Source organism: Pongo abelii, chromosome 8, assembly GCF_028885655.2.
Source record: "Pongo abelii isolate AG06213 chromosome 8, NHGRI_mPonAbe1-v2.0_pri, whole genome shotgun sequence".
Classification (NCBI taxonomy): Eukaryota; Metazoa; Chordata; class Mammalia; order Primates; family Hominidae; genus Pongo; species Pongo abelii.
This window is the reverse complement of record NC_071993.2, coordinates 107,842,232-107,903,179: the sequence shown is the minus strand read 5'-3', so window position 1 is coordinate 107,903,179 and position 60,948 is coordinate 107,842,232. Positions and strand designations below refer to the sequence as shown.

General features: G+C 39.2%; 1 protein-coding gene across 5 annotated transcripts; it reads right to left on the bottom strand.

Annotated features, from left to right (window-relative positions):
• Positions 1–1,137: 1,137 nt before the first annotated feature.
• On the bottom strand, positions 1,138–56,526 carry SLF2 (SMC5-SMC6 complex localization factor 2). 5 transcript variants are annotated; one of them, XM_054521339.2, is made up of 20 exons: positions 52,527–56,526; positions 50,367–50,410; positions 49,099–49,832; positions 47,966–48,023; positions 41,393–42,390; positions 40,338–40,408; positions 36,957–37,079; positions 36,392–36,559; positions 35,313–35,415; positions 28,901–28,976; positions 27,589–27,730; positions 22,180–22,282; positions 20,810–20,986; positions 19,177–19,274; positions 18,463–18,550; positions 16,102–16,233; positions 15,555–15,632; positions 9,712–9,798; positions 6,787–6,855; positions 1,138–4,406 (listed from the first exon to the last, which is right to left on the bottom strand). In XM_054521339.2, the coding sequence occupies exons 1-20, from the start codon at positions 52,571–52,573 to the stop codon at positions 4,371–4,373; spliced, it is 3,432 nt and encodes a 1,143-aa protein (XP_054377314.2). In that variant the 5' UTR covers positions 52,574–56,526; the 3' UTR covers positions 1,138–4,370.
• Between the last annotated feature and the right edge of the window lie 4,422 nt (positions 56,527–60,948).

Below are 60,948 nucleotides of genomic sequence, written 5' to 3'. Positions count from 1 at the left end.
ATTAGGTATATCACAACTATAATTTTTGGAGATATGGTTTGCTCAGATGTCAGTACACCCTGAGGTGTCTGCTTAAGATCAAATCTGTCATCAGAGAAAAGCCTCGTTAGAGCAGCAAGCATTTGCTGAGTTCTTGCTATATGCCAGGCACTGTACTAGGCACTTTTCATGCATTAGCTCGCTTAGTCCTCACAAACCCTGAGGCAGACACCATTATTATCCCTTTTAACAAATGAGGAAACAGTGAGTTTAAGTAATTTGGCAAAGATCAAAAGGCTAGTGTGATGAATCTGGGATCTGAGGTCAGGCCTTGGGGCAAGGTCAAGGCCCTTAACTTGCATAAGGCTGTGCTGCCTGCCCTCTAGTAAGTACTTAAGGCAATGTCTCAGCTTCTTCCTGGGCTGTCATCCCCTCATCCTTCCGCCCCACTGTCAGAGAAAAATGCTCCCATTTAGTCTCTTTTTAGCCAGCCTGTCAGAAGGGAGAAATACTGGCATGGTTTTGGAACTCAAGGCCTCTGACAATGCCTAGGCCTTCTATGAGCTCCAAAGTTTCTCCTATGAGGTTTCAACCTCTGCCTCCCAAGTTGGCATACCCAGAACTGTATCTGCTTGGCAGGTTGGAGGTGATCTCAAGCCCTGCTTCTGCATTGTACAGCTTCTTCTTTCTTGGTCCTGGGCTCAAGAACAAGGGAGTCAGGTTAAGGGTATTTGTTTCTAATTCTCTTTGCCCAAGAACAGAAAGTATTTTAACCTGGATACCAGGAGGTAAGATTCATGAGATCTCTATGTTGTTCACCATCAAATCCTTACTGAATCCTAAAAAGAGTGTCTAGTATGTAGTTGAGACTCAGTTGTTAGAATGAATGGTGGAATGAACATAGTGAATGAGGTAAGAATCAGATTACTGAATTCTTGATTGCAAAGTATACAGCAATTAACCGGGTTACATAAAAGTGAACTGTGTACAATGGTGGCTTTATGTTTTCCAGAAACATGAGACATCAAGCTAAAAAACTGGACAATCCAAAGCAAGAAGAAATGTTTAAAAGCCAGGGGACTGGGGTGGGCTGAGGGAACAGGGCATTCCAGATAACTTAGCCTCCCCAACTCCCAAACAAATATTACCAAACACATGTTCAAACTGAGAAAAAGCAGTTTTAATAGCACACACACACATATTCATAGGACTTTAACAAGATGTAGTATAAAATCTTTAAAAAAATAAAAGGAAAGAAAAAAAATCTGTATTTACTGCCTAAGAGCTGGTGGATTAACTGGCTGACAGGACTGCCCAGGAAAAACAAATGCACAGATAATGAGGTGCGCCAACACTGTTCATGAGTAAGGAATAACCATGGATCATGCTAACTGCTCTACATGCCCAGCTGCCTGGACCCTACTGTTGCCTCCTTAGCGACAAACCACCACAGTCAGCCCCTAATTCTCCAACTCAGTAGCTTGTTTAATGGGCTACCTCTTAAAATTTTCATTTTTAATTTAAAAATTACCCTTGGCTTAAAGACGCCACACATTATTACTGGCCAGTCCCCACCAATTATATTTGTTTTGATAAAAATAAAAATGCAAATACTCCCAACTAAGCCTGGATGATAACACGCCATTTTGTATCTTTTACATTTGAGGAGATTTTTGTGAAGTTGAAAGCAAGCTACTATTTGCGCTTGAAAGCAGAAACAAAATGCAAACCTTCCAAAAGGTGACAAAGGCACCACTGCCATCAGGAGATAGAAAGTGTACAAATGCTGTTACTTTACGGCTATATCAATGCATTTTGTGCATGGAGAGCCTCTTAATGTGATAAAACTAGTAGAATTATATTTTCAGTAACAAGAAAAGCAGTTAGAAAAGGCAAACAGTTACACACAAAAGCATAAACACTTACAAGTACCTTAATGTGCAGCTTGCAAGAAGGGTAATAAGTTTGCCATACATATCCATAAAATTAGACAAGGTGATTTTTGGCACAGTAATATTGCCAAACACACCACCACTCAGTGCAAGCTTTATTTGCCAAGTCCCCAAAGTGGCCTGACATTCTCTGTGCAATGAACATTTCTCCCTCTCTACCATCCCATTCACTGGGCAATAGCAGCAGGAGGGAGACAAAGCATGGGGACTCAAGGGAGAAGTAAAATACTTGATTTGGAAGAAAAATCATGGGCTACTTGTGCTAAAAGAGAGTCACAAAATTTTCATGAGAACCCAAATGCAAATACTGACTGGACTATGACCTGGAGTCTGAAGACCTCTACCAGAGTCATAAATACAAGGGCCTAAACTGAGGTCTGACCATTTATTTTAAAGGGACCATGAAGTATTTTTTTCTAAAGGAGAAATATAATTAAAAATAGAGATTTTTTTCTTATTGGAACTGTTAAATAAAAATGTATCAAAGTGGTTTTAAATTTGATGGGCAGTTATCTGTTGAAACTGCAATACAAAAGGGTCATTAAAAAAAAAACCTGAATAACCCACTTGTCCCCCCCATCAATGTACACAATTAGAAAATATTTACACACTGTAAATTACAAGCAATATAAGCAGTATTTTATACTTTGAGATTTTGTACACTTTACACAATGCAAAATGAGAAAAATATGAACACGTATAAAATTACACACAAATAATGTATCTACAAAAGATTAAATTACAGAATGAAAGCCCCCATCACTGGGCAGATAGATGCCAGAGTTTCAAGCTTCTGTCAAATAGAACTCTTTGTATCTATCTCTTTAACCATAAGTGGCATTTTGTAACAATACCCTTGAGAGGTAGTATCAAGATAATAATATTCTTACCAGTAAACAACACAGAATAAAACTTTTATTGGTCTGACTCTTGGAACCTCAATCAGTTTAGGTTCTTGGAAACTGGATTTACTTAGTCTTCCCTATAAAATCTGACTGCCAATGCTTGATTGACATGAGCTCAAAAGTTACTGATGCTATTTTAAATGATAAATTTAAGACAAAATGCTTTTTACTCCTAAGCCTCAATTTAGAGGTAGAAAGTTATTTTATTTTCTTGCCTCTCAAACCGCAAACATCAAGTCCAGTTTCCATTCCCCTCCATCATCTTTCCCCCCACAACTGGAGACACTAGAGCACTCAGGAGAACAGGTCACTCAAGCCAATACTGAAAGAACAACAAAAAAAGTTGGCATTCTTTCAGGAAACAAACCCTCCTAAAAGGGACATCTAGTCAACAAAATAATTTTCTAGTTGGCTAGTAAGAGTTTGTTACTACCCCCGGGCTAAAACCAACATGTGCACTTCCACTAACCCTCTACCATTTAAACCAAAGGATGGCTTTCCAGTGTTTAAGAATTTAAAGCAGCTGTGGTTTTGAAGTGCAACAACTTCAAGATACAAGCGCACACAAACACACACACACACACACACACACACACACACACACACACACAGACACAGTGTCCCAAAGAATTCAGGTGTCTGCCAAAATTATATACTCATGGAAACAAGGTTGCTGGAAACTTGTCCAGATCTTTAGGCTTTTACAATATAGACTTCTGTAATATGGTTACCAAGAGCCAGAATTCTAAGATATAGCCAAGACTCTAAGATTTAACCAGTATTTAAAATACATGCATTTAAAAGAAATCCAGAACAAACAGCATATGAATGTTCTGGCATCAAAACAGGGCCACTACTTTACAGCTTAACCTCTTCCTCTTAAGCGGATCTGACAACATACCAAACTTTTGTTTCTCAACTGTTTGTTTAAATGTATTTTAAAAACAGATTTATAATCATGAGTAATGAAGGAAAATGCATGGATTGAAACCTCCCTGTGGTTTATAAAAGTTACAGAAGAGATTTATGCTTTTTATTACTAAACTCAGTTTTAAGCATTCCCTTTGTGTCCGAAAATATCCAAGAGGGAAAATTAAACCCAACTGGAACTTGGTCTTGCTTTCCATGTCCAACTTCTCAAGTTAGTCCAAGCTCTTTTCTTATATATTTCCTGTGATTATTCAAGGGACAAAAATACTATCTAAAAAAGATAACTGGCTTATAATTTAACAAGAGGAGTTAACTGGGGCAGGTTAGACATGTGACTATTATTCTGCTTCTACCCCTCCCCTCTTTTAATAAGACTCTGCACTTTTGAAAGGTCAGTTGCCTTAACAATTAAGCAGATCATATTTCATATCTGCTTCAGAAATGGCAATTTCTTCATTACCAGCTTCATACTAGATATTCAAGTGGCACACTTGCTGTACATTTTCTTGGCATTCATTGGATTCTGTAATAATCCTTTCTACTTCTCTAGGAAAGGCTCTTATTGAATTTCTCTTGGTTCATATTTTTGCTGCTGCAACTCCTATTAAGAATCTGGTACCCAGAAGTCATGAAGCTGCCCCTAAAAAAGGGAAGGAGAAAAAAGAGGGTAAAGCAAAATTTAATCACATTATGAATTAATCCTTATAAAACTACTAATCATCAGACAATGGGCTTTGATAAGACAAGTAATAAAATCTTTATATCGACTTCTCTGAAAATGTATGGTAATCAGATTCAAATTTCACATTCAGTAGTCAAACAATAAAAAACAGTATAAAATAAGTGCAAGATGTTTTTCTCATCACTGCACACATGGAGGGACTTAGTTAAGCAGATTAAATAATGTTAAGCTGATTAGTATAGTTTTGCTATTAAATTATTTTCTGTTTTAATACCACATCAGTACATGACCAGCATTAAAAGAGAATCTATTAAGGTTAGAAACAAATACAAAAACAACAAAACATAAATATAAGATTTCTCAAAGACTTAATTAAAATAGAGAGATTGCTTTATCTACTTAATATTCAGTGTTCCTATTATTTTGATATAAAATATAAGCAACTTCTAGGCCCTGGCTACTCAAAGTTTAGTCCCTGAAGCAGCAGCATTGGCATCAATCTGATAACTTGTTAGAAGTACAGAATATCAGCCGGGCGCGGTGGCTCATGCCTGTAATCCCAGCACTCTGGGAGGCCGAGGTGGGCGGATCACGAGGTCAGGAGATCGAGACCATCCTGGCTAACACGGTGAAACCCTGTCTCTACTAAAAAATACAAAAAAATTAGCCGGGTGTGCTGGCGGGCGCCTGTAATCCCAGCTACTGAGGAGGCTGAGACAGGAGAATGGCGTGAACCCGGAAGGCGGAGCTCGTAGTGAGCCAAGATTGGCAACACTGCACTCCAGTCTGGGCGACAGAACAAGACTCCATCTCAAAAATTAAAAAAAAAAAAGAAGTACAGAATATCTCAGTTCTCACTCCAGACCTATGAGTCAGAATCCATATTTCACCACGTTTCTAGTTGATTCCTATGTACATTAAAATTTGAGAAGCGTCATTTTAGACAATCCTATGCCAGTTACTCTGTAAACAAGCAGGCTAGCACACTTACTAGCAGGTGTTAAAAAAAATGTCCCTCTTAGTTAGGCAAAGACTCCTTAGATATAACATAAAAAAAAAGTGTCAAAAATATATACATAATAAATAAAAATAAAGGAAAGGCAACACACAGAATGGAAGAAAATATTTACAAATTATATCTCTAATAAGGGATTTGTATCCAGAACATACAACTCAACAGTAAAAAGACAAATAACTATAGTCAAAAATAGGCTTTTTGAAATGAAGTATGGGATGAAAAAAATGGGCAAAGGATCTGAATAGACATTTCTGCAAAAAAGCTATACAAATGACCAATAGGCATATGAGAAGATGTTTAACACCATTAATCATTAGGGAAATGCAAACTAAAACCACAATGAGATTCTACTTCCCTACTCCCTACTATGGCTTTAGTAAAAATGAGTGTTGGTGAGAATATGGAGAAATCAGAAACCTCAGACATTCTGGTGGGAATATAAAATGATGCAGTCACTTTGGAAAACAGTCTGGTAGTTTCTTAAAACACTTAACATAGAATTACCATATGGCCCGGCAATTTGACTTCCTTTTCAAATGTTTCATTTGAGAACACATATTCACATAAAAACTTGCATACAAATGTTCATGGAAATATTATTTGTAATAGCCAGAATGTGAAAACAATACAAATGTCTAATAAGTAGATAAATAAATGTGACACATCCATACAGTGGAAAATTATTTGGCAATAGAAGGAACGTACATGCTATAACATGGATTCACTTATCATTATATTAACTGAAAGCAGCCAATTACAAAAGATTACATAGTATATCTCATTTACCGATGTCCGGAATAGGGAAATCTATAGGGACAGAAAGTAGATTAGTGTTTGCCTAGGATTTGGGAGGAGTCAGGAGGGGAACCAAGGTAGTAGAGGAAAGGGGAATGAATGACTGCTAACAGGTATGGGATTTCTTTTTGGGGTGATGAAAATGTTCTAAAATTAGACTGTGGCAATGTTATTCACTCTGTCAATGTAACAAAAACCACTGTATACATTAAGTGGGTAAAATCTATGGTATGTGAATTCTATCTCAATAGATCTGTCTTAAAAATGCTCTTAATTGAATAACCTCCATTTGATGTAATGTAATATTTTTAAATGGGCTCAACCACTTCTGGAAATAAATTAATGAATATAAAGCAAACAAAAACTAAAAAAATTACAAACCATGTATTATACTGGCGTTTTCAGTTTATCTTAAGATAACTAGAAGCAAGTGCACTGTTATACTCTATTTTATTTCAAACAGTATGAAGAGTGCCATTCAGCAAAACTATTAAGAATAAATGAAATTGTATAACAAAATGACACCTGAGTAGGCCGACAGTTCTGGATTATTTCCTGCCATTTTCCATGTATCCTGGCGACCAAGTCTTTCACCTTAAAAATATCAAAAACAGGAAAAGGGATCAGATTAAAACATCCTCACCTACAATCAGCTTAACACTACACAAAATATCTGACAGCTGCAACAGGCCCACACTCAACAACTCAATTTGATTTCTGTCAACAAACAGAAAATAAACTACTCATCTTTTGAAGGAGATTTCAAATCATAGTAATTAATAAGACTTTCCTTTATCATCATAATCTAAACTATTGAATGCTTATGATTTAATTTTCCTGTTATTAAAGATCATCCCCAAAAACACATTCTCTGCCTTCAAAGGAACTTAACTTTAACTTGCTGGCTTTTGAACAACCAGATAGAGAAGCTGAAGGGTGGTTTGTGTCAACAGGGCCCAAGGCTTTGGCTGTTCCGTGCCTTCCCTTCCCAGCTTCCCTTTGAAAGGATCAAGGCCATTAAAAAAACGTTTATTTGTCCGTCTCCACATTATTAGAAGATCCAAAATTCACTGTTACTCCTCTCCGTGTTTGTGCCCAAGTACTATGAATCCCCTTTAAATATCTAGTATTTTCCTACATTTGGAGGTTTAGCAAGTGTCTGTGCAAAACTGAAACTTTAACACAAAAATCAAACTCTATCACTCTAGAGATTCTCAATTAGCTATTGAACATAACTGCTTGAGAAAAATGTTTTAAACAAGTCAGGAATTTTATAGCAGCTTTAAATTTATAAAGTAAATTACAATCTATGCCTTTTTCTTCATCTACAGTTCAGCAAATTAAATTTCTCCAAAACAATCACCAACTTTTCTATAACAGAGGCTTTTGGAGAGGCAGGCAACTCACCTATTTCAGCAGGACCATCCCTTGAAGCAATTTCCACAGACCACTGTGTCGCTTTCCACTTTAAGTAAGAGAAGCACTGGCAACAATCTGTGCCAAGCCCTTGTCTTTAAGAAACATAAAACTTGGGTGGTCCCCTTTTAGCATGTCTGTCAGTAGTAGCCACTACCAAGTTCTACAGGCCAGCAATTCTGTTCAATGAATGCTCAAAAGAATGTGCTTCTGAAACTAGAGTTCTACTCTTGGGGAAAGAGCTATCTCCTACATGTATTTGAAAATCAGAAATCTGATAACAACTTCATTAGTGGCTTATTTTTGTATTTAACTTAAATGTACTAAAATAAATACATATACTAAATCCGAATGGGCATTGTTCAAATGACTAACCTTTGAAGCTAATTAATGTAAGATATTAAGTCACAAAGCTGAGGCTTCACATTCAATGACTATCCAAAGACAAGAGGCAAAAAGAATCAGCATTGTATTACATTACCAAAGCTAAAAGATAATCTTGGAATTAAAAAATCTTTAGAAAAAAGTATTTTTATTTTATTTTGTTTTATTTATTATTATTATTTTTTGAGACAGAGTCTTGCTCTGTCGCCCAGGCTGGAGTGCAGTGTCGAGATCTCAGCTCACTGCAAGCTCTGCCTCCTGGGTTCAAGGGATTCTCTTCCTCAGCCTCCTGAGTAGCTGGGACTACAGGCACGCACCACCACACCTGGCTCATTTTTGTATTTAGAAAAAAGTATTTTAAAAGTGTCTGATTTTATGTTTCAGGAAAAACTGTCAAATCATTCTATTAATACTAACATTACTTTCCTACTCCATACTCATATATTTGGTTTTTCTACTGTCTTTGAGTATATAAAACCTTTAAGAAAAAAAGCTTAGCAAGCTTAGTGCTGAAATCATTTCTACCCTAGAGCTCAGACTAGGTGTTGTACGACCCAAAGATTTGAAAACTCCTGGCCGGGTATGGTGGCTCACACCTCTAATCCCAGCTCTTTGGGATGCCGAGGCAGGCGGATCACGAGGTCAGGAGTTCGAGACTAGCCTGGACAACATGGTGAAACCCTGTCTCTACTAAAAATACAAAAAAAAAAAAAAATTTGCTGGGCATGGTAGCGGGCGCCTGTAATCCCAGTTACTTGGGAGGGTGAGGCAGGAGAACTGCTTGAACCTGGAAGGCAGGGGTTGCAGTGAGTCGAATTTGTGTCACTGCACTTCAGCCTAGGCAACAAGAGTGAAACTCCGTTTCAAAAAAAAAAAAAAGATTTGAAGGCTCCTTCCTTTAACATATTCTTCAATGAAACGTTCAAAGAATAACAGCTAATCTATTTGTACTCTATGAATAAAACAAGTTTTCAACCATCATAAAATTTCAAAGCCACTGTTTCATAACTTACATATTTATTTAAATAATGCTTCAATCCTTGATGGTAACTTAAGCACGAAGGTTTTAATTTGTGTAATGGGGAAAAATATGTATCATTAGTACTAGAAGTATTTTTCTCCTTGGGTGTCAGGAGTTTCAGAACAGGAAGTAAAGTTGCTTTGAGATTTTTTTTCCTTTCACTTTTAATTTAGCTACACTAATTTAGAAGGAGCTGATTTCTGTTATTAAAAGAGAAAGTCCTATTTCTAATCTTACATGTTTCTTTTTTTTTTTGAGACAAAGTCCTACTCTATCTCCCAGGCTGGAGTGCCATGTGTGTTCATAGCTCACTGCAACCTCAAACTCCTAGGCTCCAGTGATCCTCCTGCCTCAGCCTCCCAAGTAGCCAGAACTACAGGTGCATGACACCATGCCTGGCTATTTTTCAAAATTTTTGTAGAGATGGAGTCTTGCTATGTTGCCTAGGCTGGTCTTGAACTCCTGGCTTCAAGCAATCCTCCTGTCTCAGCCTCCCAAAGTATTGGGATTACAGGCATGAGCCACCATGCCTAGCCTTATATGTTCTTTTTCTGAATATAGGCCTGTATGCGTCTATCCTTAAATATTAACATAACCAAGATTAAGAAAAAAAGAAAAAACACACTTACCTTAGTTCTGTAAAAAAGTCTTGCATCTTCCCTAATATCACATTTAACATGCTTTTCCAAAGCCCCACAGAGTAGCACAAAGTGTTTCTGTGCAAAACAAATGCAAGGGATGAAAACAATTCTGAAGCATTACAAATTAACAAAGAAGAAATTATGCAGCTAGAACAACTAAATCATTTAAAAATCTATTATTCCTGTTAGCAATGACTGATGTTAACTATCCAACATAACAGTAGTTGTATCAGTGAAAGCTGCTTCCATGACAATAAGATTACTAGTTTAAAAAATACACACTCTAACAAAAGTTGTTTTGCTATGCATTAACTCGCATTAATGAAAATTAACCCCAGAGCTCTAACTGGGTAATATAGTACTCAGAAATTTAAAGAGTCCTTCCTTTAACATACTCTCTAACAAAATATTCAGATAACAGCTAGCCTTTAAAAAAAAAAAAATGAAAAAAAATTTTTAAAGAAATGGGGTCTGGCTCTGGTGCCAGGCTGGAGTGCAGTGGCACAATTATAGCCCACTGCACCCTTGAACTCCCCAGCTCAAGTGCTCCTCCAGTCTCAGCCTCCTGATTAGCTATGATTACAGGCATGTATCACCATGCCCAGTTCTTTTTTTTTTTTTTTTTTGAGACAGAGTCTTGCTCTGTCACCCAGGTTGAAGTGCAGTGGTGCGATCGCAGCTCACTGCAACCTCTGGCTCCCAGGTTCAGGCGATTCTCTGCCTCAGACTCCCGAGTAGCTGGGATTACAAGTGTGCACCACCACGCCCAGCTAATTTTTAAAATTTTTAGTAGAGACAGGTTTTGCCACGTTGGCCAGGCTAGTCTCAAACTCTTGACCTCAGGTGATCCACCTGCCTCAGCCTCCCAAAGTGCTGGGATTACAGGTGTGAGCCACTGCGCCCAGCCAATTTTTTTTTAATTTTTAAATTTTTTTGTGGAGACAGGGTCTCACTTTGTTGCCAAGGCTAGTGTCAAATGCCTGGCTTCAAGTGATCCTCCCACTTCAGACTCCCAATGTGTTGAGATTACAAGCATGAGCCACTGCGACTTGCCAGCACAATACTGGCCCATTTGATATTTGGTGATGTTGGTATCTTATGAATGTATTATACTGTTGCCAAGGTATAATGGTTAAGTTCCACTCCAACAAACAGAGCTAACATTTGTTGACAAATAATCTTTTCAATATGACATGATTACAAGACCACTATCACGCCCCTCTTTCTGGTATATATGGGAATTTTTATAGCAAAATCAGGTCGCGACTTTTTTTTTTTTTTTTTTTTTTTAAGAGATAGGGTCGGCTGGGCGTGGTGGCTCATGCCTGTAATTCCAACACTTTGGGAGGCCAAGGCGGGCAGATTACGAGGTCAGGAGATCAAGACCATCCTCACTAACATGGTGAAAACCCGTCTCTACTAAAAGTACAAAAAAAATTAGCCAGGCGTGGTGGCAGGTACCTATAGTCCCAGCTACTCGGGAGGCTGGGGCAGGAGAATGGCGTGAACCCGGGAGGCAGAGCTTGCAGTGAGCTGAGACTGTGCCACTACACTCCAGCCTGGGCAACAGAGTGAGGCTTCATCTCAAAAAAAAAAAAAAAAAAAAAAAAAAAGAAATAAGAGTCCTGCCCTGTTATCCAGGCTGGAGTGCAATGGTGGGATCATAGCTCACTGCAGCTTTGAACTCATAGGCTCAAGTAATCTTCCCATCTCAGTCTTCTGGGTAGCTGGGACTACAGGTACGTGCCACTACACTTAGCTAGTTTTTGTTTTTGAATTTTTGTAGATACAGCATCTTGCTATGTTGCCTAAGCTGGTTTTAAACTCCTAGGCTCAAGCAATCCTCCTGTCTCTGCTTCTCCAAGTGCTGGATTACAGGCATGAGCCACCACACCTGGCCCTATTTTTTTTTTTCTATAGGAACAAGACAACCTTTCATTAATAGAGGTTCATACTTAATTCTTTGAAAAATTATGCATCTTAAATTTTAGAAATGTATAGACCTAAGCAGTTCTTTCACATATACTTGGTGAGAACGTAAATGAACACTTTCTGGGATGAAAATGTGATAATAGCTATTTAAAATAATTAAAATTTGAAATATTTATAAACTTTGATCTAACAATTCTACTTCTAGGAATTTACCTTATAGCTATGCTTCCAGAAGTGGGCAAAGATACATGAATAAGCATGTTCATATTAACACTATGTGTAATCATAAAAAACATACTGTTTATCAATAAAGGTTTCAAAATACTATAGTTATTAGACAAAAGTACAAATATTTGATTTTTTGTATTTTTTTTGAGACAGGGTCTCACTCTGTCACCCAGGCTGGAGGGCAGTGGCATGACCACAGTGCATGGCAGCCTCGACCTCCTCAGGCTCAGGTGTTCCTCCTGCCTCAGCCTCCCAAGTAGCTGGGACTACAGGCATGCGTCACCATGCCCGGTTAAATTTTTTTTTTGTAAAGACGGCATTCTGCTATGTTGCCTAGGCTGGTCTTGAACTCCTGGGCTCAAGCGATCTGCATGCCTCGGCCTCCCAAAGTGCTGGTATTACAGTTGTGAGCCACTGCGCCCAGCCAAGTGCTAATGTCTTAAAGAGGAGGCCGGGCACAGTGGCTCACGCCTGTAATACCAGCAATTTGGGAGGCTGAGGTGGGTGGATCACTTGAGGTCAGGCGTTCGAGACTAGCCTGGCCAACATGATGAAACCCCATCTCTACTAAAAATACAAAAATTGGCCAGCATCGTGGCACATGCCTGTAGTCCCAGCTACTCGGGAGGCTGAGGCAGGAGAATCGCTTGAACCCAGGAGACGGAGGTTGCAGTGAGCTGAGATCGTGCCACTGCACTTCAGCCTGGGTGACAGAGCAAGACTCTGTCTCAAAAAAAAAAAAAAAAAAAAAAAATTTTTTTTTAAAGAGAAAAAAAGGAAGTTGCAAATGATACTATGATTCAATTTTTGTTAAAATAATTGTTAGTATATTATATGTAATATATTAGTAAATTGTGAAGAAATTTACAGGAGGGCACTGGATTGTAGGAGTCTTTCAGTTTTTACTTTATATAAGTTTTACAATAATCACTAATTTTTTTTTTTTTTTTTTTAAATAGAGATGGCATTGCCCAGGCTGCTCTTGAACTCCTGGGCTCAAGTGATCCTCCTGACTCAGCCTCCCAAAGTGCTGGGATTACAGGCATGAGCCACCATGCCCAGTCACTGATTTTTTTAATCATAAAAAGTAATTTATAGCTGGCATGGTGGATCACGCCTGTAATCCTAGCACTTTGGGAGGCTGAGGTGGGCGGATCACAAGGTCAGGAGTTCGAGAGCAACATGATCAACATGGCAAAACCCCGTCTCTACTAAAAATACAAAAATTAGCCGGGTGTGGTGGCAGGCACCTCTGATCCCAGCTACTTGGGCCAAAGGCTGAGGCAGGAGAATTGCTTGAACCTGGGAGGCAGAGGTTGCAGTGAGCCAAGATTGTGCTAGTGCACTCTAGCCTGGGTGACAGAGCAAGACTCTGTCTCGAAAAAAAAAAAATGTATAAAATATAAAAACCATGTAAGAACATTATAGACAGATGACTATATTAGCTTCTAATCAGAAGAGCAAACACTTTTTGTTTTTGAGACAGAGTTTTGCTCCTGTTGCCCAGGCTGGAGTGCAATGGCGTGATCTCAGCTCACTGCAACCTTCGCCTCCTGGGTTCAAGCAATTCTCCTGCCTCGGGCTCCCCAGTAGCTGGGATTACAGGTGCCCACCACCACGCCCGGCTAATTTTTGTATTTTTAGTAGAGACAAGGTTTCACCATATTGGTCAGGCTGGTCTCGAACTCCTGATCTCAGGTGATCCACCCACCTCAGCCTCCCAAGGTGCTGGCATTACATGCGTGAGCCACTGTGCCCAACCGCAAACACAGTTTTATACACAATAGCATATATAAAAACATAAGAACTAGTCTTGTGTCTTTTCTATCATGTCTAGGAGATACTATGTATTTTTTTTCTTTTTTTTGAGGTGGAGTCTCTGTCTGTTGCCCAGGCTGGAGTATAGTGGTGTGATCTCAGCTCACTGCAACCTCCACCTCCTGGGTTCAGGCAGTTCTCCTGCCTCAGCCTCCAGAGTAGCTGGGATTGCAGGTGTCTGCCACCATGCGCAACTAATTTTTTTTTTTGTATTTTTAGTAGAGACAGGGTTTCATCATGTTGGCCAGGCTGGTCTCGAACTTCTGACCTCAAGTGATCCGCCCGCCTTGGCCTCCCAAAGTGCTGGGATTACAGGCATGAGCCACCACGTCCAGCCCAAGGTTTTTTTTTTTTTTGAGATGAAGTCTTGCTCTGTCGCCCAGGCTGGAGTGCAATGGCACGATCTTGCCTCACTGCAACCTCCCCCTCCTGGGTTCAAGCGATTCTCCTGTCTCAGCCTCCCGAGTAGCTGGGATTACATGCATGCACCAACACGCCTGGCTAACTTTTTGTATTTTTGTAGAGACGGGGTTTCACCATGTTGGCCAGGCTGGTCTTGAACTTCTGACCTCAACTGATCCACCCACCGCACCCTCCCAAAGTGCTGGGATTACAGGGGTGAGCCACCGCGCCAGGCATGTCCGGCCTAAGTTTTAAAACAGGAATTGGAATAGTTAAGATATGAAATAAAAGGAATTAAGCAAGATCTTTCCCCAGGAGTATGGGAAGAATAGAGTAATTCAAAATGAAAATCTGAATATTAGAAATGCATTTCTAAAGTAGCCTGCCTTACCATCAGTTTAATTTTGAAGGCAAATGTTATTTCTAAAGGAACAAAAGGGGAATGGCAAAGAATGGGAAGAAACGAGCTAAAAGCTGGCTGTATGGCAGATGCAGCTGACAGCAATAACTTAAGCATACTCTGAAAATGAAACTATGGTCTAAGAAGAATGTGTAATTGGAGTCCCAAGCCAAAGAATCTGGGAGTGGCCAACATGGAGTTTCACTCCTTATCTATGAAGGACATCTGAACCCCCGGCTCATCCCTTGTAAGGCCATACGGGATGCAGGCCCTTTGTTCTCGGTTACATGGAGGTTGCTAGGTAAAGGGTGCTAAGTGAAAATGCTATGTAAACTGCATGGTCTCTACAGATAGTAGCAGTTCTCCTGTGTAGCCTGCTGCCACCTGACTGCCATTTCTCCTGGAGTCAATATGGGTCCAGCACACCACCAGCCCATTTGATATCTGGTGATGTTGGTATCTTATGAATATATTATACTACTGCCAAAGTATAATGGTTAAGTTCCACTCCAACAAACAGAACTAACATTTACTGACAATTCTTTTCTTTTCTTTTTTTTTTGAGATGGAGTTTCACTCTTGTTGCCCAGGCTGGAGTGCAGTGGCACAATCTCGGCTCACTGCAACCTCCACCTCCCGGGTTCAAGCGATTCTCCTGCCTCAGCCTCCCGAACAGCTGGGATTACAGGCAACTGCCAAACGCCTGGCTAATTTTTTTGTATTTTTAGTAGAGACGGGGTTTCACCATGTTGGCCAGGCTGGTCTTGAACTCATGACCTCAAGTGATCCCCCCGCCTTGGCCTCCCAAAGTGCTGGGATTACAGGCGTGAGCCACGGCGCCCGGCCAACAATTCTTTTCAATACGATATAGTTACAAGACCACTATCATGCCCCTCTTTCTGGTATACATGGGAATTCTTATAGCAAAATCAATTAGCTTTTATATTAAGAAAACTTTATATAGTTTTCTCCTACATAAAGCATGCTCACTCATTCCATCATCAGTAACACCTATTTAAAAACAGCAGCAACAACACTAAACACTACCTACCCGTTGTCCAGAAGAAAAAGAATGAGAACAACTAACTTCACCGACTAAATGAAGAAGAATGTAGGTCAGGTAATATGCCTGTTAGAGAAATGAATAAAATTAACACCTATGAATTAGCTAGCATAGATGTCATTCCAATTTACACATTAGGAAAGTTGCCCAGGAAGGATAAAGGATATGTTCAAGTTAACCCAGCTGGTCAGTAAGTAAAAGCCAAGCATCTAAACTAGGCTTTCTCATTTCTAACTCAAGTGCATTCTTTTTACCATGATTCATGACCTCACGACTGCCCTAATAAAGGGCTACAAAAAATACTCTTGGGAGCAAATTACCAACAATCATCCTTTTACCTAAATTTTCAACTCTCAAATTTATGGAAGAATTTCATGACAGTGATAAATTAAAAATATCATTCGCTTTAAAATTATGTTTGCTAGAATGTATCTAGTGTCCAAATCCAGAAATGCCTACATTATCAGTCTATGGTTAGGAAGCTGATAACAGTTATGCTTCTATGTACTCTTTGAGACCTTCTAGCACTGGATACCTGCTTTTCAAGTTCTAAATGAAGACTGTCATCAATAATGCCATCTGGTTGTTCGGCCTTTTTCTTCAAGACCATTTTCTTTAACAAATCAGAAGGCTTCATCTGCACAAGATAGCGATGTAGGACTGATACCTATCAAAAGAAAGAGGAGACATTGAACAAAGCTAAATAATAGCTGTTCTTTCTTAGGCTATTTTTTCCAGTGTGTGCTCTTTCATTTTGTCCTTTTATTATAGCTTTCTTTACACTTGAACAATATCCATTTTCCCTTTATGTAAAACCCCTGAATTGCTTAAAAAGGGATTTTAAGTGGTTGGGCACGGTGGCTCACACCTGTAATCCCAACACTTTCAGAGGCCGAGGGAGGTGAATCACCTGAGGTTAGAAGTTCAAGACCAGCCTGGCCAACGTGGAGAAACCCCGTCTCTACTAAAAATACAAAAATTAGCTGGGCATGGTGGCACATGCCTGTAGTCCTAGCTACTCGGGAGGCTGTGGCACGAGAATCACTTGAATATGTGGGGTGGAGGTTGCAGTGAGCCGAGATCGTGCGACTGCACTCCAGCCTGGGCGACAGAGCGATACTACATCTCTCTCTCAAAAAAAACGGGATTTTAAGTTAAAGATTTAGTACTTGTAACTTAGGATAAATGCTTAGGAGACCAAACGATATTATAATAGAGGCCACAGGGAATGCTTTCTCTGTTAAATTATTTGAAAGTCAACAAAGTTGACTCTGTGGTTAGAAGTCATTGAATTCTGAGAAGAACTACAAGAAGTTGTGGTAAAAATCACAACTAGACTGTAACTTGAATATCAGTTAGTGAGTCTGAGGGTTAATTATTCATGTAATTATTCAGCTAATTATTCTATTTTACATGGGCAAAAAAGGAAAAAGTAACAGAACAACAAAAGTTAGGAGAAATGGTAGAAATCCTACCCCGGATCTCTTTTGAAGGCAGTAAATATCATTGAAAGGAATGAGAACTATCTGCTAATTACCCTGGTAGCTCCAGTACGATCCCCATATATCTGGAATCAAATCTACCTCAACTCTACTAAAGCAGAAACCAGCTGTGCCCATCAGTCTCTCCATCCCACAGCATCTTGTGCATGCTTCAATTACTGTTCTTACCACACTAACCCACAAGAGTTGGTTAATTTTGTTTCAACCATTAGATTATGTTTTCAAGGGCAGAGTCTCTAATCTAAATCTTTGTTTGTTTTAATTCCTAGGACCTGGTGGCACACCTTGTACCAAACTGCAATTCAAACAAGAACAAAGGGACATCCAGATTAGGTTCTACGGTGCTTTTTTTTGAGACAGAGTCTCGCTCTGTTGCCCAGGCTGGAGTGCAGTGGCGTGATCTCAGCTCACTGCAAGCTCTGCCTGCCAGGTTCATGTCATTCTCCTGCCTCAGCCTCCCGAGTAGCTGGGGCTACAGGTGTCCGCCACCATGCCTGGGTAATTTTTTTGTATTTTTTTTAGTAGAGACGGGGTTTCACCGTGTTGGCTAGGATGGTCTCGATCTCCTGACCTCGTGATCCGCCTGCCCTGGCCTCCTAAAGTGCTGGGATTACAGGCGTGAGCCACTGTGCCCGTCCTATGGTGAGTTTTCAAATCCAACCAAGGGCAGCCCCATTAGTGCTATCAAAGTTTATAAAAAGCCTTCAGAATTTCTCAGAATGGGACTTCCATTGGACATTTTTTAAATTAAAAAAATTCATATATATATATATATTAAAGACAGGGTCTCCCTATGTTGCTTAGGTTGGACTTGAACTCCTAGATTCAAAGGATCCTCTGGCCTCAGCCCCCCAAGTAGCTGGGACGATAGGTGTGTGCCACCAGTACCCGGCAACAGCTGGACATGTTTATCCACACTCTCATATATACATGATATATTCTTACTGAACAAGTACTAGAGGGCAACTACGTTTAAGCTCTATGATCTAAAAAGACTCATTTTAAAACAGGTTAAAGATGTAATCAATGTACAATGCTTTTGCAATTTCTAATCTTGCGATAAAATTGCTAACTTGGAAAAGCTGAACTAATTCAATAAGTGAAATCATATTCATATAATTGCACATTATGATTTTCCCAGTAGTTTCTTTATACATTAATTCACATCTGATTGTCCATAACCATCCTAAGTGGTGGAGGGTGCAATACTATCTCCATTTCACAGACGAAAAAACTGGATCTTGTTAGTTAAGTGTGCTAGAGATTACATGAACAGTATCAAGCTTGAGAGCTGAGCTCTGACCCCAGGACCTTTGACTTAGGGTTCATCAATTTTCCTTACACCTCTCATTACCTCTCCCATTTATTAAAAATAAAAATGTATTTATTTATACCTGCAGATTACTGGCATTAGGAACATCTTCGTGTTTCTCATCCAAAAGCTTTGAAATAATCACTAGACTGAGGCACTGTCTCAGTTGCCTAGAATTAGAAGTTAAAAGTATTTAGAATGTATTTTAATTAATACTGCTTGAAAAGCAAATGAATGAGCCAAAAGGAGCTCTAGTTCTAATTGGAAATACAGGCAATGTTTCAAAAGAAGTCTGTACAGGAACATATAAGCTGTTATAGAACAGTAAAATTTTCATGTAAAATATTTGTACATAAAACTTGAGTTATCTGAAGCTCAATAAATCATTTAACGGCCTTATCTTTGGCCCTGATGATTTACTGACAGAAAACCTATTTTTTTACTGATGAAATTTATTTTTACTAAAGCAAAAAAAAAGCTAATTCATTTATTTTTGTGGAATATGTCATCTGTATTAAGGTAACACATAAACTAAAATTAAAAATAAAAAAATATTCAGCTTGGGTGACAGAGTGAGACTCTGTCTCAAAAAAAAAAAAAAAATTACATAATGACCTGAGTTAAGAATTAGAATAAGGCAGAATCAGGCTATCAATGCCTTTTCTCGCAACTGAATATGAAATAAACGTATCTGATCTAACATTCAAAGAATGATGAATGGAAATAAAGAACTCAAGGCATTTCATTAACGTAAAATTATAAAATTTCTTAATGTTTAATTCTCACTTTTCAATACCTTCCACGTGACGTCCAATTAGGGACTAGCTGTACCAACCACAGAAGGTTGTGGGGATGACTGGAGAGTTCATTTATGCCCAGACAGAGTTCAGGCACCTGAAAAAAAAGAACAAGTAAGATTTCTTTTCAAACAGAACAGTAGACTCAAACACCCAACAGATCATCTACATCCCTTCTTGACATAATGGAAGCACTAGTACAAAATAGAGCACACATTTTTAGAAATAGCATGGAGTCTAGAATCTGCTAAAATGTACACAATACACAGATTCAGTTTTACTTATACTATCTTAAATGGACTGAACAGATACATTTAGCAGAATTTCACTTGGCTTTCACGTTTTGTACTACATCATATCTCCATCTATATTTAAACATTCCTTCTTGGAAAGATAAACTGATCTAAATACAAACATGTATAAGAGTTGTACAAGACCATATATGTTCCTGATTTGGGATTTCTTGCACTTTAGGGATCCTATTCCAGTATTTTTAAAACCCTAACACCTGGCCTGGTGTGGTGGCTCAAGCCTGTAATCCCAGCACTTTGGGAGGCTGAGGGAGGTGAATCACTTGAGGCCAGGAGTTTGAGACCAGCCTGGCCAAAATGGTAAAACCCTGTCTCTACTAAATACACAGAAATTAGCTGGGCGGAGTGGCGTGTATCTATAGTCTCATCCACTTGGGAGGCTGAGGAATGAGAATCGCCTGAATCCGGGAGGCAGAGGTTGCACTGAGACAAGACTGCGCCACTGCACTCCTGCCTCGGTGACAGGAGATGCTGTCTAAAAAAAAAAAAAAAAAAAAGGCCTAACACCCCCAAAATATGTATTACCATTGTGTATCAATTTTTAAAAAAGCCTAACAGTTGCTTCAAAATAATCTGATGAGCAGGGAAAGGAAATATAGGGCCGGTTTTACATTAGGCAAGATTATGTCTCAATTATTGAAGCAAAGTGATACTTAGGAATTTATTATACTCTTTGCCCTACTTTTGCATATTTTAATTTTTCCACCAAAAAAGACTGAAAAATATAATTTTTAAAAAGGCCTAACAAAAATTATACATGTTCATCCTCCATATGGTTGCAGAAGTTCAACTCAAATTCTGGTTGTAGGTATGACTCACTCCATCATTTCATTTAGGTCTTTGCTCCAAGGTTATTTTGGAAAGGCCTTTCCCTGCCAGCCTTATATGAAATAACATAGCATCCGGTCTTGCTGTACTCATGTCCTGCTTTATTTTCATTTGTAGTACTTAACTACTACCTGACATGATAATATAATCAACATTTACTTGTTTATCTAACCCTTTGACTAGGACAAAAGCCCCATGAAGGCAAAGGCTTTGTCTCTCTCTTTCACAGCTCAATCTCTAGCACCTACATTAATGCTTAGTCCATAGGAAATCCCCAATAAACACATTTTTGTTGGATAAAGAGCTGAAGTTTTAGAAAAAATTCAATTATCATGAATTTAAATAATACAGCTCCAGCAAACATTCCCTTCCTCAGCTCATTTTTAATCTGCCAAAGATCTTGAGTTTTCAAACAGTATTAATTCCATATGCACTATGAGTCAAATTGTAATGCTATATAAAAAATGAATAATAAAGTTTTAAGTAACATTACCTTTGTGTTCCAATCTCTGATGTTTTTCATCAGGTTTATCAGGAGGCTTTGAAAGTCTACTAAAGGAATCTGTTTCAGCTGTTTTTCCAAACTCATTTTAAATAACATTAAAATCAGCAACATTATTTCACGATCCTGGTAACCTTCTGGATGTATAGATGTACACAAGCCTAGAAACTGTTTTAACATAAATGCACAGACAAAAATATTTTAGGAGGTATATTTTACTTTTATAGTTTTAATTATAAACTCTTTTTGACAAAAGATGCAAAAAAGAACTATAAAGAAAACAAACATCAGATGTCTAGAGAGAAGAAGGCAAGAACTACTCAATGTTAATAGTTGAATTAAGTGGCATTTTCTTCTCCATTTTCCAATTTTGAGATTTTCTTAATAGTTCTGTATCATTGATTCAATTCAGCAACTAAAAATGTTTCACACTGTCATTAACTCTTTTTTTTTATCTTCTTTTTTTTGAGACGGAGTCTCACTCTGTTGCCCAGGCTGGAGTACAGTGGTATGATCTCGGGTCACTGCAACCTCCACCTCCCGGGTTCAAGTGATTCTCCTGCCTCAGCCTCCCCAGTAGCTGGGATAACAGGCGCCTGCCACCACGCCTGGCTAATTTTTTTTTTTTGTATTTTTAGTAGAGATGGGGTTTCACCATGTTGGCCAAGCTGGTCTCGAGCTCCTGACCTCAGGTGATCCACCCGCCTTGGCCTCCCAAAGTGCTGGGATTACAGGCATGAGCCACCGCGCCCGGCCTCTGCCATTAACTCTTGATCACTAAGTTATATTGTAAGTCTTTTTTCTTCATACATCCTACTTATAAAAAACTATTGGTTTCAAAACTATTTAATGATGTAACTGACTTAAAGTTTTGTTCATCACTAATATTAAAACAAAATAAAAACAGCAAAAACAATTTTTACTACAAAGATTATTGCTAAGAAATTTCAGAGACTGGAAATCACCTGTTAAGAAACTAGAGAGTTTTTTTTTTTTGAGACAGAGTCTTGCTCTGTTGCCCAGGCTAGAGTGCAGTGGCATGATCCCGGCTCACTGCAAGCTCTGCCTCCTGGGTTCACACCATTCTCCAGCCTCAGCCTCCTGAGTAGCTGGGACTACAGGCGCCCACCACCATGCCTGGCTAATTTTTTGTATTTTTAGTAGAGACGGGTTTTCACCGTGTTAGCCAGGATGGTCTCGATTTCTTGACCTCGTGATCTGCCCGCCTTGGCCTCCCAAAGTGCTGGGATTACAGGCGTGAGCCACTGTGCCCGGCTGAGTTTTTTTTTTTTTTAAAACCATTAACCACAGACTAAATGGTTCTAGCTCTAAGCAGAAGACACACACAAGTTTTTTCCTACCTTAACCACATTTAAAATGTTGGTTTCAGGAAGTGTTGAAAAAATTGGCTTATAAGATGAATCTTCACTTTCTTTCCCCCTTGATGTTGTCTGTGTTTCAGAACTATTGAGAAGTGAGTAAAGCAATGTGAAGTTAGGCACAAAATATATTACTCACTTTAAGAAATTCTGGGCTACTTTTTAAAAACTATGTTTTATCGAGGTATAATTTACATACAACAAAAGGAATGTACCCATTTTAAGTTTTGATAATCATATATACTAATGTAACCACCACCCAAATCAAGAAGTAGAACATTTCCATTCCCCTCAAAAGTCTCTTTATGCCAAATCCAAGTCAATCTGCTATCCCTGACTCAAGGCAAACACTAATATGATTTCTATCATTATGCATCAGTTTTCTCTTGAACAAGCTACTTTTTATATGGTACTATCCTCATTGCTCTTGGTGTTAGCTATGTAGAAGATGGCTCTGACTAAAAAGAATTCGTAATAGGTAAAAGACTCATAAATGGCCTAAAGAAACTGCTATAGCAATATACAGAAACAATTCAAAGCACTCTAATTCTAGTTATCAGAGGTTATCAGTGAAGATTCATGAAAGAGGAGATGCATGAACTTAGCTTTCAAAAGACAGATAACATTTTTAATTTTTTGAAAAAATAATACTTTCATATGGTTTTAAAAAATCAAAATACATTAAGGTACAGTATGCTGTGATAAACTGCCCTCCTAGCTCCGTTCTTTATAACCACTCGTTTCCTCCCTAAGATAATTGCTACAAGTTTTAGCCCTTCCTTCCGTTGGCATTTTATGTATAAACAAACAAATATAAATATATGTCCCACTGTGGTATAAGAAGAAATATATTTGACCTTTGTCCCCACTTCCTGGCACAGAGCTCCTAAAACCTCTGGAATGTCTGATGAGGTAGAAGGAGCCTCTTTTGTTATTTATAATAAGCCCTTTTCAACCATACCTAAATTTATGCTAATAACATTGTGACTCCTGGAGGATGGGGGCTGGTTGCCAGAGTTATCAACCATGTGACTAGAAGGCTGAAACTTTCAGTCCCACCCAGAGGGGTTAAAGATTAAAATGGCTAATGCTTTAATCAACCAGCCCCGTGTAATGGGCCCTCCATAAATACCCTAAAGTTCAGAGAGCTTGTGGATTGGCTAAGGCATCAAGATGATGAGAGGGTGGGTGGAGTGGGGTGGCTCACACCTGAATCCCCTGAGACAGGCGGATAGCCTGAGCCCAGGAGATCAAGACTAGCCTGGGCAATACGGCAAAATTTGGCTGGGCATGGTGGCTCACACCTGTAATCCCAGCACTTTGGGAGGCTGAGGCAGGCAGATCACCCGAGGTCAGGAGTTCGAGACCAGCCTGGCCAACACAGTGAAACCCCATCTCTGCTAAAAATAGAAAAATTAGGCTGGCGTGGTAGCAGGCGCCTGTAATCCCAGCTACTCGGGAGGCTGAGGCAGGAGAGTTGCTTGAACCTGGGAGGTGGAGGTTGCAGTGAGCCGAGATCGTGCCACTGCACTCCAGCTTGGGTGACAGCAAGACTTCGTCTTAAAAAAAAAAAAAAAAAGGCAAAACTCTGTCTTCTCTATTAAGGAAGACAGAAAAAAAAAATGATGGGAAGGTAGAGTACCTGGAGAGGCCAGGGAAGTAACATGCACTCCCATCCCCATATCTTGCATAATGTATCTCTTCCATTTGGCTGTTCTTGAATTGTACCCTTTACAGCAAACCAATAATAGTAAATAAACTGCTTTCCTGAGTTCTGTGAGCCATTCTAGCATATTATTGAACATAAAGGGGAGGAGGACTGTAGGAACTCCTGATTTATAGCTAGTTGTTTAGAAGAAAAGGAAGCCCAGACCTGTGATTCCATATGAAGTGGTGGCAGTCTTGGGGGATTGAGTCCTTAACCTGTGGGCTCTGTGCTAACTCTGGGTAATTAGAACTAGAATTGCATTAAACTGTAGGACATCTAGTTGGTGTCCACAGGGAACTGGAGAAATGACAATGTGTAGAAAACCTATACATTTGATGCCAGAAGTGTTGTAAATGTAGAGGAAACATGTTTTTACCCTTTATCACTCCCTCTCCACCTTTAATACAAATGTTAGTATATTATATACCTTTACACCTTCCTTTTCTCACTTAGCAATGTATCTTAGAGATATTTCCACAGCTACATGTGAAGAACTTATTTTTTAAAATAGCTGCTTAGTACTTCTTTGCGCCCCTTCCTAGTTGTATAACCTTGGGCAAGTTGCTTAACCACTCCGTGCCTACCTTACTTGTAAAATGGAAATGAAAATCTTACTAGTATTTGTAGTAACTACTAAGTGAGGTACTATGTGAAGTCCTTAGAACAGAGTCTGGCACACAGCAAACACTACATAAGGGCTAGTCATTATGGTGTGGAGGGACAGCAGGCAGATCAATTTGATTAGAAAGCCAACAACAAAACAGAAAACAGGTCAGGGTAAAATCGTAAAGTCTTAAATATAGGGTATAAAGGTTTGAGAATAGTAGAGAGTGAGTTCCTGCAACAGTGAAAATAATACTTTGCAGGTGGAAAGGCCCTGGAGGAAAGATTTTTTGCCAGGCTAGGCATGAAAAGAGAATCTGAATTAGACTGACTCAGGAAATGAAAAGGAACGAATAGATATGACATAGGTGGAGGAAAAGGAACATAGGGATGTGAGAACTGAAGGGACACAGAATTGAAGGAGGTTAGAATGTATTTAGACTTAAATTTTAAGTCTATGTATCTAGCAGAATAATGGTCAAGAAAAGAATTGTACTAGTATCCCTTAATATCTGAATTTTCTCTATCTAAATATTTACTCTGACAATCTGCAAACATTTTTACTCTACATCTACTATTTGTATAGAGAACTTGCCATGATGAATATGCATATACACACCAGCAAAAATGGGTAAGCTGTGAGTCCTGGTTAAAAAAAGAACAGTGATAGCCAGGTGCAGTGGCTCATGCCTATAATCCCAGCACTTTGGGAGGCCAAGGTGTGAGGATTGCTTGAGCCCAGGATTTTGAGACCAGCCTGGGCAACATAGCCAGATCCACTCTCTATAAAAAAATTTAAAAACATCGGTCAGGCGTGGTGGTGTGTGTCTGTAGTCTCAGGGTACTCAGGAAGCTGAGGCAGGAGGGCCACTTGAACTCAGGAGTTCGAGGCTGCAGTGACCCATAACCGTGCCACTGTACTCCAGCCTCAGTGACAGACCAAGACCTCATCTCATGGAAGGAAGGAAGGAGAAGGGGAAGCGGCAGGGGCAGGGGGAGGGGCAGGGGCAGGGGAAGGGGGAGAAGGGGGGGAAGGAGGGGAAGGAGGGGAAGGGGGGGAAGGGAGGGAAGGGAGGGAAGGAGGGGAAGGAAGAGAAGAAAAGAAAGAGAACAGTGAGTGGGGTTGCATCTTAACAAGTTCAAGCCAGGCACAGTGACTCACGCTTGTAATCCCAGCAGTTTGGGAAGCTGAGGCCAGCGGATCACCTGAGCTCAGGAGTTCGAGACCAGCCTGGGCAACATGGCAAAACCCTGTCTCCACAAAAAATAAAAAAATATTAGCTGGGCGTGGTGGTGAGTACCTGTGGTCTCAGCTACTCGGGAGGCTGAGGTGGGAAGATCACTTGAGGCTGGGAGGCAGAAGTTGCTGTGAGCTGAGATTGTGTCACTGCACTCCAGCCTGCGCAACAAAGCAAGACCCTGTCTCAAACACACACACACACAAATTTCCAGACTCATGCTCATGTTGTTTAAACAGGCATTTGTTACACAGCACTCATTCCTTCACCAGATCACTTGTGTTAAGCTTGTGCCCACCTTTACTCACCAGTATACAACAATAGTGACTATAGCCACCATCACTGTTTATTTCCACTACTGTACATGCTCACTACAGTAAATTAAGAAAAATTCAAATTGTTGTATACAACATACAAAATTACCACACACTACTGAGTTCACTAAATGTTAAATAATAAAGTAGGAGGTATGTTAAATGTTTATATTATGCAGAAATATGTGGTAACTTTTAAAATATAAGTGTTTAAGAACATTCTTGTAATATTTAGGGGAAATAGTTGGGATTTTTGGATGGGCTGGGTAAACTATTTTTCCTATTTAAAGTGATGAAACATAGTCTCTAGCTGAAATGCTGCTATCCAAAATATTTTCAGATACAGATTACATCTGAGTAACCAAGGATCCTATATGGAGTGGAAAGAGAATTTTCATAATGTTTAAGTGAATATATTCAACTTTTTCCTCTTTTATTTCCTTTACCTTTCTGTTTTTACTTCCTTTTCTGTGATCAGTCTATTCATTTCCTCTGCCCATTTTTCTAACAGGTATTGATCTTTTTCTTACTGACTTGAAATTAATACTTTGTCTGTAACCAGTTTCCTTTTTTTTTTTTTTTTTAGATGGAGTCTCACTCTGTCACCCAGGCTAGAGTGCAGTGGTGTGATCTTGACTCACCGTAACCTCCGCCACCCGGGTTCAAGTGATTCTCCTGCCTCAGCCTCCCAAGTAGCTGGGACCACAGGTGCGTGCCACTACACCTGGCTAACTTTTTTGTATTTTTAGTAGAGACAGGGTTTCACCATGTTGGTCAGGCTGGTCTCGAACTCCTGACCTCAAGTGATCTGCCTGCCTTGGCCTCCCAAAGTGCTGGGATTACAGGCGTGAACCACCGTGCCTGGCCCCCACCTTTTTTTTTTTTTTAAAGACAAGGTCTCACTCTGTCACCCAGGCTGCAGTACTGTGGTGAGCTCACTGCAACTTCCAATTCCCGGCCTCAAGTGATTCTCCTGCGTTGGCCTCCCCAAGTGTTGGGATTACAGGTATAAGCCACCACACCCAGCCTAGTGTATCTTTTAACTAGTTACACTTCAGATATTTGAAGGTTATCGATTTCTCTTTATTAATTTTATACCCAGACACCCACACCAAATTTTCTTAGTTATTTGTCATAGTTTTTCACCTGAGTCTTGGGCTTCTATGTCTAGATTAACTCGCATCTACAAATAATCTTTCAGCAACTCCTTTCCAATTTTTGTATCTCTTGTTTTTTTCTCTTGTCTAATTACTTTGGCCAATACTTCCACCAAAACAATGTTAAATGACAATGGAAAGTCTTTTAAAAAAGAAAACAGAACTTTTATGAGAATATTTCTATTATTTGCCTGCTAAACATGATGATGGCTTTTAGATTAAGAAAGATGTTAAGAATGTATCTAATTCAAGATTGATCTCAACTTTGAGAGATCTTTTTAAAAATCAGAAATAAATATTAAACTTTAGCTATAATTATATGTAAGTTGTATGAAATGATATTTTTGGTTAATTATGATGAGAAAACTTACACTAGATAGTCTTCGTTGAAGTCTGGCTGAAGATTCTCCAGGGGAAACAAAGATCTAAAATCAATCCCCATATTGAAAAACACAGCTGCTACATCAGACAATGATGGGATCCAGGGCCAAACTGGTGAGTCACTGAAGGTATCTAATTAACAGAAGAAAACATTTCATTCTAAATCTGTGGTCTATAAACCCACATTTGCAAGGTGACAGTCTGCAGGTGAAACATGAATAATTACAATGGTTTTATAGAAACGACAGCTGCTAATTTTATGCTAACAATACATAAAATTAGCATAGCTAATTTTATGCTAACAATTTTATGCTAACAATACAGTTATAGGATGATCATAGGAATTACAGATTCCTAAATAAAATAAGAAAATGACATAAAGAAAATATCTGAGAGTGATGGATAAAAGGGTGTAACTCAGAAGGAAGTAACACGTTTTAAAATGGCTGGAAATACCACTGGTAAAATCCCAACTATCAATAACACAGGAAGAGTTTTTATCATCTTCATTGCCTTTATAGTCCCAATCCCCAGGACAGATGAAACAGGTAAACCACTATGCTTGTTTTATTATAAGGGCTCTCAAAGATGAGAAAGCAAATGTTACACTTTTACAGTGGATGCTTTCAATATGCCTTACTGTATTATCAGTATAATACTGTTGCTTACCAATAAGCCAATTAAACTTAATTGGCTAAGTAAGTTTGGAACCATTTCCACTTATCAAGCAAAGTAAGCCATGATTTGGTAAATAGTAAGTGAGGGTTTCCACTTGCAAGATCTTATATTCTTTTTCTCAATGCAAGTAAGAAAATTCAGATACTCATTGTTTAACTGAAGTTCCATTTCATTATTAAAGACTTTTGAGGTCGGGTGAGGTGGCTCATGCCTGTAATCCTAGCACTGTGGGAGGCCAAGGCGGGTAAATTGCCCAAGCTCAGGAGTTCCAGATCAGCCTGGGCAGCATGGTGAAACCCTGTCTCTACTAAAATACAAAACAATTAGCCGGGTGTAGTGGTGTGTGCCTGTAGGCCCAGCTACTTGGGAGGCTGAGGCATGAGAATTGCTTGAACCGGGGAGGTGCAAGTTGCAGTGAGCTGAGATTGTGTCACTGCGCTTCAGCCCGGGCGACAGCAAGATTCTGTCTCAAAAAAAAAAAACAACAAAAAAATGACTTTTGATTAGAAAAATAATTTTGTATTGTATATTTCCAAATATACTAACATTTAGCAATATGAAAGATACCATGTAAATAGCAACCAGTAATACACACGGTAAATCTTAATAAGTGGATATACTTACCATTTCTAATTGTTATTTCCATCAATGTACTTAAAATCTGCACCGACACAATACAGTCTGTATGAACTGACATCATCTGTCAAAAGCAGAGAAATGACAGGATATTAAGAAGAAAGAAAACACAAACATTCATTATTTGCTAGGCACATATAAAGTTGTTTTATGTGGGCCAGGCGCAGCAGTTCATGCCTGTAATCCTAGCACTTTGTGAGGCTAAGGCGGGCGGATACCTTGAGCTTAGGAGTTTGAGACCAGCCTGTGCAAGACGGCAAAACCCCATCTCTACAAAAAATACAAAAATTAGCCAGGTGTGGAGGCACACACCTGTAGTGGAAGATTGGCTGAGACCAGGAGGTGGAGGTTGCAGTGAGCCATGATTGTACCACAAAAATAAAAATAAAATAAAATACAATAAAATAAAAATAAAGGCATTTTATGTCCATTTAATACTAATGATAACCTTATGAAGTAGTACTCATTACACATATGAGCAAATAGGTTCAGAGAGATTAAATATTCTACCCAACTAATATATATGATACGTGGAGAAGGTGGAATTTAATTCTAAAGTCAGAGCTCTTTACATTCTAACATGCTGCTTTTTTTTTTTTACAACTTTCATTTATAATTAGACAAATATAACATTTGAAACTATCAAAACATGTCTTTTTAGTATACAGCATGACATGAAACCAAAAAACCACAAAGGAAAAGGCTGCAGGCAAAAATCAAACCACAAATTAATAAGATACAAATATACAAAATAATATAACAACATAGTTTTTCAAAGATGCTCAATATCACTAGATCAAAGAGATATAATAAAAACTGTAAGATACCACTGATTGGCTGGACGCGGTGGCTCACGCCTGTAATCCCAGCACTTTGGGAGGCCGAGGCAGGCGAATCACGAGGTCAGGAGATGGAGACCATCCTGGCTAACGTGGTGAAACCCTGTCTCTACTAAAAATACAAAAAGAATTAGCCAGGCGTGGTGGCGGGGGCCTGTAGTCCCAGCTACTCGGGAGGCTGAGGCAGGAGAATGGCGTGAACCCGGTAGGTGGAGCTTGCAGTGAGCCAAGATCGTGCCACTGCACCCCAGCCTGGGCAACTAAGCAAGACTCCGTCTCAAAACAAAACAAAACAAAACAAAAAAAGATCTCACTGATTGACTTCAAAATTGGCAACGATCTAGAATATTGATAATACCCTAGTATTATCGATTTTCTAGTATTCATAAGAATACTAGAAAAGAAGAAAGCAGTCTTATGCCTCAGGTGAGTGCAATTTGGTTAAAACTTTTAAACTAGGGCCAGGTGCAGTATCTCACACCTGTAATCTCAGCACTTTGGGAGGCTGCAGTGGGAGGATCATTTGAGCCCAGGAGTTCAAGACTGGCCTGAGCAACACGGCAAGATCCTGCCTCTACAAAAAATTTTTAAAAATTAGCCGGGTGTGGTGGGGCATGCCTATAGTCCCAGCTACTTGGGGGGCTGAGGGGGGAGGATTACTTGAACCTGGGAGGTTGAGGATGCAGTGAGCGGTGATCGCATCACTGCACTCCAGCCTGGGTGACAGAGCAAGACCCTGTCTCCAAAAAAAAAAAAAAACAAACCCCAAAAATCCAAAACAACTAATCTAATTGGTAATATTTATGCCAAGTTATTATTTTATACTTTCATCTAGTTAGTCTTTGTACATACAGGAATTTAGATGCAAATAATATGCCTGTAATGCCTTTTTACACACAGGAATTTAGAGACAAATAATATACCTTTTTGAGACAGAGTCTCACTCTGTTGCCCAGGCTGGAGTGCAGTGGTGCAACCTTGGCTGACTGCAACCTCTGCCTCCCAGGTTCAAGCGATTCTTGTGCCTCATCCTCCCAAGTAGTTGGGCCTATAGGCCTGCGCCACCATTAGGCTAGCTAATTTTTGTATTTTTAGTAGAGACGGGGTTTCTCCATGTTAATCAGGCTGGTCTTGAACTTCTGGCCTGAAGTGATCCACCCATCTCAGCCTCCCAAAGTGCTGGGATTATAGGCTTGAGCCACTGCACCACCTAACCTCCGATGTAACTTTTGTTTTCTTTTTTTTTTTTTGAGACAGTCTTGCACTGTCACCCAGGCTGGAGTGCAGTGGTGTGATCTTGGCTCACTGCGACCTCTGCCTCCCAGGTTCAAGGGATTCTCCTGCCTCAGCCTCCCAAGTAGCTGGGATTACAGGCATCCACCACCACGCCCGGATAATTTTTTGTATTTTTAGTAGAGACTGGGTTTCACTATGTTGGCTAGGGTGGTCTCAAACTCCTGACCTCGTGATCCACCTGCCTTGGCCTTCCAAAGTGCTGGGATTACAGGCATGAGCCATCACGCCCGGCCTGACATAATTTTTTACAAGACAATTTTTTGGGAACAAAAATCTCAAGTTTAAAAAAAATTTTTAAAAATCATTTAACAAAGTAATTTTATAGTGGATTTGTAGAGGAACACACATTGTATTTCTATTATTATCTTTTTCATTTGCTTAGAAGCCATAGATTATAATACATTTAAATTTAAAATGTAAACGGTTGCCGGGCACAGTGGCTCACACCTGTAATCCCAGCACTTTGGGAGGCCGAGGCAGGCAGATCACTTGAGGTCAGGAGTTCGAGAGCAGCCTGGCCATCATGGTGAAACCCCATCTCTAATAAAAATACAAAAAAAAAAAATTAGCCAGGCGCGGTGGTGGGTGCCTGTAATCCCAGCTACTTTAGAGGCTGAGGCAGGAGAATCGCTTGAATCCGGGATGTGGAGGGTGCAGTGAGCCGAGATCGCGCCACTGCACTCCAGCCTGAGAGACCAAGAGATTCTGTCTCAAAATAAATAAAATAAAATAAGATAAAATAAAATAAAATAAAAATGTAAGGAGGAGTAACCTGAACTCTACTTTCAATCAGTCATATGGCTTGTGTCATTTTGAACACAATCTATGTGGAAAAAAACTTCTGCTATGATGTTTGTGCTGTTAAGCTCTGCCACTAGGAGGCAACACCATTCACAGACATGTTACACATAGGACAAGGTTTCTAACAATCTTTTCGTGGTGGGTGAAAAATTCCAGGGTGGGAAATACAGTGATTTCAGATAATTAAGTAAATGTGTAAAGGAGTATATACAGCAATCTAATGTCCATCAGTTGAGACTGGGTTAAATAAATCATGGTATAGCTTAACAAAGGAATACTATGAAGCTACTGAAAAGGATAATGTATCAACACTCTGAGATGAAATGCTCAATAATTTACTGCTATCTGAAATAAACAAGTTATAACACACATTCACATGTTCTGTTTATGTTAAGTTACATGGCAATTTTTGAATGCAGAGAATACTCTAGAAAAACACTGACCAAAATGTAACAGCTCCAGAAATTAGGACTTGGGAGTTCAGCCTTCTTATTTTAATTTAAAAAATTTAAACTGTTCACTCAAACAGATTCTGACAGAAACTTCTTTTTAAAAATATTTTAGGCTGGGTGCGGTGGCTCACGCCTGTAGTCCCAGAACTTTGGGAGGCCAAGGTGGGTGGATCACTTAAGACCAGGAGTTCGAGGCCAGCCTGGCCAACATGGTAAAACCCCGTCTCTACTAAAAATAGAAAAATTAGCCAGGTATGGTGGCACAGGCCTGTAATCCCAGCTACTTGAGAGGCTGAGCAGGAGAATTGCTTGAACCTAGGAGGTGGAGGTTGCAGTGAGCAGAGGTCACGCCACTGCACTCCAGCCTGGGTGACCAAGTGAGACTCTCTCTCAAAAATAAACAAACAAATAAACAAATAAATTTTAATCTCCTTTCCATTTTACTTGAACTTTTCACAATCAAACCTGAATTCCTTTTGAAAATTGTTAAAAAAAAAAAAGTACTAACCTTTTTCCAGTCTACTACATTTAGACACTCATGATAAAATCACAAAAATGCAAGGATTTTAATTACATTTTAACATTAAACTTACAAAATACTAGTTAGGAGTATAGCATTAAAATGAATTGACATAATTTCTAAAACCTGCTTACAAGTTGGTAAAGCCTCCCACGATGAAAATGGACTTGGAATCAAAAAAGGAGAAATGAGACAAAGTGTCTTACACAGAGAAAGTGTTTAATGAATGATTAGTCTGGTTTTCAGAAAATAAATATGAAATTTATTAAAAAACTGCTTAAATGAAGGTATGCTTGTATGTCATAATTAGGGTTTGAATGGCTATAACTATGGGCTCACATCAATAAGAGGCAAATTAACATAGATAAATGCAAAGTCTTACTTGGAGGTTTAAGAAATGATATATACAATTAGAGAATAATGAAGCCCTGGCATAACAGTAAATGAAGTTTTTTGTTTGTTTGTTTGTTTGTTTTGAGATGGGGTCTTTCTCTGTTGCCCAGGCTGGAGTACAGTGGCATGATTAGTTTTGAACTGTAATAAGTAGAAATTTGTAGGTTTCTTCAGATGGGCAAGAGTCTCACTGAAAACTGCTGGTAAGACAGACCTTATCTGGAGCATGTGTTCACGTATTTTCGGTGGAGGCAGTGAGGGAACACTTTGGGAGTGACATTGACAAACTACTCCTTTACTTGGATCTTACCTTAACAGCAAGACCTTCAACTACTTTACACTTTAACAAAGCAAACTTTCTCTCTCACCCTGGTACTCTCTGTATCTACCTTACCCTACGTTTTCTTCATAGCACTTATCATCTGACATAATACACTTACAAATGTGTGCGTGTGAGCGCACACACACACACACACACACTTGTTTATTGTTTGTCTCCTCTATATTAGCATGTGGGCTTCATGAGATCAGAGACACTGATTTTTTCATTGCTGTTCTCTCCAGTGCCTGGCACAGCTGGCACTCAAAATGCCAACTATATAAAACAATGAACGAAAGGCTGTACTGGAATATCTCTCCAGTTCTCACCAAATACGAGATTTCTTGAAATGCTATCATAAAACCCAGAGTAGAAACTCCATGTTTTTCCCATTTTTCATTTTATATATAATAGCTGTAGTTCTCTGATACCATTGATACTTTTTCCTTTTTGTTATAGGATTTCTGGGGCCAACACTCACATATTATAAAGGACTCTTTTATACTACGATTCCTTTTTCTTGAATGTATATTTTTCACACATTTAGGATTTTATTAAAGTGGAACACTCAGTAACCTGAGAATAACTTTTTTTTTTTTTTTTAAACAGATGTGGTCTTACTATGTTGCCCAGGCTGGTCTCAAACTCCTGGTCTCAAGTAATCCTCCTGCCTTGGTATCCCAAAGTGCTAGAATTACAGGCATGAGCCACTGCCAAGAATAACTTGTCATTCATAATCGTTCTCGTCTTTGAAAGAAGCATAATTCCAATCTAACTGGGTAGTTCCTATAGTACTTGCTGATACAGAAGCTTTTATACTGGAAAAAGCCCCATCCATGCTCTCCCATACAAATGTCTTTTTTTTTTTTTTTTTTTTTTTGGAGACAGAGTTTCCCCCAGGCTGGAGTGCAATGGAGCAATCTTGGCTCACTGTAACTCCATCTCCTGGGTTCAAGCAATTCTCCTGCTTCAGCCTCCTGAGTAGCTGGGATTACAGGCGCCCACCACCACACCTGGCTAATTTTTGTATTTTTAGTACAGACAGGGTTTCACCATGTTGGCTAGGCTGATCTCCAGCTCCTGACCTCGTGATCCACCTGCCTCGGCCTCCCAAAGTGCTGGGATTACAGGCATGAGCCACCACTCCTGGCTGATACAAATGTCAAGAGTAAGAAACTTCTACATTGATCTGCATGAAGGTCCAAAGCATCTAGAGTAACACCAGGACTCTATACATACCATCAATGATACCACTGATATTTTAAAAGTTACCAATTGAGTTAACTTTCTGGAATTATCATATCTTAAATTTAAGATAATTATTTAAGTGGATTTAAGCATTAAATATGAATGAGGAAAAGAAACACTTGGTTGGATTTGCATCAAAAAAAAACCCATATATACGAATGGGGAAATATTAGTATACAATTAAAATTCTGAAAATGTATATAGGTACCACCATAAACATGAAAAAAGTTAAAAAGAAATTTAGGTATGTAAGCATTAGAAGATCCCTTCTAAAACTAACTATAATAGTGATTTATCACTGTGGTGAAGGGTTCAGGCACAACTAACACTGACAGTCCTGTACAACTATCTACATTATCCCTTCCTTTATAGTGTCTTTATATTGACTCTTTGCCACATTCTAAGCCACTGACATCATGGATGTGCTACATTAATTTTTTCTGCAGTAATGTGCAAATAAAATTATGTTTAAAAGCTTTTGACTTAGAAATATAGTAGGAGGCAACTACAACCCTCCAAACATTCCTCTTACCCGAAACAGCCACTTTAACACAGGGACAGGACACTGGACATAGTGATAAGCAGACGTAAGGAAACCTTGTGTTGTCAAAAAAATCTGATCTGTTTTTCCCGATCTGAAAAAATAAAGTAAAATCAACATGGCTATTAACTTCATGGCAAAATACTTCTACTATCACCACCAACACATCTGACATAATCAGAGAAATGAGCAAGCAAATCGTCTTCAGTCCACAGAGGTGGACTCTATACCAATATGGATGAGTTACTCATAAAATAAATTTAATTGATGGCCTAAAGCTGATCCAATCTGTTGGCTAGGCTCCACATTTAACTGGTGGACAAAGCTACATTTGCTGGTAGTGTTGAGAAAGAGCCTATCAAGTCTCAGACTGGGGAAGTACTTTAAAAAACTGGCAGCAGAACTGATGTGATCTCTCTAGAGCTGAGATATCATGCACTGAGAGAAATTAGATCAGTTTGGGCATTGTGCTGGAGATTACTAGTTGCACATCCTAGCATCTATTTTTGCCTTTCTTCTTGGTAACTGAACCCTGATCTGTAGCTGCGAACACTGGCTGCCTGAAATAAACATCACTTTCTGGCTTCCCTTGTGGCCAAGTGTGGTCATACTGACTAAGTTCTATTCAACCAACTTAGTGTGTGGGAATGCTGTGTGGAATTTCTGGGAATTTGAACTAAAGGCTGGAGCTAGAATAGCACCCGAAGCTAGGTGCTAAGAATGGTGGAGAAGAAAGATTATATGGTAAAACTGGCACTCCAGCCCTGGACTTCCTACTTTTATACTTCTTTCAAATATACTTCTTGTTTAAACCACTATTATTTTGACAGTCACTGTAATTATATACTGATCTTAATCATAATTAATAAAGGCATGCGATGTGTCAAACAACTATCCTACACTGCTTCCTATAATTAAAGAAGAAAACATAAAGATCAATAGTAATAAGAGGATTAGGAAACTTAATAGGTCATAATAGAAATTAACCTTTTAGAAGATTAAGTGAGTCAGAAGTGTTTTAGAGTAATTTTTTATACATATAAAAGTAAAATGTCTATTTTTATACTTACTTAAGAATAAGTTTTTCTACAGCACTTTGTCCAATAAAACCAGAGTCTCTTAAATCCAAGGTATACTGATTGAAAATTTTTCCAGAATTGAGGAAATTAAATATTTCTTCACCTGGATGATGATCAGGAATAGCATCAATTGTAACTGAAAATTTCTTTAGAAATTCCCTGAAACATAAAAAAAGTCAATCAATACCAAATTGTTACACTACATATAGTTTTGTTTATTTAAAAGCTGGGTGCAAAGAAAACTATTTTTTAAACCAATGTTAATCCCAAATAAGAAAACAAGCATGAGAAAAGTATGCTTTGCTTCTTCCACTTTTTGTAGTTGTTAGTCAAAAGCCACTAAATGTGTCTATGTGAAAAGAAACGACAACCAGGAGAAAAGATAAAAGATGAAACTTGGCCCTAACATTTGCCTTTCAAACCCATTACAAACAGATTAGAAACCTATCATAAATTATTCACTAACAGCCATCAGTGGCCCATTTATTTTACAAAAACAAAACTAAAAAATGTAAAAACTTTAATAAGGTAAAATACATTATGAAAAATGCTATACTTGTGCTCTTCCAAGAGGCCATCCTCATCATCTGTACTGTCTTCTTCTCCAATTCTGATTGGGGATTTAATGCCTCGGCCTTGCCTGATGTCTTCTTGTAGTTGCTTCTGCAGTTCATCTAGCCTGAGAATTGGAAAGAATGTTATAACAGTTTACTCTAAAAATATTTTTAAAAAGTCTTTAGTTTATATCTAAAAGCAGCACAAAGAAAACCCTTATTAAGTACCCTGGTATATGACAAATTTTGTTACACTATAGGTCAAATTATGTCTCCCAAATACATCAGGATGTACAATTTTCATGAAAACAGATATATTTTAGGTGCTAGGCTTTTACCCAGTTACCAGTGTGGCATTAAAATAGTGTTCCATTGCATAAAAGACTTGAGGATTTCCATAAAGCTGGAACTTCAAGAATGATCTGTCCAAACCACTCACAGAATGGGAAAGGAAAAAGGGCAAAGAATAAACATCACTAATTTGATTATCCTCTCTACTCTTTAAAGTTCACTTGGCTTCTAGATGCCCAACAACCTGATAACTAGGCTTTCTAGCAGCAGTAGTAGTCACTGTCATCATCATCACAACACCTAACACTTACCGAGCACTTAATATGTGACAGGCACTGTACTAAGGGCTTTATATATTAACTCTTTTAACCCTTACAACAACCCCATGTAGTAGTTTATAACGCATTTTATAGATAAGGAAACTAACATTAGAAAAGCAAAGTAACTTGCAAGAGCTTGTAATGCAAGGATGTAGGATTCACAGCCAGAGAGTCTAGCTCTAGAGTCCTTGCTTATACTGCCTCTCCAAGATTAAGTTATTTTAAACAAGGTTCTTACTCCAGCCACAAACAGTGGATAAGTACAGCTGAAGAGTAAATAACTAGTACATGTACTGTTCTATCATTATAGAAAAGGGTCAGTCATTTGATTAAACTAGTACTCCTGTCTTTCATTTGTGAAGTGCTTATTTTAAAGGAAGAACTTCAGATTTCATATCACAGATCACAAGAATTCATGAAATATTTAAAGAATTTTACAATACAGACAAGTTCTCTAATTAAATTCAGAAAGGGGGAAGCTTTTGAACTACTAATCATCCGAAAAATTCCTAAAGTTAGCAACTTGGTTATCAAGTTTGAGATATGTAGCACATACCAACTTCTATGTAATCAAGTCAGCTGAGCTGTTAGTGAAGTTCTCCAGGCTACGTTCAAGGACACTCCTTGAATTAACAAGGAATATATTTTTCCCCTCTTATTAGCAAAACCTGTCCATAATTAGTCACGTAAATTTCATTAAGATCATGATGATCCTCAACTTTTTGATATCTCTCTCTCTCTCTCTCGTGTGTGTGTGTGTGGGGGGGTGGGGTGTTCATCATAATTCTAAACTTTTTCCTCAAAAGAGTAACTTGATAGAAATATTTCAGAAAATTCTACCCATGTGAACCCCCCCCACCCACCAAACAACCCAATTAAAAACAGGCAAAGAATCTGAAAAGACATTTCTCCATTTGTATAACAAATGGCCAGTAAGCACATGAAAATATGTTAACATCATTAGTCATTAGGGAAGGCAAACCAAACAATAAGGAGATACCACTTTACTATTAGGATGGCTATTATCAAAACAAACAAAAAACAAAGAGAAAATAATGTGTTGGCAAAGATGTGGAGAAACTGGAACCCTTATTCATTATTGGTGCAAATGTGCAATGGTGCAGCCATTGTGGAAAACAGCGTGGCGGTTCCTCAAAAAATTAAATGGAATTACCATATAATCCAGTAAGTCCACTTATGTGTATATGCCCAACAGAATTTAAAGGAGAGACTTGAAGAGATATTTGTATACCAAATGTTCATAGCAGCATTATTCACAGTAGCCAAAAAGTGGAAGCAATCCAAAGGTCCACTGACAGATGACTAAAGAAAATGTGTTATATACATAATACAATGGAATAATCAGCTTTAAAAAGAATGGAAATTCTGACACATGCTACAATATGAATGAACTCTGAAGACACTGCTCTGAATGAAATAAGACAGTCATAAAAGGACAAACATAATACCACTTACGTGAGATAACTAAAACAGTCAATTTCATAGAGACAAAGTAGAAGGGTAGTTGCTGAGGGTGGGAGGAAGGGGAAAATGGGGAGTTATTGTTTAATGGGTATGGAGTTTCAGTTTGGAAAGATGAAAAAGTTCTGAAGCTAGATGGTGATAATGGTTGCATAACATATAAATTTACTTAATGCCACTGAACTGTACATGTAAAAATGGTTAAAATGGTAAATTTTATATGTATTTACCATTAAAAAAAAAAAATTCTACCCATGCTTTCGATCTAGAATTTCAGCTATCAGATACTAGTTGTAATAAACAGAAAGGAATTTATATTATTAGTTAGTGCAGTATACTATAAAAACCTGGATCTTTTGATCCAGTCTATGAACAAGAGAACCCGTCTTATTCCCTTTTTTTTTTTTTGAGACGGAGTCTTGCTCTGTTGCCCAGGCTAGAGTGCAGTGGCGCAATCTCGGCTCACTGCAACCTCTGACTTCTGGGTTCACGCCATTCTCCTGCCTTAGCCTCCCCAGAAGCTGGGACTACAGGTGCCCACCACCACGCTCAGCTAATTTTTAAAAAATTTTTTAGTAGAGATGGGGTTTCACCGTGTTAGCCAGGATGGTCTCCATCTCCTGACCTTGTGATCCACCTGCCTCGGCCTCTCAAAGTGCTGGGATTACAGGCGTGAGTCACTGCGCCCGGCCCCCCCTTTTTTTTTTGAGACGGGGTCTTATTCTGTCACCCAGATTGGAGTGCAGTGGCTCAATCACAGCTCACTACAACCTTGACCTCCTTGGGCTCAGGTGACCCTCCCAACCTCAGCCTGTTGAGTAGCTGGGACGATAGGCATGTGGCACCATGACTGGCTAATTTTTATATTTTTTGTAGAGATGGGGTTTCACCATGTTGCCCAGGCTGGTCTCAAACTCCTGGGCTCAAGAGATTTACCTGCTTTGGCCTCCTAAAGTACTGGATTACAGGCATGAGCCACCACACCTGGCCTGTTTTTTTCATTTCAGACTGGGTCTCACTCTGCCACCCAGGCTGCAGTGAAGTGGCGCCATCACGGCTCACCGCAGCCTTGAACTCCTGGGCTCAAGTAATCTTGCCTGGGTCTCCCAAAGTGTTGTGATTACAGGCATGAGCCACTGCGTCCGGCCAACATATCTTATTCTAACACAGTTGACAACAGAGTCCAAAATGCACGCTAATTTCTCATGATTTTTTTAAAAAGGTAAATTAAAAGCCACACAAACAAGCAGAATGTTAAATTTAGCAAATTTAGTCTTTATGCTAACGAACCTTTGTGTGTCTTCCATTTCCTTCACTAGACGTTCTAAGGTATTTGTGTAAGTTCCAGGATGATCATGTCCCTAAAACAAGAAAATTTAGAAATGCTTTACAACATGTCTTAGTAGAAGAACTGGGATGTTTTAAGTAATTAAGGGTACAAAAGACTATTTTCTATTTCAATAATCTGGGCTAGGATAACACCTTTCTTAAAGGATAATTTTCACCATCATGCTTTAAATCTAGTATTTTGCACTGCAGACAATTTGATTTTACTACCTATTAGGAAAGGCAGTACTTATAAAACCCTGCTAACTTTGAGATGTGACTGCAAACACTCAAGGACTCTGTGGCTACCCTGTCTTTACTTTTAAATTCTATTTTAGTAGAATCAAACTACTAATTTTTAGGTGTTACCATGGAATATTAACACCTTCCCCACCAAATTTTACAGACATCTTAGAATTTAATTCAGCTTATTCCCAAGATAGAATGAAGCACTTTATAAATAAAATTGCACACCACAATCAACAACATTTCTACACTCTACCTTCATTTACAGATGTGGTCTCCAAAGCAGGGGGTGTGCAAGGTGATCCATTGGGGTGCAGGAAGAAAATAATAGAACTTCTATTTATATGGAACTTCTATAGAGACTCCAGTAGAACTTAGTCTATAGTAACTTCTACGTCACTTCTACAGGAAAATACTTATTTTTCTCTTCTTCTTCCTTTTAAATTCTGTTTTTGCATATGCTTTAGAAAGTACACAGTATTATAGTGGTACATATATATAATCTAAAGATATACATATATGTTGGGGTACATGCTCAAAAATTGTTTTTACTAATAGAAGTGTGCGTGATCAAAAAAGTTTGGAGACCACTGACTTACAGTAATAAAACTAAAGATATGGAAACTCATTTACCAAACAAGAATTATTCCATTTACAGTACGATTATGAGTTATAATAAATACATTTTAAAGTAAGTTCCAATAATCCACCCCTTTCACTAATTAATCATCTTTCCCTCTTCAAGTAAAGATAAATGTCACAGAACTACTTACTGTATAGTCTGATGACTGAGATCTAAGCTCCTTGGAAAGAGCAGGAGGCTTTCCTGTAGTTGCAGGAGTCTGATTGAAGTTCAAAGCCATTATTTCTTCCAGTGACTTTAATGTTTCCTCTTCCTCATCACTGTCTAGGTTGTAACCTAAACTTTCTTCATCACTATCAAAATCACCCCTTAGTTTTCTTTTCAGTGCACTGCTACCTGCATTGGAATTTCCTGAACTCTCTCTTTCTGAAGGGGCTTTATCTGAAGGTGCTGCAGGGCTTGGGACACATGGCACAACTTCCAAAGCAGCAGGGGGAGACTTTGTAGGAGCGCCATATTCTGAGCACAAAGGTCCCCCAGAAATTTTCCCTGAAGATACATTAGAATCGGCCTTATTAGTCTTTGCTTTGTGTTCCTTGTGTTTGGTGGACTCTGTAGAATGCCCAGAACATTCTTTAGATGAGGAACGCTCTTTATCTTTTTTAGAAACTGGAAGAGCACAATTTTTAGCATTTAGTGGTACTAGAGAGGAACCAGCACTTGGAACATGGGAAAGTAAAGGTAGTTTTGTCTCCTTCTCCTTTGTCATGGAGCTAGTGGTTTTATTTTTCTGAAGGTTGCTAGCTTTTTTAATTGCAGACTTTTCCTGAGATAACGGTAAGTGGGGTTTCTGCATCTTAGTCTCCTTGGTACCTGCCACTCGGATTTGGTCACTATTCCTGGTAGAATGGTGGCCAGAACTGCCAGAATTTGAAGGTGCCAAGCCTGCAGAAGAGCAATCAGTTTCATCATTCGGTTCCTTGGATATATCTTCTAAGCGCAACACATCACCAGGTGTCTTCAGTGCAATATGTTTTATAAATTTTTCTTTCTGATGTGGTCCATCAGGACGCTTCTCAAGGAAGGACTCTCTTGCTTTTGGTATCATAGATTCTCTTGTGCTTTTCAGATCTGAGTCCACAGAGTTCCTTTTTCTTTTTTCAGGGAATTTATTCTGCTTAGAGCCTGCTAAAATTTAATTTTTGTTAGATTAGTGAAAAATATACTTTCCAACTTTAGTAAAGTTTATTCAGTGAGTGTCTAGAACACCCTAATGAAAGGTTTAAAATTCTAAGTATTAAGGCTGAGATTAGTCACCATATATGGAATGCAGAAAAAGAGTTAATGTTATTTATCAACTGGATAAATACTGGTGTCCAACAAATTTAAAGCTAATGACAAATGCTCATTTTAATTCCAAAGCTATGAAAAGTTTACCACCTTAACAGAATTAAAGATGCCACTCCCTAAAACAAACTGCATATTTGTACCAAGTTAAGGATTCCATAGGCACTTTTGGAAATTCTTTTAGACCCGGGACTACCTAGTTGCAGAAATGTAACATTTCTACATTTAAATGTATAGTACCTTAAAACACATATAGGATAAACACTTGAACCCTGATAAATGTTAATTTCTCATTAAAAAAAAAAAAAATCACGCTGTATCCCAAAGCAGTACGACTGGTGTACTTACAAAAGGGAAAATTTGGAGACAAAGACAGACATGCACAGAGGGAATACAAGGTGAAAATACACAAGGAAAAGATGCTATGTGACTGGAGTAATGCAGCTGTAAGTCAAGAAATGCCAAAGATTGCAGGCAAACGCCAGAAGCTAGAAGAGTTAAGGAAGTATTCTCCCCTAGAGTTGCCAGAGACATCATGGCCCTATTGATATCCTGATTTCAAACTTCTAGCTTCCAGAACTGTGAAACAATAATTTCTGTTGTTTTAAGCCACCCTGGTTTCGGCACTTTGTTATGGCAGCCCTAAGAAACTAACATAAGCTATATTTATTATAGCCCCATCCAGAAGTACTTTAATAACCACATACATGTGAATGAACCAGTTTTTAAAAATTCATATTGTGGGCTGAGTGCGGTGGGTCACACCTGTAATCCCAGCATTTTGGGAGGCCGGAGTGGGCAGATCACTTGAGGTCAGGAGTTTGAGACCAGCCTGGCCAACATGGTGAAACCCTGTCTCTACTGAAAATACAAAAATTAGCCAGGCATGGTGGTGCGTGCCTGTACTCCCAGCTACTCGGGAGGCCAAGACAGGAGAATCGCTTGAACCTGGGAGGTGGAGGTTGCACTGAGCTGAGATGGCGCCATTGCACGTCAGTCTGGGCAACAGAGCAAGACTCTGTTTCCAAAAAAAAAATTTACTTTAACCTGGTGCAGTGGTGTGTGCCTATATAGTCCCAGCTACTCAGGAGGCTGAGGTGGGAAGATAACTTGAGTCCAGGAGTTCAAGACCAGCCTAGGTACCAAAGCAAGACCACCTCAAAAAAACAAAAAAAAACACAAAAAATTCACTATTTGTGCAATCAGTATTCCCCAAACCAGATTTCCCTAAATCAAATTTTCTGCACATGGACAGATGTCTCCACTCCCCAAGAGTTTGCTTTAAAAACCTAAAATGGCTGGGCACAGCGGCTCATGCCTGCAATACCACAACTTTGGGAGGCCAAGGTGGGAGTTCGTGAGCTCAGGTGAAACCCTGCCTCTACAAAAAGTACAACCCCATCAATCCCTTCTCTACTTAGAAAATTTCTTATCTTTTGGCCATGTCAAGTGGCTCATGCCTGTAATCCCAGCACTTTGGGAGGATCACTTGAGCTCAGGAGTTTGAGACCAGCCTAGGCAACATGGTGAAATAGTCTCTACAAAAAATACAAAAATTAGCCGGGTGTGGTGGCATGTGCCTGTAGTCCCACCTACTTGGAGGCTCAGGTGGGATGACCACTTGAGCCCTGTGAGGCTACAGTGAGCTGTAATTGTGCCACTGCACTCCAGCCTGGGCACCAGAGTAAGACCTTGTGTCAAAATGAGTAAATAAAATAAAATAAACCCTCCAAAACCAAACTTGAGAGGCAATTATTATTTGATAGCTTGATCAATATATAATCTGAAAAATTCAATTTATAAAAATGAAATTAACTAATTAACAAATGCCCTTATCTCTGTTCTTTTACAGATATCTCCCATTACCCGAGGAAATCATTCCATCCCATTCAGTTTTCTGGGGTTAAATGTCTTACAAAAAGGACAGGGGTCACAGGATGAGAAATTAAATGACTAAACAAAAAAGAAGATTTGGGATACTGATTATCATACTTTTAAGTATGGGATTACAAAAAATGAGCTACAGAGCTGCCAGTTTGAGTTTTGTTCCATTTTTCTAGAGAAGTCAGATAATTTAAATATAGCTAGAAATGAGGAGAAATTCCTGCTTTGCTCAGGCATTATCCAGGGTTGATCCAGGAGGAGACAAACACTGTTTGTGGAAGATGTTTAGGATAAGTCAGCTTATTAAGGAGTTTCATCATCTAGAATTAGAGAAAAGTGAATTGGTACTGCAGGTAGGATCCCCTTTAGCAAGCTCTTCAGGTCAGGTGATTAATTGTAAAATGTTCATAATTCTTTTTGTATCCTTTGTCAGCCTGTAGAGAATATTTGTTTTACAGTTTTTCAAATATTTCAAATATACTAATACATAAAATATTCATATAAGAGAGAGATTGAGTTTGTAAAAAGAAAAAAAGGAGGCTGGGCATGGTGGCTCACGCCCATAATCCCAGCACTTTGGGAGGCTGAGGCAGGAGGATTGCTTGAGCCCAGGAGTTCAATGCTGCAAGTGAGCTATAATCTCCCCACTGCACTCCAGCCTAGGAGACAGTGAGACTCCATCTCAAGAAAAAGGAAAAATCCAAAGGCCATTAATAGGTGATTGGTTATTTATCAGTTACGAAATGTACTAGCAACGGATTAAATCCTCAGAATTCAGCCAAAAGACAGGGCTCCAGAAGACCAAAGGGCCAAATGCCTATTCTAACATTACTTCTGAAATCCCTGAACTTGTATGTGATTAATGATTGTGTGATTATGTACATTACCATGACAATTGATTAAGTGTATTAACAAGATGAACAAGACATATCATCTGGATTTTTATTTTATTTATTTTTTTTGAGATTGAGTCTTGCTCTGTCACCCAGGCTGGAGTGCAGTGGCACCATCTCAGCTCACTGCAACCTCCACCTTCCAGGTTCAAGCAATTTTCCTGCCTTGGCCTCCTGAGTAGCTGGGATTACAGGCTTGGGCACCATGCCCAGCTAATTTTTGTAATTTTAATAGAGACGAGGTTTCACCACGTTGGCCAGGCTGGTCTCAAACTCCTGACCTCAGATGATCCATCTGCCTTGGCCTCCCAAAGTGCTGGGATTACAGGCATGAACAACCGTGCCTGGCTTAGATTTTTAATAATTTTGCTATCAGACACAATAAGCATTCTTCATGCTATCTAGATTGAAATATCCCCTTGTCCTTTACATGTTGAAATTCTGTTGATGTTAGTCAATTGAAGTATAAATGTATATTTATTAAGAGTATAATGCTATAATTATTAATGATTATGAAATACATGCAAAAATGTTAGTAATAAAAATGTAAGTGAAGGCAACCATCATAAGTCAGCCTCTGAAAATATGTAGAAAGCATCTTTTCCAAGCAGTACTCAAAAACTTTGCTAGGTGGGATTATATAAATGAAACTACTTTAGCCACCATGAATGAAATTTGCAAATCCAGGAAATGAAAAGATTTTTTCAAATCTTAAGTCAGAGAAAAAAGAAAAGGAATAATGTGGTAGCCACACCACCAGCAGCAGCCCCTTATATGAAATAATATTTTGTTCTTCCACTAACTTTGGTGCAAAGTGATCATGTATTTAGTATTAAAAATGTGAAATACAGTGAGTGCAGAAGCAATCTCCTCACTGAGAAATTCCTGTTCTTCTACAATAATGTCAAAATTCACTAAAATTTGGTCATAAAATCAGCAACATTATAAAAATTAAATAAACAAAAAACACATAAAACTTTAGATTTATTCCTGTATCCTAGAATTTCCTTCTATAATGGTAAAATATGGTTTCAGCCTTGGCTGAAGATTGATTTTACTAGTTGAGAGTTCTTGGTCAAAATGCAATGCACCTCTAAAATATAAATAAAATGAAAGAGTAGATGAAACCTGAAGGAGGAGTTAGAACTCTCTCTCTGTACTTTGGCTTTTCCATCTCTAGAAGTAAACCACCATATAAAGTTATGAGGTTCAAACGAATTAAAAGCACATAAAATGGCATAGCACACAGTAAGTACTCAATGAAAGTCAGCTATTATTATCATGTCCAATGTATCTTACTGAATGTGGGAATTTGTTTTTCAAAATGTATAGTCACATCAGGAAAAAAATCGGATACACCAGACTATTAACTGTTGTTAGTTGTGGAGACCTTTCATTTCTTGTTGCAAACTTCTGCAGTGTTTGGTTTTTTAATCTTCTATTTTCTAGTTTTAAAAAAAGATAAAATGTACTGAATTAACAGATGTTATTTTATATTTTTTTCAATCAATAAATGCTAAAAGTACAAACCAATGTCATGTAGATATCCTTGAAATTTAGTATTAAAAAGGGATCCTTGGATTTGAAATATTAGAGAACACTGCTTTTTATCATGGTAACAGTTTCAACCTTATACAAAGCATCTTCAACATAATACCAACACCTCAGTCTACAATTCCAAGATTATAAGATTATGTTTCCTAGGGGCCCGGTGCGGTGGCTCATGCCTGTAATCCCAGCACTTTGGGAGGCCGAGGTGGGCAGATCACGAGGTCAGGAGATTGAGACCATCCTGGCTAATGTGGTGAAACCCCGTCTCCACTAAAAATACAAAAAATTAGTCGGGCGGGGTGGTGGGCGCCTGTAGTCCCAGATATTTGGGAGGCTGAGGCAGGAGAATGGTGTGAACCCGGGAGGCGGAGCTTGCAATGAGCTGAATCACACCACTACACTCCAGCCTGGGCGACAGAGCAAGACTGTCTCAAAAAAAAAAAAAAAGATTATGTTTCCTGATGTAGCCAAGGATTCAGAAGGAAACACTGAATACCAGTATGAGAAACATACTGTTAGGAACTCCTGAAGAAGGCAGAGAAGATTCAAGACAGATTACAAATTATATGTACTAGGTCAGGTGTGGTGGCTAATACCTGTAATCCTAGCACTTTGGGAGGCCGAGGCAGGAGAATCGCTTGAGCTCAGGAGTTTGAGACCAGCCTGGGCAACATGGCGAAACCTCGTCTCTACAAAAATACAATAAATTAACCAGGCATAGTCACCCACATCTGTAGTCCCAGCTACTCAGGAAGCTGAGGTGGGAGAATCATTCGAGGCCAGGAGGTCAAGGCTTGCAGTGAGTCGTGATCATGCCACTGCATCCCAGCCTGGGTGACAGAGTAAGACCCTGTCTCAAAAACAACCCAAATTGTAAGTACTAGATTCAGGGACTATTCTTTTTTAATATGATTTTACCAAACAATTAATATGAGACATTGAATTCATCCCCAAGAAGGGAACTGCATATTTAAACAAATTTAACAAAATTAACATATTTAAACAAATTTAAACAAATTTGTTTTAAAAAGCAGTGCCATTAAAATGGAAATTTATTTAGAAATCCATAAATTTAATTTTGATTCTACCTGAAGTAGGTTCCCATGAATCAGAAGAGGATCTTTTTCTTGAGAGATGTCCATTTTCCTATGAGCACAATGAGATAAAATTAATTAAGTGTTGGGGACAGTAAAGAATGTGAAAGCATTCTTCCTAACATTTAAACACAGATTTCTAGATTGAATAAGGCAAGCACCCATATTTGGAGGTAAAGCCTAATGTCTATAATAAAATATTTAAAGATCTTAAGGTTTTTGTCATAAAAATTAAGGGCATTTGTATCATAAACATGTAAAAATATCATAAAAATGAAGTCAGTTTTCATAATGCTGATTTACGTTTATATCAATAATTCAAGAATATCATATTAGAACACTGTATTTTTGAGACAAGGTCTCGTTCTGTCACCCAGGCTGGAGTGCAATGGTGTGATCAAGCTCACTGCAACCTTGATCTCCTGGGCTCAAGTGAGCCTCCCACCTTAGCCTGCTAAGTAGCTAGGACAACAGGCACATGCCACCATGACTGGTTATTTATTTATTTTTAGTAGAGCCAAGGTCTCGATATGTGGCTCCGGCTGGTCTCAAACTCCTGAGCTCAAGCAATCCTTCCACCTAGGACTCCCAAAGTGCAGGAAGCAGGAGGATCGCTTGAGGCCAGGGGTTCAAGGCCAGCCTGGGCAGTATACGGAGACCTGTCTCTACAAAAAAATACAAAAATTAGTCAAATATGGTGGCAGGTACCTGGAGTCTCGACTACTTGGGAAGCTGAGGTGAGAGCATCATTTGAGCCCAGGAGTTTGAGACTGCAATGAGACATGACCATGCCATAGCACTCCAGCATGAGAGACTGAGCAAGACTGTCTACACATAAATAAATAAGACTATACTTGTCTTAAAAAAAAAGAATGCCTACTTTTCTGACTAAAAAAGATCTTTATTCCTGGTCTGAAAAAACTAAGGATAAGAAACACTGCTTTACTGAGTTCGATGAAGGGCAACTGGAGGAAACCTAATGAAACCAGCTTCTACACAAACTGTGCGTAAGTATTTCCTTCGGGAAAGACATCAATGTGATGTAACAACTCTTAAATATTTTTAAATTTAGTATTCTAAATATGATATAGCAGTAGCAATGCTAATTCAATAATTCTTACACATACCACATTTGACAGATTATTCTTTCCAGGTATGACGTCATTCTGTTTCCTTTGTTCCTGCCTTGGTTTATATTTTCTTTCTATACTAGAAGATTTTAAGGAAAGATTGCTTGCTTCTGAGAAAGAATTCTCGGAGTTGATTCTCTGCTCCATTTGCTCCTTTCTCAACCTCTTTAGTTCTCGTTCTCTGCAGTAAGAAGCTAGTGACAACTGGAATTTAGCTCCCAATGGGCTTTCTCCTGGGTGGTGCCTGGACAGGCTGCTCCTGCTGCTAAGACTTCTGGAGCTGTTCTTGAAGATGTCAGCTTCTGCCACTGTGGTCTGCTTTTTGGAGTCTGCATTGGTTTTGCCTCGATCTCTATCATTCTTCTCATTATTTTCATGAATGAATAGTGACTTCCTTCTCTCTGGGGATCGATGGTTTTTCTTTAGTGACTTCATCTCCTTTGCCAAGTGATACGAAGAAGGAACATAGATATTTGTTCCTTTGGCTAAATATTTGGAGGCTAGTGACACACAAGGCCGACATGACTCATGTATACCATGATCTTCATGGTGCTCTTTAACACCTTTCATGAAAGCTTCTATAATAGGGCTCTTTTCTGGTGGCACCCTTTTGGTTTTAGATTTTTTTGGTGAGGATAGTTTCCTTTCAAACCGCTCTGTCCCTGTGATAGACAATCTACTTCCTCCATATTTGATGTTTGATTTTTGTGGTGAATCCAACATGTGTCTGCCTAAATAGCCAATTAAAACACATACAAATTGCATGTTAGTAAAATATTTAATATTTATCTAAATTATTAAATGTTTAAAATATAAATTAAACTATACTAATGTCACCACAAAAATTTTCAGACCAACAACTTGGATAATGATACACACTTTATTGGGGGGTATAGGAGAAATTAAGACATGATTTATCTGTTAAAAGCCTTAGTTTCATAAAGCTCTCTTTTGGTACATCATATAACCTCCCTATGGCTCTATAAATTACCATATTAGAGAATCAAAATAGTATGTATTATGAACATTAAATTTTTGACTAGAATAATATTTTAAATGTAAGAAAACATAACAGCAAAAAGACTTTCTTCATGATATTTAGAACTTCAGTTTGTCCTTGTAAAACAAAATACTGCATCTTCATTTTATTTTCAATTTTGAACACTACGCTTACTAAAACAGTTTAGAGTAGGTTTTAAAGTTGAATCTGTCTCTCTCCTCACCCCCAAAATAGCCCACAAAAAATGCATCAACAGTGTACATACCTTGTTTTGAAGCTGGTTTGAAGAAATCTATAATTGACTGCTTCCTGAAAATAAAAGCATAATATGGCATCATATAAGCAAATATTAAAACCTTCATAATTCAGATTAAATGGAGAAACAGATTTATAAAATAAAGGCTGGATTTCACTATTTGGTTAAACTAATAAAGTTCTGACAATGGTAACAATGCTTTGCTAAACTGTTCATTAAAAAAATAGAAAAAATAACGTATCACTTCCTATAGGAGTTCATTTATAAAAATACAAGTGAGGTTTATATTATTTATAGTACTTAAATAGGTAAGACTGGTGTCTAGACCCAAGGAATTAGTACAGAGTGCTTCTTAAGACTGAAATGTTCACGGCTACATTGTAAAATGCAACATCTTGGGTATCAGCATATGAACCTACTTGTTCTCTGCGGACATTGATACAAAATAATTACTTAGTATCTAAGCACAGCTGCGTTTTAAAATTTAGAATAAAAAGCTAAAAAAAACCTCAATAGATGTATGCCAAATGAATAATGGGGATTATAAAAATGGAGTAAAACTTGAACAGACTCTTATAACAAGAGTAGAACAGTAGATGGTAGAATGGCAATATAGGTGATTTGGCTGATCTAGGGAATCAGCTGAAGAGGAGTTTGCTGGACAAAGGCAGAAAAGAAAAATACCCAACTTATGCTACCCTCTTTATACATTACTTTAAGATGTTAATCTAAGTAACAGCAGAAATTAGAATGAGTTGTCAAAACTAGTTTCAAATTCTTAATTTTTTACCAAAGAATCCTTAAGATAGTTACAAAAATAACACATTGCTTGGGAAAAACACAAGGAGAAAAGGAAGAAAGTTAACAAGAATAACAAAAACCAAATTAATTTTTAAGGATTTCTGTACCGTAAAGACTGGATTTCATTATATGGTTTAACTAATCAAGTTCTGACATTGCCAATAATACTAAAGTGAAATAGGGACCCATTACCAGAATTCGTATTCTGATTTGTTGACTGTATTTAAGAGTTGTCAGCTGCAAAAAAGGGGATGTTATGATATGCTGAACAAAAAATTAACTTTCTGGTAAATTTTGCTAAAATGTATCATTTTACTGAAAGAGATTAAGCTATAGACTATTGATTTCCCTAAACATTTATCCACTATGAGGTTGGAATGCTCAGTGAAAATTCCAACAATCCAAGTTTCTTGAAGGTTAAGCTTCTTGTACACTTCACTGGTCACATTAGAAGAGCAATGCACATCTTTACTGGTTTATCAAGTCCATCAAGCTTGTTTGAGATGTTGGTATAAAAGCTAAGTGCTTATGAGATGAATATGAGTGACGGGCTATGGAAGAATATATGCATTTGTTTACATAAATTATACTAGGCAAATTAACTCCACTAGAGTAAATGTTGGAGGTTCTGCAAAGGGGAGAAGGATGATACCTTGTTATTGATTGAGGAGAGATGGGAAGGGACCCAGAAGCCGCTAATTTGTTGCAAACAAGTTAATTCTAAATGCATTTTACTAAATATAACACCGTATCTTTTCCCTAAAATATTGACTCCTTTTTGATTAATACACCAAAAGAGAAAAAATGGTTTTGGGTAAAACATACAAGAAACCTGTAAAATAACCATGAATGTAACTTTCAAGAGGTAGGTTCTCTAAGTTCATATGCACACAAAGGTCCACTGCTTATTTAACGACTGGCTAAAAACAAAAAAAACAAAAAAAACAAAAAAAAACACACACACACAACTATAACAGTTTCACAAACCCTTATCTGAACCTTCTGAGGCCAAATGTGTTTTAGAATTCTGAATTTATCAGATTTTAGGAAGGGGATAACTTGGATGTATTATGGAAAGTCCCCAGTGGGGTCTGGTGCTGCAACCTGTAATCAAATCCACTGATATTTCTTCAGCAAAACATGAATATTCACACTTAATGGGATAAAGACCACAAACAGCCTCACATTAGTTTTAGTCAGATCTGGCTGCCAAGTAAGATGTGCTGCCAAACTTACTGAAAACGTTTGGTTTTCATAGCTTTCTGGCTTTCAGAGTTAAGATAAGGGACTGTGGGCCTGTACCACAGTATTAGTAACATGAATATTGTTAAAACTTACTACAATTTAACTTAAAATAAAAGACAGTACCAAGTTCGTAGGGAATTTAAACTTGTTTTATTGTCAGAGGATGTCATTAGATGAAACTTCCCATCTCATTACATAGCTCCCACAAAATCTTTACAAAAAAATTAGCCTCTTGGAGAGGCGTGAAGTTACTGAAAGAGAAAACACGTCACATTCCAAATCTGCAAGTTCTTTTAAGTATGAATTAGCGTGCACGCTGGACTACAAAGTAATTCGTGGAAGGGATTCCCTCATCACAGGTTACATAATTTCACCCACAACATAGAAAAGGTTTATATTACTAAACCACTAGGATCAGTAGAACTGGCAACGTACAGAAAACGATCTAAATATGCATTAAGCAGTTAGGGTCCCGGGTCAAACTCTTGCAAAGGAAAAAAATCACTTTCTTTCTACCTAAGGCGGGTTCTCCGTAGCTGTCCAGGCTGGTGGTCACTAGACCAAGAGCAGCTGCCCAACTACAGAGAAGCAAACTCCAACTCCCAGAAGCCCCTGCGCGGAGGCGGGGGGCGGGGGGGGGGGTTTGCCAGGCCCCGAAACGCCAACGCCTGAGCTCGCGGAGAATGGCGGGAACTGGAAGAGCGGCGGTCTGCAGCCCTCCCCTCATACCCTTGCCCCCGCGACCCGGCCCCTTCTCAAGCCCTCTGCACGGTACCTGTCCCCAGGACTCTCTGTTCTCTTTCCCGCTGCAGCATGGGCGGTACTACCGGGTCTCAGATGGCAGCGCGGGGGCGACGACCCCGGGGCTGGGGATGAGGGGAAACCTGGCCTAGCGGGCATGCAGCGCCTTGTCATGTCGGCGCCGCTGGCGACGGCGGCATGAGCCGTGGCTGGAGAAGTTGGGTGCGTGGTTGCCGTCTTGCTGCTGGGACTCCGGGAGGCTGTCGGAGCAGAGGTGGGCGGCACCCCCTTCTCTCTTCATGGCGGTTCTCTCTTCGGAAGTGACTGCGGCGTGAGCGGGAAGGAACCTGAGGACCAGTAAGGGGCGGGTCTTACTTCATGAGTCACGTCTTGATTGGCTGGCACGGTGGTCATTTCGGTGGTGGCGCAATAGGAAGCCTCAGCCTCTCTGGAGAAGGCGGGGCTTGGGGACGGGGGAGGAAGAAAACTCCCCCTCCCACCCCGTCACATGCACCGAGGGCGCGCGCCTCTGGTGCGGGCCGCCTCGGCCTTGGCCGTCGCGCGGGGGCGGAAAGGCGCGGGCAGCCGCTGGCGGACAGCTGACGACACCCGCCTGGTTGAAGGCGAGGGGTGAGGGTTTGCTGAAGCAAACCCTAGCCCGGCAGCTGCCTTCGTTGAGGATGGCCAATACTTGGGCTTCCTGTGTCACACAATTGTGCCTCAGAAATCCGCAGTGGTTCATTACATCGTCTTTTTAACATCTTAGGCCAAAGTGCCATAATACTGTCACAGTTTCCTGAGGGATCTGCACAGCGCGATCCGAAGACTTGTCCATTCTACGAGGGTTCTTGCTGAGTGTCAGCGGTAGATATTTTTTTGTCTTTAAGAAGAAGAAAAAAACCCCAAAAAACTCCATTGGAATAAAGACAGTTTTTAATCCACAAAAGCATTTTGTTTCTCATGAGTTACCATGAAGTCTCTGCAGCCGACTTCCTTGGAGATTTTTTAAAGGAACAGAAGGTCAGCTTTCAGTTTTCCATGTTAAGCGTGGGCAGCATAGATGAGTAAAAGCTGCCTGCAATCTTCAACCCTCCTTTGTAAAGGGCTTGTGCTCTGGAGGCTGTTGGCCATGGTTTCCTTATAAACCGAGAGACTCGTCAGAGTATCTCTGAACCTCAGCCTCCACATCTGTAAAATGGGCATTTTACTCACTTTTCTAGGTAATTGTAAACCATAAAAGAATGAAGCAGTGTACACTGCACAGTTCAGATTCTCTCATGTAACAAGTACTGAGCAAATTACAGTTTCCTTTCTTTCCCAGATAATTCCTACAGCGAATTTTACTTCTTTACAAAATCTTCCAGAGACAGGTCAAATACTGTTGCAATAACTGTTAACAACCAAAATATCAATTTCAAGATGTCCAAGCTTTAATTGACAGTTATTTAATCAGTTGGATGGAAAAAAATCTTAAATGATGTAAAATAATTTGGATTGGTCTTTCAAGTTTATTGTATAGAAATTGAACTATTGGCCTGATACAGTTGCTCACATCTATAATCCCAGCAGTTTGGGAGGCCAAGGCAGGTGGATAGCTTGAGCCCAAGGAGTTGGAGACTAGCCTGGGCAACATAGCAAGACCCTGTCTCAAAAATACATGAATTAATTAAAATTTAGAAAAAACGAAATTGAACTGTTCTGGTCACTAAGCATGCCTGATTGACTCCAAGTTCACCTCCTTTTCCCTTCCCCTTTAGTCCCCGGGAGGAAGAATTAATAAGGAATAAAGTGGACAAAAAGCTGGCAAAGTAGAGGGTCGAAGGTAAACAGTGAATATACAGGTTTCACGTTCACCTCAAAAGCACATATGTACAGCTGTATACTAGGTAGTGGTGGCGGAAGAAGGGAAGTGCCAAAATAGAGGGAGAGGGTACTTTTCTGCTCCTAATAGCTGAGAATTTACTATACCTAACATTGTTTTTTACATTAAAAAAAAATAGATGCCCAAAATGTGTTGAATGACTTACACATTTGTATTTTACATGTATTATTTTCTATCTCTTAGTGCTTTCTGTTGGATGTTTTTACACTAGGAAGTTTCTGTACTATAACAGAGCACATCTACAAAACATTTAATCCGATTCGTTTCGTTGCATGCCTAATCGATAAAGAGTAATGCATAAAAACATATTCTGCATGATCATTTAGTTGCTTTTCTTGGATTATAGTACTTGAATCATCCAGTCTCCAAAGTATCACTTTAAAGCCTGTACTCAAACTACCAAACAATAGTTTTCTCATTTTCTTAATCTGAGTAACAGATTATGGAGTTAAGTGAGGCAAGAAATCCCTCGATCAATAAATGGAGATGGAGTCTAATGAAAACACAATTTTAAAAATATCTTCTTAACAGGAAGTAGTTATCTAAATCCTCAATAAGCATCAAGACTCTTCTTTGTTTAAACTGTGTATGAAAGTGGTACAGATTTGGGTTGCAGGGTGAAATATGTTCAACATACTAATAAGAACCCAGGGAACTTCTAGGGCCTAGGGCTCTTCTCCACCTCCCACCGCCAAATAGTATTGGACAGTCTATTTTGTGTTTATATCCTTCCTCCTAGTTTAAATGTGTACGTGTATACCATGCATGCGTGCGCATGCACACACATTTATTGTAAGGGTTTTTTACACTTTAATTTGTAGTGGGCTAAAAGGAGATGACCAGGAAACTGTACACTAGGTAAAAGATTCAAGGAGTTCAGATGCGTGCTTAGGAGGAGCTAATAGGGGAGAGAAAACTAGGATGGCAGTGGGGATACTGGGGGGAAAGGACATTGAACAATGTAACCAAACCCAATTAGAGACTTAAGACAAAACTTAGCTGGGATTTGGAAAAAAAGAGAAATTAAGGCTGGATGACCATAAAAGGCTAGTTTGGGAAGATTTCTGGGCATGGGGATGGGATGAGGATGCAAAGATTGAAGAAATGGAGTGGCTTCTTTGCACAAAGCTTCTGTGGGGGTACAGCTCAGCTCAGTTTAGCACCCTGCCTTGTTAAAGACAACAGGAGGAGGGGGCTCTGGCCTTGATGAGAAGGAATGGGACAGCAGCAGAAACAATGTTACATGAACAACAGATCAAGTTTGCTGGGAAAATCAAGCCCAACGTGGGAGTTCCTGAGAGGAGTGACAGTATAACTCATGCCAGAGATCTTAAGCAGTCACACAGAGAAAACAGCTTGGGCAGATTGGTTCACACAGTACCTTAGCAGGCAGGGACTGAGAACAAAAGGTCAGTAAGTGACAGAGAATGTTACCAAAAAGCAAAGAACTCTAAAAGTAATTTCTGATTGTACCCAGTAATAAATTTTTGCTCTGAAATTGCCACACATTTAATTAACTCCAAGGCTCTTGTTGGAAGGTGTTCTAGGGCAAGCCAAGAGGAAAAGACTGATTTGCTGTAGAACTGCTGGGGGGAGGTGAAGGTGAGGGTAGAGGGTGGCCTGGGAAGGGGGATAAGGAAAAGACTCAGAAAAACAGGAAATAATTAACTTGAAAGCCTGACAGAGAAAGACAGACCACGTGATGATCTCAAGAAGGGATGGCGAGCTCACAGCATCTCAAGATCCACACAAATCACTTTGCAAAAGGATGCCAAACTCAAAACTGCCCAAGTGCTTGGAAAAAGGACCTCCCAGGTTTAAGCAGCTGCTGGGGAAAAGCCAAATGTAAAATAATATCATGTCATGTAACCTAACGTTCTGGGAATAATTAGTAGAGCTGCGCAAAAGCAGATCTAATGTGAAGGAACGTCCATTTCTTGTTCTATCATGATGGAATGGTGCCAGATAGTTTCCCACACTTCAGATACATGAGACACGTATTTGTGATTTTCAACATGTCTGAATATTTCCTGTACTATTTATTAATGTTTTTCCTTAAATTGCTTTTTAAATTTAAGTACATTTATTTTAGGAGAAAACTTTAAATCATTCCCATAAGTGGAAAATTAGTATCAATTTCCTAAAATGGAAGATAACTGTAAAAACTAATATTAGTAAAAATATATAACTAGTTTAAAAAATATAAATATATCCAAGTTTCTTCTAGAGTTATCTTGTTTACCAGTGGTGGTGGTAGGCATTGATAGGCGTAGATATTACTCGTACATCTGAAATATAAGAAACTCTTTGGGAAATACTGGTTTTAGGGATTCTATCCCATATTTAGGTGTTTTTCACACCCGATTAGCAACTCATTAGAGGATTTTGAAATTGATGTAATGGGTTACAGACCATGTTTTTAAAAAAGAAAAAGACAATGGAATAGAGAATGTCTGTTCACTGCAAACAACATATGGGCATGTGTTGTTTTGCAACATTTTTACTTCTTCAATTGTATATATATTTTATATGGTAGTGATGTAAAAGGTATTCCTTGTGGCCCCTGCTTTGGGCCATGGTCGAAATATTTAAAAGTCATTGCTATAATCTGTGTTCATATTTCATACTTGTGTGTATTGGTGGCACTGAACAGCCAAGGCTGGAGTGCAGTGGTGCAATCATGGCTCATTATAGTCTCAAACTCCCGGGCTCTGGTGATTCTCCCACCTTAGCCTCTCGAGTAGCTGGGACTACAGGCACATGCCGCCATGTCTGGCTAATTTTAAAAATTTTGTAGAGATGGGGTCTTGCTATGTTGCCCAGGCTGATCTTGAATTCCTGGGCTCAAGCCATCCTCCATCCTCGCCTTCCCAAAGTGCTGGGATTACAGGCATGAGCTGCTGTACCGGCCAAGAGTTGTTTAAAGACACGGAGCAACATTTAAAAACCAAAAGATTTCACACAAAATTCTAGATTTCTGGCTTCAAGTGGTACAAAGAGTGGTCTCGCACTTATGGTTACAGGGGCTAGGTAGGTAACTGAAGTAAGTGAATCAGGTTGATTTTCCTAACTTTTATAAAGCCTTGGGATTAAAGAAATATTTCTTAACAACAGCAATGACAATGGCCAATGCTTACTGAACCTTATTATGGGCCAGAGACTGTTCTAAGCACTTCATGAGTACTGACTCATTTAATCTTCACCACATTCCTACAAATTAGAAAATGATGATCTTTGTCTAGTGTCTGCACAGGCATGATAATAAGAGGCACCTACTACTGAGCCTCAGTGAGGAGAGGGGTGGTACTGCAGAACTAGAGAACACATTCCCCACTAAATGGGGGCAGCCTCTCCAGGCTATAGCTTCCATATGGGAATGCAAGCCCAGGGTTGCCTCCTCTCGTCTCAGTGTCAACACCTGGGGAGTAGTGGGTGAGACATGACAGACCTGCAGTCAAAGCATGCAGCCCCTAGTGTCTTGACATATACCCTAACATTTGTTTATTTCTATAGTACTATAAGATCATGTTCTCTTAAAGCAAATGTCTCTTGGGGCCAAAGAGGAGAAAATAGTGAATGCTTTTGGTTCCCAGTGCAGTGTTACAGAGAGCAGGCAAGAATGTCACTCAGGGCTTCATACTTAAAGAAATTGCTGTACTTTACCTATGAATAATACCTATGGGAATTTAAAAGGACCAATGGCCGATATCTATCAAAAATATCAAATGAACATGTCCTTTGACCCAGCAATTCCCCTTCTAACATATTTTAGATATGTACTTCTATGTTCACAAAGATGGATGTGTAAAGGTACTCATTGCAGCATTATCAGTAGCAAAAGACTGAAAGGGAACTAAATAGTCCAGCAACAGGGGACTAGTTGAATAAATGCTCATCTACACAGTAGAATATTAGGCTGCAGTTAGGAAGTCTGAGTTAGATACACAGGACATTTTGTGGTTAAATGTGCAAGGCCTGGGGCTCTACTTCCTGGGTTCAATTTCCAGCCCTGCCACTCAGTAGATCTATGACCTTGAGCAAGTTACCCAACCTCTCTGTGCTACTGTGCTCATACGTAATGGAGAATGATGATACAGGTAGTATCTGCCTCATAAGTTTTTGTGAATTTTAGGTGAGTTAATATACAGCTAATTGATCACAACCAGTTACAGATTTCTTTGTTCCTTCTCCACTCCCACTACTTCACTTGAGTAACCTTAAATTTTTTTTTTTTTTTTTTTTTTTTTTGAGACGGAGTCTTGCCTCGTCGCCCATGCTGGAGTGTAGTGGTGCCATCTCAGCTCACTGCAGCCTCCGTCTCCCAGATTCAAGCAATTCTCCCGCCTCAGCCTCCTGAGTAGCTGGGATTACAGGCACGTGCCAGCACACCCGGCTAATTTTTTAATTTTTAGTAGAGATGGGGTTTCACTATGTTGGCCTGGCAGGTCTCGAACTCCTGACCTCAAGTGACCCATCTGCCTCAGCCTCTCCAAGTGCTGGGATTACAGGAGTGAGCCACTGCGCCTGGCCTAAAAAAAATTTTTTTTTACATGAGTTAGTATACAAGTAGAACAGCGCCTGGCATGTAATAAATATAAGGTTAAGTGATTGTTACTTGTAATATAAGCTGGTGTGGAATAATCTCTAAGATATAGTAAGTGAAAAAACTAAGTTGCAGGCCGGGTGTGGTGGCTCACACCTATAATCCAGCATTTTGGGAAGCTGAGGTAGGTGGATCACTTGAGGCCAGGAGTTCGAGACCAGCCTGGCCAACATGGTGAAACCCTGTCTCTATTAAAAATACAAAAATTAGCCAGGCGTGGTGACATCCCAGCTGCTCCAGAGGCTGAGGCATGAGAATCGCTTGAACCCAGGAGGCAGAGGTTGCAGTGAGCCAAGATCGTGCCACTGCACTCCAGCCTGGGTGAGAGTGAGACTCCATCTCAAAACAAAACAAACAAACAAAAAAAATTAAGTTGCAGAACAGTGTATGTTGCTATTATACATAAGTTATTTTTCATATAAATAAGAACAGTTATTTGCATGTATGTGCCAAGACTATCTCTGGAAGGATGCTGTGTTTCCTAAGTGATTTTCTTTTCTTTTTCTTTCTTTCTTTTTTTTTTTGAGACAGGCTCACACTTTGTTGCCCAGGCTGGTGTGCAGTGGTGTGGTCACTGCAGCCTCCCAGGCTCCCACCTTAGCCTCCTCAGTAGCTGGGACTACAGGCATGCGCCACTATGCCCAGCAAATTTTTGGTATTTTTTGTAGAGACAAGGTTTCACCATGTTGCCCAGGCTGGTCTCAAACTTGCAGGCTCAAGCCATTGGCCCACCTTGGCCTCCTGAAGTGCTGGGATTACAGGCATGAGGCACCATGCCTGACCCTAAGTGATTTTCTTTTCTTTTTTTTCTTTCTTTTTTTTTTTTTTGAGATAGGGTCTCCCTCTGTTGCCCAGGCTGGAGTGCAGTGGCACGATCTCGGCTCACTGCAACCTCCACCTCTTGAGTTCAAGCAATTCTCATCTCTTAGTCTCCTGAGTAGCTGGGACTATGGGTGCGTGCCACCACACCTGGCTTATTTTTGTATTTTTTGTAGCGACAGAGTTTTGCCATGTTGGCCAGGTTGGTCTCGAACTCCAGACCTCAAGTGATTTGCCTGCCATGGCCTCCCAAAGTGCTAGGATTACAGATGTGAGCCTCCACGCCCGGCCCTTAAGTGATTTTCTAACTGCAGCCTAGTATTCTACTGTGAATGAGCATTTATTTAACTAGTTCCCGATTGCTGGACTAGTTAGTTCCCTTTCAGTCTTTTGCTACTGATAATGCTGCAGTGAATACCTTTATACATCCATCTTTGTGAACATGGAAGTATGTATCTAAGATACATTAAAAGGAGAATTGTCAGGCCAAAGGACATGTG

What these genes read in the sequence shown, in the direction of transcription:
- SLF2 (XM_024252915.3), bottom strand. Translation starts at nt 53,318, where the DNA reads ATGACAAGGCGCTGCATGCCCGCTAGGCCAGGTTTCCCCTCATCCCCA. An exon ending in TCAGAGATTGGAACACAAAG is followed by an intron (nt 19,275 to 20,809) that starts GTAATGTTACTT and finishes CTTTTTTTTCAG; the next exon opens with GTGCCTGAACTCTGTCTGGG. An exon ending in ATTTAGAACTTGAAAAGCAG is followed by an intron (nt 15,633 to 16,101) that starts GTATCCAGTGCT and finishes TTTCTCTAACAG; the next exon opens with GCATATTACCTGACCTACAT.